Here is a 72,089-nt window from a genome sequence, read left to right on the forward strand (position 1 = left end):
GTGACTCCACCACCTCCCTGGGTAGCACATTCCAATGGCTAACAACACTATTTTCAGAAATCTGAAAATCTAATGTCCATGTTATATTAATACATTTAAAAGTACCCAGCTTTATAATCCATGAAAAAGTTCTTCCCAGAGAGAATTGCTAGCCATTGGAATGGGCTGCCCAGGGAGGTGGTGGAGTCCCCATCCCTGGAGGTGTTCCAGAAGGGATTGGATGTGGCACTTGAAGCCATGGTTTAGTAGTCATGAGGTGTTGGGTGATAGGTTGGACTTGATGATCTTTGAGGTCTTTTCCAACCTTATTGATTCTATGATTCTATATGGGTGCTACACTAGGCACCCTGGAAATACTTACACCAAACATTTTCCTGCACAGGATTTATACAAAAATGGCATAAGAAATACCAATAAAATTGTTGGAAGAGGTGAAGAGGGCAAGTGACAGCCAAAGTCATTAAGATGTACCATGCAGGTGTTTTCTCTCTGCATAATTGTTACATTTTGTCAAAGCATTTCAGTTAGTGGTTCATAAACTGTGGCTGTTTGAGGTGGGTTTCCCACTGCAATTAGTTGGGTGACTGAAAACTCACTCTGAAACTTGCCTGTAAAAATAGCAGAAGTAGTGTTGAGGTGGTTATGATGTGTGTAGGGCACGGAGGCATGCTTCTGTCTTACCAATTCAACCTCTTAACAGAGAAACACTGGATGACTTTAGAGACAGCATCAAGATAGGTAGAGGCTACTAAGTAATTTGATTAGTTTGTCATCAGTGGTGTAGGTGACGTTCTTAATTTTCACTGACTGATAAAAAAGATTTGACCAGTAGGTGAAGATAAGAAGCAAGTAAAGATTCTCAGATAATACTTGAAGTTATATATAAAATCCACTTTATATATGTATATATATAATAAATACATGTATAATAAATAAATACCTATCTAGGCATGACAAAAGAGGAAGTATTAGGTAAGGCTTTAACTTAGGTAGTTCATTAAAATGGATGTTCAAATGCATTCATAGAAATGGGATGTTCACATGAAGATTAGGCACAGCAAGGGCAACCATGCTTTAGCTAGCAGGAGCAGGGAAGTCATTGTACCCCTGTACTCTGCACTGGTTGGGCCACACCTTGAGTACTGTGTCCAGTTCTGGGCCCCTCAGTTTAAGAAGGACATTGAGACACTTGAACGTGTCCAGAGAAGGGCAACAAGGCTGGGGAGAGGCCTTGAGCACAAGCCCTGTGAGGAGAGGCTGAGGGAGCTGGGATTGTTTATCCTGGAGAAGAGGAGGCTCAGGGAAAACCTTCTTGCTGTCTAGAACTACCTGAAGGGGGATTGTAGCCAGGAGGGAGTTGGTCTCTTCTCCCAGGCAACCAGCACCAGAACAAGAGGACACAGTCTCAAGCTGCACCAGGGGAAGTTTAGGCTGAAGGTGAGGAGAAAGTTCTTCACTGAGAGAATCATTCACCATTGGAATGTGCTGCCCAGGGAGGTGGTGGAGTCACCATCCCTGGAGGGGTTCAAGAGGGGATTGGATGTGGCACTTGGTGCCATGGTCTAGTCATGAGGTCTGTGGTGAAAGGTTGGACTTGATGATCTTTGAGGTCTCTTCCAACCTTGGTGATACTGTGAAATGATCAAGGACTTAGAATAGAGAGGTCAACAAAGAAGTAAATCTCATGCCTTTTATTTTATTTGTAGTGTGCTTACATCTTAGCCACTTTTGTCTCTCACTGTAACAGAATAGTTCTCAGAATGAATGTACCTGTATACAATATCTGTGTACCTGAGTACAATGCTAACAAAAATAGAGGTGAAAGGATATGCAAGCTATGGACTCATCAAGTCAGGGAAGAGTGGGCCTTAACAAAAATCTTTCATCATGTGAAAGATTTGCTTAGTATCACCATTTTTAGCTGGCATAAGATCTATATATAGAGGAAATTTATTGTTAAGGGGAAAGAAAACAGCTCCGATATTATATACAGTTCATTAACTGGTAATTTGGATCACTAGACAGTATGATCTTGATGTGTGATATCATAATGTAATTTCTGCAATTATTTATAATTTTTTTCACTCCACATTGTGCTAACAGACATGTTCTCAATGTTTAAGAATAATGTTTTTAGAACAGGAAGGAAAGATAAATACCTTTTTGCTACTGTAACCATTGCTGTCACTGCAAACCTCTTGCAGTTCTTAAGACAGTGTGCATTCACTTAAGTAACAAATATTTTGTATATGTCTGCCTTTTTTTTTTCTACCCTTCCATTATACTAGCAAGGGCTAAGCTACTAACAAACACCTCCAACCCCTTGTTTTCAATCTTCTATATTGATAAATAATTGTATTATTGTTTATGGTAATGAGCCTATCTGTGTAATTGCTCAGCAGGTTTAAATTCAGAGGCTAACACTTCTGCAGAAGTTTGTAGACTGGTAAAAATCACAGTACTTTTACACTGCTTGCAAAGGTCAGAGAATGTTTTCCTGCCATGAAAATTATTCAGAGTAATTGCACTTAATATGTCAGAGGCAGTTAAAAAGGAAGCAGAACATGTAAGTTTTATTCTTGTAAAGGATACCAGTTATAAAACACAATAATGCATTTACTGTGGGAAGGTTTCTTACTAGCATTTATGACAGATAGGTGGTAGGAATTAGAGCATAGGAATTTGAGGCCTTGTTACATAATGCTTTAGCTGATCTAAACTGTCCACTCTCTCCTGCATGTCTCCATTCCATCTTGTGATCTGAGTCAGGCATTAATCATACCTCACAGTGCAGCGGTTTGGAGACCCAAGCTGTATACATGCTGGTATTACTAGAAAATTCTTTCCCTAGTTTAATACCCCTTACCATTTTAACCATCTTACCACGCAGTTCAGATCACCACCAAAGCTGTCATAAAGGACCAGTGACAGCATGCAGGTGGGGGACAGGAGAGAGGGTGAGAATGTGGCAACGTTGCCTTGACGTGTTTTAAACTGCCAGGAGCCGCGCCTGTAGGTTCCAGTCCTGCACATGCATGTGATTCACTGTCACCTTAGACATGCCAGGTAACCTCAGTCACGTTCTCAGTACTAGGAAACCTACCTACTGGTGTTGAGTAGGCTAGATGAGACAGTGTGATCACCAAACCATAGGGCTACTGTAGGTATTTTTGTCCACTAATACAGCCGTCCGGTTGCCCCTGGCAATGGTGTCAACATGAGCGCTTCTGTAGCAGTTTCCATTAGTAGGTAAGAAATATGATGGTGCTTACTAGAGAAACACCAAATTTGTTTCCTTTGGGAACAAATTTGTCATTTGTGATATGCTGTGATCTCTGATTTTGTAAATTAACTGTAAAAAAAAAAAGGTGCAGATCACTTCAACCTTTCTTAAGAGCATAAGACTAGACTGTTAAGAAACTTAAGGTATAAGGTTCTCTATGCATCCTAACGGCATTCTCATTTGCATTCATGCTGTTCACCAGCCAAAGCATGGCTTCCACGAAGTAATGCAACTGTATAAAAGGAAATCTAATTGTATTTTACACCAGCAGCTCACTGGGCTTTATTAGCGCAGACCTAACCTTGCAACTCTAGTACTAACAACTGCCATCTTCTCAGTTACCTGTCTGCATTGGCAGAAATGAAGAATTTTGTTTTCCAGAGGCAAAAGGCATGACTTAGTACAGAGTGGGGTTTGGGTGAGGCTAAGGGAAATGATAAGGCTTTTTTCTCTTTCAACCCCAACCTGGCAGAGCATCCACCTCTGAGCACCTCAACGGGGAAGTTAGAAACACATCACATGCAGAGTGCTTGGCCCATTCCTCTGGGTGAATGGGATTGCTCCAGCTCCTCAGGTGCTCTTTGTTCTGTGTTCGTGTATACGTATACATACATACATGAAATAGGCTTTACCTGACAGCTTTTGCATCTGGGAAGAGTGTGGAAGAAAAGCTGCATCTAGTTTCTGCTCTTTGTGGTGTCCAAGCCAGGTGAGATTTTCTCACCCAAAGCTCGCTCTTTTTCTTTCCCTTCCAGTTTTGTTCTATTGTGTGCTCTGACATAAACTGCAGGCATGTGAATTCAACCTTCAGTGGTTTTTGTATTCTACTTACTGTTTTGGTCCTTTACCCAAAATTATAGCAAAGAATGCACACAGGAAATAATAATGCTGATTTTTAACATTAGGGAAGAACTGAATGGAATTTCAAGGACAGAGAAAAATCACTTCACAGGGCTGAGGTGGTTTTCTCTGCTTGAAATCATAGGGTGCTCCAAATCAGGGAATTTTGAGAGCCTCTTAGAAAGATCACAAGAATTCCAGCCATGCCAACAATATGCCTCCAGTCTGGGGAGTTAACACTGTTTTGCTGAGGGTTTCATTATGATGCAGTAGCTTAGACGTTTAGTGCTCCTTGTCTGTCAGTGGTCCTACTATAAAGGCATCTGGAGTAATGGAAAACTCTTCAACTGATTAAGTTACAATTGATTAAGTAACATTTGTTACTGTTGAATGAGAGAGGATTGCTCAATATAGCATATAATTTTACTTCTTGCTGAACATTTCCCTTTGGTCCACCACATGGGGGATCCCTTTCAGTTCACACTGGCTCTCAGCTGTCATGAATCATTTGGCAGTGCTCTGTTCAAGGTTTCCCTTTCCCACCCTTCCACGAGTTCCTGTGCCTCTGCTGTGCCATACTGTCCCCTCAGTAACACCTGCGCTCATCTCTAAGAGGGCATAAAGTTCACAGTGGAATTTTCTACCTTGATTTATTATTACTATTATTATTGTAATTTGTTAAGAAATATTTATGATGGGTTGGTTCCATCATTTTTTTTTTTGTTCTAGGGCTAGTTTAGAGATTTTAAAACAATGCACTGGTGAGTTTGTCGCACCATATTTATTTACCCAATAAACTTCTCAAGGAAGGTTTGTTTAACTCTATTTCCTAAATATGACTAAAAGAACAGTGCTTGAGTAAATATTCTCAAGCATGATTATGGGAAACTGGACATTTGATTAGGTGGAATGATAATTAGATCAGTGGATCCCAGTTTCTGATGGAAAACATCATTGTGTTTCAAACCCCAAAACCCTTTCAGAGTTGGGGCAGTTGGGAAGGTAGGGAGCAGGGTGGAGAACACCAGAGGAAGCATTTGGAAACCACTCACTGGCACTTAGAGAAGTTCATGCAAGCTTTAGAATCTTTAACTCTTGCACTCTTAGGATCTGTGTTAGAAAACACACTGGGGAAAAAAACGTGCTGTTAAAAACTTTTAGTGTAGAAAATGTGCAATATTGAGATGAATTACTTTTTCCCTCCTGGCAGAACAACCCAAACCCTTAGGAAAAGTTTTGGGCAGATGTTTTCAGTGGAATATGTTTTCGTCAGGACATTTTTTTAAACGTTATGTTATGTTATGTTATGTTATGTTATGTTATGTTATGTTATGTTATGTTATGTTATGTTATGTTATGTTATGTTATGTTATGTTATGTTATGTTATGTTATGTTATTGCAAAACAGCTTCTCTGTGAGATCGGGAAAGTGATTTTGGGGAAAGTGGTCTGACGCTACCGTTGCATTCCCCCTGTGACACCTACTGCCCCGCTGGCTGCGCTTTCCCCACAGCCCTAACCCTTCAGCGTGGAACTGTCCCGGCAGGCTGCCCGCCTTCCCCGGTGCGCTGCTCAGTGCTTGCCTCAGGGCCGGTCACCCCGCCCGCTTCTAGGCAGTGGCCTCCGGGGCCAATCACGGGACGTCTCCGCCCCGCTCCTGCTCTGCCACTGCCAATAGAGTTTGAATGCTTCCGAACCAGCCAATCAGGAGGGCCAGCGGCCCGGCGCTGCGCCCTCATTGCTAACGCGACCAGGTCCGCGTGGCGAGCGGTGTCGCGGTGGGGCCAATCAAGTGTGCTCGGGCGGTGCCGCTGCTTGGGTGTGCGCAAACGGCCGCCGGGGCAACCGCAGCTTTGAATTGCGGCGGGTAGCTGTCCCGCTGTGCTGTCCGGCCGCGCTCCGAGGGCTGTGCAGTAGAAGCTGAGAGTCCGTGCCTGCCAGCCGCCTGTCCTGCAGCAGGGGCTCTGGTTGGCGTCATAGGGAGTGAGCGAGCGAGCGTTCGGGTGGAGGGTTGCGGCGGTTAACCGCCTCTGCGCGGAGCGGAGCGGTGTTGCTTGGCAACCAGAGCGGGCTGACGCGCTGAGGATCGCCGTGAGCTTCGCAGCGCCGCTCTTCATGGAGCAGGTAAGATACTCTAACAGAGCGGGTACCTGCAGTTAGCTGGGCACTGCCCACAGCTGCGCCTTAGGTTAGAGATGCGAGTGGTGCCTGCTTTCGGCGCGTCCTAGTGAGGGGACAGCAACAGCGCTGAAGGGCCAGTCCCTGAGTCTCGGGTCAGACCCAGTGAGATATGTGACCCGCCGAGCCCCCCCGTCCTGGGTTGTTTCTGTCTGTCCGTCTGTCGTTGAAATCTAGTTTTAGTTACTTGCAGGTTATTTTCTCGCTCACAAGTCCTCTCCCAGAGCCTCTAAAGGCAGAGTCGTTACAACGGAAGACAAAATCCTATGAGCGTGTGAAACTTTTCTCTGGGGCTTGTGCCATACTGCTGTTTGTGCTAGCATTGTCGGTACCATGAGCTCAGCATTATTGAACCGAAAAGCTTATTCAAAGACAGAAACATAGTTGCCACCTAAACCAAAGCCGTGGGTTTTCAGAAGGCTTTCAGCCTAAGCAGCACTAAAGTATGATGCTGACTGCTGATAAACGTCTGCAATATGAGCAAACGTGAAGAGAACGTTTCTGTAGTGTAACAGTCAAATGCAATTATAAGTATAATGGTTAGGACATTATTGTTGAAGGGTTGGTTGAGGTTTTAAAATATGATCTTAAACTTCCAGAAGCCTGTCAAAATAGGACATCCTGTTAAAAGCTGCTGCTTAGTGTTTAGATCAGGAAGACTGCACAGCTTTGGAATACTGTATTTTAACCACTGCTAAGCTTAAAAAATGTGTGGGGTTTTTTTTTGGGGGGGGATTGGTTTTTGTTTGGGTTTGGGGGGGGTGGTGTTTTTTGTTTGGGGTTTTTTGGGGGGGGGAGGGGTTGGATTTTATTTGTTTTTTTTTTTACAAAGAAGGCTTTTTTTAACCTCTTCCATGGTCTAAGTGTGCTTGTCTTTGTGTTTCAGGCATAGTACTCTCCATTTTGTATTACACAAGAATCCTGTCAAGATGAGTTGGGCTGTGGAGGAATGGAAAGAAGGCCTCCCCCCCAGAGTCCTACAGAAGATTCATGAGTTGGAAAGTCAAGTAGATAAGCTTAAAAAGGAGCGTCAGCAAAGACAATTCCAGTTAGACTCTTTAGAGGCAGCATTGCAAAAACAGAAACAGAAGGTAATGTAGGTGCTCCACTCATTTCCCTGAAATGATATTTTCCATGCCAAATATAATTATCAAGATGTATTATCTGGGGGTTGGTAGGGGGTGAGTTGGTGTTTTATTTCTTCCCACAGACTGACTGGATAGGTAGTACAGAAATTGAAGCTTATCTCCATCTTGCTTTACACTCATCACATTCTCCCCTCTGTTTAGTTCTCATTGACTGCTAATAAAATTCTTGCCTTCAGTCCATGTTTGGTGTGATTGTCCATCTCCAGATGCTTATGTTTGCATTGAGGCTTTCTTACATCTCTTTATTATTAGAAACATAAATTACTAGGCCTATTTAGGTAATTAGGACCTAATTTACACTTCATCTAACTCTGCCCTGTCAGCCTTCTATCCAGGAAACTTGAGACCCTCTTGGTCAGGGTCCTGTCATGCTTCAGATCAGAAATGATACACAGAATCACAGAATGCTAGAAATTGGAAGGTACCTTGAAATCATTGAGTCCAATTCCTCTGACAAAGCAGGATCACCTAGGGCAGGCATCACAGGAACACATTCAGGCAGGTATTGAAAGTCTCCAGAGGAGACTCCACAACCTCTCTGGGCAGCTTGTTCCAGTGCTGCTCTACCCTCACCATAAAGAAGTGTCTCCTTGTGTTGAGGTGGAACCTCCTGTCTTTTAGCTTGTACTTCTTGTTACTTGTCATTTCACTGGGCACCACTGAAAAGAGACTGGCACCTTCATCTTGACACCCACTCCTCAGAGATATATCTAGACAGTAAGATTCATTTGGTTCAATTTTCTTTTGCAATGTTTGAATACAGATGGAAATTTAAAAGGTTGCATTTATTCCCCTTAAACTGCTAGAGCTTTCTAGCAAAATTTAAGCCCAGAAGTTTTCTTGAAGTTTCTTCATGTGAGCTTCTAGGTACTTATTTCAGCCATCTGGAGGAACTGCTGTGCTCCCCAGACACTAAGCTTGTGTCTAGTCTACCTGAGAATATTTAAAAATTAGGATATCTAGGGTGTTCAGTGCTGTCAGAAGTTTGAAGTGCTGTGAAGAAAACAGCAGTATGTAAACTTGGTGGTTTTAAAACAACCAAGAAGGACAGGGAACCGCTTGAAAGAGCCTAGTGCAGAACCGCAAAAATGATTAAGGCAGTGGAAGATCTTCCTTACAAGGAGGGAGCTGGGTCTCTTCAGTTTGGAGAAGAGGAGACTAAGGATTGACCTCATTAATATTTATAAATATGTAAAGGGTGAGTGCCAAGAGGATGGAGTCAGGCTCTTCTTGGTGATGCCCAATGACAGAACGAGGGGCAATGGGTGGAAGTTGACGGATAGGAAGTTCCATGGAAACACGAGGAAAAAGTTTTCACTGAAGGTGATGGAACACTGGAACAGACTGCCCAGCAGGGGTTGTGGAATCTCCCTCCCTGGAGATACTCAAAACCCACCTGGATACATTCCTGTGTGATCTGCTCTAGGTGATCCTGCTCTGGCAGGGGGGTTGGACTTAGATGATCTTTCAAGGTCCCTTCAAGCCCTTAACGTTCTGTGATAATTGCGCAGAAACGCAGAGGTAACTTGAGATTTTTGAAATGGTCTGTATTCCATCTAGGTTGAAAATGAAAAAAATGAAGCTGCAACACTGAAAAGAGAGAACCAGAGCTTGATGGAATTGTGTGATAGTCTTGAGAAAGCAAAGCAGAAAATTTCGCATGATCTCCATGTAAAAGATTCTCAAGTCAACATTCAGGCAGGACAGCTGAATTCCAGCAAGAAAGACATTGAAAGGCTAGAGCAAGAACTGAAAAGGTGAGGACATGCCATATGCCTCTGACCTATGGATAATGGCTGTTTTCTCATATTTTGTTTATTTAATGTGTCCTTTATGATCTTTTCCTTTCTCTTAATCTAATACTTCAGATTTTGGGACCAAAATCCCAGAACATCTGTCTGTTTCTACATGCACTCATGTATATATGGGTTTCTACATAAATCTGTGCCACTTAAAGCAGTTCCTGGTTAATTTGGGGAAGCAAACAACCAACCAACCTAGCACAACAGAGTCACTTGGCAAAAATAACCTGTGAAGAGCTTTGAGTTGCAAGGAGTGTACATGGACAAATCAGTCTGTAAGGTCAAGTCTAACAATAAAATACAACTGCTGGATGAAGGAGGCATGAACATCTGCTGGAATAGAAGAGGAAGCTGCCAAAAAGCAATGGTGCTGTCTGAATCACTGAATCAAATTGCTTTGGTGAAGTGCCTAACTCATAACACCTCAACTTGTAAATACTTTTTGCTAAGACAGTATCTGTACTGTCTGTGGAGGTAGAATGCAATTCATAGAATAAAAGGATCCTCTGTAATGTAGACATCTGAAATCTTTAATGGGAGAGTGCTAAAGAAACTGAACTGTTGCCCAGGGTGAAGTGTTACCTGCTAACCTTGCACTTGTAACAGAATCACCTTCCGTTCTTAAATAAAGGTATTTCTGAAACTCTGTGCATCAATAAGACTGAGTCTCCTGCCCAGGCAATAAACTGTTGTGATAGTAATGCTGAATTCCTGTCACAGAGATGAGTGAGTCTGTGATACCAGGTTTCTTAATGGTTTGGGTTTATTTTTTCATAGACTACATCCTTTTAACTTTTGGATGGCATGCCTTTTATGTGCCCTAATAGAAGCAAATAAAAAGGAGGCTGTATTGGTTGGTTGTTTTTTTTCTGGTGGTTTTTCATTTTGCCCTCTGCTCTTTGGGGAAAGTAAAGTTAGTTGAAGTATTTGATTGGAGAGAGAAGATTCCAAATTTCAACCAAATTCATGGCATGTAAAACCACCCTGTTTTTTGGTAAGAAGTTACTGAGAGCTGTCAAGGGAATCAATGAGATTCAACAGGATTGATAGAAACTCATTTGTATTTTCTGTATCTACTCTCAAATGCTGGGTCGAAGAGGTTGTGGGCTAGGGATATGTGCTCCATTTACCCAGTCCATCAAAGTCCAGTTCAAAATCAAAGTCCAGTTCACTGAATTCTTTCCTTCCCGTTGTATTCCTTTGCATAGTTGTCCACTACAAAAGATCATCACTTACTGTATGTAACTTTATATTGACAATCAGTTTTGATTTTGTGTTTGGTTCATGCTGATAACTTTCTACTTCATAGCAATAACTAGTCCACTGTGAGAGGAGTTCTTGGTGGTGTGCTGTAAATGGGAGAGGGAAACAGAAAGGCAAGTTGTAGAGTCACTAATATGATGAGCTGCAGCCTGGAACCGTTGCCTTAGCAACCTGTGCTCCCCAGGGCAGCATAAAATTTGCTGTATGACCACCAGTCTAGGTAGCTTCTTTCACTGAACGAGTTTGTAACGCTTCAAACTCAAGAAAGTTGCTGAAATGGGTAGTCTGCTGTGGTATTTTCAGTAGCAATGTGCATGCTACACATGAAAAATACCCTGCCCCTGACAGTGGATTCCCTTTGATTTTCATGAGGCATGCATAGATTTTTCAGTGTGCAGTGTCAAAACATTGCATAAAAGTAGCATGTATGTCTCCTACCATAAAGGTGCTTGCTGTGCTGTAAGAGGCTTTTATTACCAGTGTTTAGTTATTTGGATATGTTTAACTGGGCTGCAGCATTATACAGTGAGATCTTAAGCAGTTCTAACTGGTTTTCATCTACTTTGGTGTTTTTAAGCTTTGACTGCTATATAATGGATGAAACATGTAGAACTCAAAGTATATTGTTCTTATCTCTCTACCTAATTTTTTTCAGCGGATGTATCTTGATCTGTAGTTGTTACAATAATGTAATTTATGCATTTCAGACTCTCAAAAATAGGTAACTAACCTTTTACTTTCCATAACTAATTGCTGCTGCTGCTTGTTCCCTAAACAGATACAAATCTGAGCTTGAGAGAAGCCAGCAGACGTCGATTGCAGATTTATCGTTCAGTGGCACTCCACAGAAAAGTTTCACTGCTCCTTTAACACCACTTAAAAGTCATAAAGGTAAATGATTTAAGTTTTTAAATTTATCTAACACAATTAGATATCAGTTTTGTTGTAAGATGGAGGAGTATTTTGAACATCACACTTACACTGAGTTCCGCAGTCCCTGTTATATAGCCGATTTGGAGACTAATTCATGGCACCATAGATTCCAGGTTTAAAAATTATCAGTGCTGATTGAATGCTTATTGCAAATAATGCATGTTTTCAACACTACATTGGTGGACAAGGAATAGCAACAGGAATAGCCATCAACAGACTGCAGAAATTCCTTGAGCGATTGTTCTTAGTGTCAGCTTTTCCATTGACATAGCGAAGAGTTGTCTTCATCTACCACAGGTGCTTTAGGGTACAGTTGACAGTCACAGAATGCTATTTCTTTAGAAAATTACTTTTTGTTTAAATTGTTACTGTGCATGATCATCTGCTGTGGCAATTCATGCTCTCTATCCATTTCAAAGCGTCACTTCTATCTTCAAATTAGCGATGTAAAATAGATTTAAAGTATGGGTATGAAATGGAAAAGCAAAAAGAAGTTTCTTCAACTGGAGACCTGTTCTGTAGCCAGACACCCTTTTGCTGTCTGTACTGAGAAACTGCTGGGATCACCGTCATGCAAGGTGTTAACCTCTTTCATTGCTGTGAACAAATGTGCTGCAAGTTTGGTATCTCAGTGTGGTGGTTGAGGCCCCATCCCTGGAGGTGTTTAAGACCAGGCTGGATGAGGCTCTGGCCAGCCTGATGTAGTGTGGGGTGTCCCTGCCCATGGCAGGGGTGTTGGAACTAGATGATCCTTGTGGTCCTTTCCAACCCTGACTGATACTATGATGCTATGAAGAGCTCAGATGGGGGCAAGGCTAAGAATCTCTCCCCCACTCCCCCCTCCTCCCTCCCAACAGAGAGGGGGGAAAAAAAAGGAAGGAGCAAATCCATCAAACAATGATTTGGAGTCGGCTTGGAAGTGGAGAGGTAAAGAGTTTTCTTTAAACGATATATATATAACAGTAACAGGTAAGGTTCACAAGGGCAAGGGATAAGGATGGATGGGAGGAGGACAGATAAGAATAATACAAAACCAGTCTCTCTCTGAAGAGGCATGGAGGCAGCAGGGAGAAGGATCAGGCCCGACCACATGGCAGAGGAGCAGGAAGGCAGCTGCAGTAGCTCTCATCCAGGAGAGGCAGGAGCCAAAAGGAGAGCTAAGAGCTGCAATGTCCTGCTTTTTATACCCTGTCTGGGCAGGGAGGGGGGAATGGAACAGACTCAGCTTCCCAGGGGGAAAACGCCCTGCAGAGAGGGCAAAGCCCTCGCAAGCACTCCCCACTTTGTTTTCAGAATGGGCGTTAACCCACAACACTCAGTGTTACTCCAGTGGGAAACTCAAGATCATTTCTTGCACTCTTCATTTATTTTTTTTATCCATAGCTGCCACAGTAGTGGCAATGTCAAGGATTTCACTAAGTCTGGCATTCCTGAAATGGAGATTGGATTAAAATGACTGAAAGAACTGCATTCAAAAATGTATTGCTGGGGAAGTTTTTCCTTTGAAAGCTGCAGTCTTAAATTCTTTAAGTTCATAGAATATCTCAAGTTGGAAGAGACCTGTAAGGATTATTGAGTCCAACTCTCTGCTCCTCCCAGGATTTCCTGAAACTTAATCATATGATTAGGATTGTCATCCATATGTTTCCTGAACTCTGACAGGCTTGATACCACAACCACTTCTCTGAGGAGCCTGCAACTGGCCACCCTCTCGTTGAAGAACTTTTTCCTAGTGTCTAGTCTGAACTTCCCCTGGCACTGCTTCATTCCATTTCCTTGTGTCTTATTCACTGGTCTCCAGGAGACCAGCATGTCCATCTCAGCTGCCCTTGAGAAGTTGTAGCCTGCAATGAGGTGGCCCTCAGCGTTCTATAAGCTGAACAAGCTGCTCCTCTCCTCATAATTCTTGTTCTTAAGACCTTTCACCACCTTGGTTGCTTTCTTCTGACACACCCTAATTGTTTGATGTCCCTCTTATACTGAGGCTTACAAAACTGCACACAGTATTCATGGTGGGACTGCACCGATGCAGTGCATTACCTCCCTCAACTTCTCCCTCAAATGCTGTAAAGCATTCTAGTTCTCAGAGAGTTAAAGAATTATATACAAATTCAAGAAAAGGGAAGTAAAATTTTTGCTTTGGACTAATACACTCTTACAATTTAAATGGCAGAATCTGAAATAAATACTTTGTCCAATTTTTACTGTATTTAGAAGAACAAGAGGAGACAGTCTCAAGCTGTACAAGGGGAGATTTAGGCTGGATGTTAGGAAGAAGTTCTTCATGGAAAGAGTGATTGGCCATTGCAATGTGCTGCCCAGGGAGGTGGTGGAGTCACCATCACTGGAGGTGTTTAGGAAGAGCCTGGATGAGGCACTTGGTGCCGTGGCTTAGTTGATTAGATAGGGTTGGATGATAGGTTGGGCTCGATGATATCAAAGGTTTTTTCCAACCTGGTCTGGTCCTATTCTGTTCTGTTCTATTCTATTCTATTCTATTCTATTCTATTCTATTCTATTCTATTCTATTCTATTCTATTCTAAAAGGACCTGAAGGTTATTTCTTAGTAATATTAATGCCACTGGGTTGGTGGTCTTTGAGGGGGAAAAATAGTAGTATATAATGTGTATGCATGTGTGTATATATAATGTAACACATCTGTTGTATATATTTACTTTTGTAATGTATCTATAAAAATATGTGTATGTGTTTTTGTAGAGAAAAGTATAAAAAATTCTTCTGTCATTGGATTCTTACTTTTAACAGTTGTGTTTTCATTCTAATGCCAAGTTCCAGGTATCCCACCAGTGTACTTTTGAGGTTCCAAATTACTGACCATGTCATATATGCAGTTGTTTCTCCTGATCTGACACTTCTGATAGCTGCTCATGTCTATCATTCCTGTGATAGCAGTAGGCTAGAAAGGACTACCTATACACCAAGTCAGATTATGAAGAAGTATTCATCATGTCTTTGTAGATACTAAGTTTGAAGAACTAGAAGAAAAATACAAGAAAAAAATGCAAGACAAAAAAAGGCTGGAAATGGAATTGAGAGCCATGCAAGTTAAAGTAAGTATCTCTTGAGAATGCTTTGTGTGGTATCAAAGAAAGTAACTGCTTAGTGAACTTGGAAGATGGTGTGGAAAAACTAGTGAAATATATTCTACATCACTGAAAGTGTAATTTTTTAAAAGCAGATAATTAATCTAGAAAAGCCAGCATAATTAATAGCAAAGGGAAGAAGGACATACAAAATGAGAGGGCATCCTTAAAAATCCAGATGCTGTGTGCAAGCAAAGAGAAGAGAAAACACTGTCAGTTTTACTAGGTCAGATAGGGGAGGATAATAGAATAGCCTTGAATGCCTTCTGGGACAGGGCCTCAACCACATCCCTGGGCAACCTGTTCCAGTATTTTACCGCTGTCATTGTAATGAATATCCTCCTTATGTCCAACCTAAATCTACCCTGCTTCAGTTTAAAAGCGTTGCCCCTCATTGTATTGCTACAAGCCCTTCTAAACAGTCCTTCCTCAGCCTTCCTGTAGGTCCCTTTCAGATATTGAAATGTAGCTATAAGGTCCCACTTAGCAGATATATTAGTCTAGACCTCTGTATTTCTTGAGATTTCCTTCTCTTAGCACTTGCCTGCAAAAATGTGGGCTTCAGTTTTGAAAAATGTGCTGTAAATGATGGGATCTCTCTTAAAAAAAGACAAAAATATGTGTTTCTTACTTGCAAAGATACACAAATCAAACTACTTCCTTGGGTGATGTTTGTGTATCAACTGTTCTGGGATACCTGGGCTAAATTATTTACGTAGTATGAAAAGCAATTTTATGATTCAGTGATTTGCACTTGTGTGGTGTTATAAAAAGGTGAAATGACTACCATCTATCGTTTACTTACAATGATTTTATGTTGCACATGAACCTGTGTTAAGGTAGATCTTTTGGGTTTTTTTTAAACACAGAAAATAAATCAGCCTCATCCTCAAAGCTCTTTGAGTCACAGAGAGATTGCTCGACAGCAGGCTTCCTCATCTGTGTTCTCATGGCAAGAAGAGAAGACTCCATCTAGAAAGCATGAAACACCTGCAAGGGGAAGTTCTACCAAATCTTTTTTTCCATGGGAAAAAGAAACAGATTCCAATGTAATAGCAAAGAAGGATGAGTTAGACAACAGCTTTATTGAGAACTGTAATCCTTCATTCATAATCCAGCTAAAAGCACAGAACCAAGGTATCTATTATCATTTCTTTAAAACCCAGAGGCTGTCTCCTGTATGGTTTCATGAAAGCTGTTGTGTGGGCAGAGAGAGGTGTTGAAATTAGTGCTTTGGTGAGGAAAAGAGAAATATACCTGTTGTTGTCTTTGGCAGCTAGCCCAGCTGGCTGCTTGTTTGTCTGTTTCCAATGATCAGGCAGTACATGATCTACACGCTGTGGTATCTTACATACAGGGCGTGAGAGTTAGAAGGGAGGAATTTGTGGGGTGGGTAGAGACGTCATGTAAAAGGAAAATGGCCTTTTCTGATAGTTCCATTGCTCATGGATCAATTCTTTTAAAAGAGGGTTAGAAAACCCTTCAGGATTTCACACGATCTCACTGTTAAATTTAATTATATTACTTAGTTAATTTTGTATGACTTAAGATTTATGGCTAAGCAATGCCTGTGTTCAAAATCCACATGCTTAATGCATTAACTGAGTTGGTCCACACTGAGTGCTAGTGAAAGCACAGAATGAAAGTACGATGAAATAAAGTATGATGAAGTATGATAGAAAAGCAAGGTCTGAAGTTGTGTTGCACATATTGACATGAAGAAATGCTCTCTTCCAACTATCAGATAACAGGAATAGGTAAGTAGTTGGTTTGTTGTGGATTTGGTGAATATTTCCTTAAGTCTACTATCTCAAACAGCTTTTCCACTGACTGTTTCTTGTTTTGTGAGTTCCTCTAGTCTCCAAACTGTTTATTCAAATACTTCAATCTAGGCAGCATTTTAAAATTAGAAACCATCTAAACTCAGCCTCAGGAGGACAGTGGGTGGTTTCTTAACAAAAAGAATTACCACATCATAGTAATTCTGGGTGACACTACCTGTAGGTGACTATAAAGTTTTCCACTGTAAAATTATGTTGTGATTTTGGAAGATAACAGCTTACTGATGTCTATTGTGAGAAGATCATATGGTTTCACTTTACATGGATGTTGCTTTGGGACAGGAAGAAGATTCAAATATAAAATACTGTATTTATAGAAACCCAGTAGCTGAAAAGCCTGTTTGAAACAGAAGCTCCCTGTCACCCAAAAGAAATGTTTGCAGGGCATATCTTCCCTTAAAATAAAATAATTAATTAATTTAAAATACTTTAAAATAATAATAATAATCATTAAACATAATAATATAAAAATCAATAATTAACTTAAAATAATTAATTTAAAAGAATGAAATAGAATAATAAATATATTCATTAAAAAGAAAATGAAAATAATTTATAAATAATTTAGACAAAATTTAATTAAAATACTTTCAAAAACTATTACAAATAATAATTAAGAATAATAATGAAATAAAAATAATTAAGAATAATAAATGAATACTTTAAAATAATTACAAAGAATAATAATAAAAAGATGTCAAGTGACATGGTTGTGTTTAAAGACACAAAACCAAATGCACAAAAATGGTCAGAGGCTCAAATTGTCTTTGCCTTTGCAGCACTGAAATTTGCTTTTAGTCTCAAAATATTTCATGCCTTATGGAACATTATTTGCCATCAGTGCTCAAATAATGCATTGGGGTTCTTGAAGGACCTGTACTCACTGTTACTGAACTGGGGTTTGGATTGCTGCAGTGTGATCATAGGGAAAGGATAAAAGTGCTAGTGGGAATCCTTGGAAAAATTTGATGAAACTCAGAAAGATAGACTGGCCATTGGAATGTGCTGCCCAGGGAGGTGGTGGAATCACCATCACTGGAGGTGTTTAAGAAGAGACTGGATGAGACACTTGGTGCCATGCTTTAGTTGATTAGGTAGTGTTGGGTGATAGGTTGGACTTGATGATCTCTAAGGTCTTTTCCAACCTGGTTAATTCAATTCCAATTCAATTCAATTAGTGCCTGACCTTGCACTTAGTGTGTTCCCAGAGATTACCAAGTGGAAATTATTGGTTGCTAATTGTCTTTCAGTCTTAATAATTTTAGTCATTGATGCAGTAGTAGAAGAGATTTGAAACTTTTGGGTTAGGGTATGTATCTGTATCAGGAACTTGAGTTTGTTGTCAAACTAAAAGGCAGTTGGAGTACCTGGCAGACATAGCTTTCAAAGCAGAAAGTATCTTTAATCTTTCCTCATTTTACAATTTAGAGTTGAATTCTACTATTAGAGACCTACAACAACAGCTGCAAGCTCAAGAAAAAGTGAAGACATTCCATATGAATAAACAACAAGAGACTGAGCGACTGCTGAACAGAATGAAGCTGGAATTAACAGAGAAGGATAAAGTTCTGAACCAAACCAGAGATAAACTGACTGAAATGGGAGCACAACTTGATCAAGCAAAAACACAGGTAAAATGTTGCATCACACATCTTCTGACTCTCCTTACAGTTCATTCCCAGGATTAATGTGTGTCAGTTGAGCAAGAACCAAGTTTCTCAGATGTATTTCTTGAACATTTGCTGAGGATCAAGTTTTGAGAAGTATATTTTAGCTTCATATGTATTACCTATAAAAATGTAAATACTTGTAAACAGGTGGAAGGGTCTTTTAGCACCTGAAGAAATATTTTTCATCCTCAGGCAAGATTGAGTGCAAGTCTGATTGATTGAGTTGCATAGAGCAACAATGACATCTGGTGGCCAGTTCTGACCTTAGATGCACTTTGACATGCAACTTTGGCTGAAGATATTATCGGTTGCTTATACTACAGAATGTTGTGAGGGCACAGTCTTTGGAATGTAAATTGCTTTTGTTAAAAACAAAGAAAAAAGGTTAAAATACCATGCAAGACTGGAATGTGTGTAGTTTCTAAATGAGATTTCACAACCTAAGGAGTTTGGCTTCATAGTGAAAATGGGTAGGTTAGTACCATTTGCTTAGTCAAGAATTTTACAGAGTGTATTTAAATACATACATATAAAACCATGAAATGGTTTGCATTTTTGCATAGAATCGTGGGAAGAAGAGGAGATTGCCAGTGTTTAAAATCATTTAATTCAAACTGCAGTAGATGACAAGTAACAATAGTTTGCTCTTTTTCTTGGTTAGTCAAGGTACATTGCCTTCCTAGAATCCTTTTTAATAGCATTTGCCAAATTTGGAAGTAGTGCACAGACCTCATAATTAATCAAATCTTCAGTATTTCCATTTATTTTTTTTCCTATTAGTTTAAGTCTTCTACAGGATAGGAAAAGAGATGCTTCTGTGTGTGTCTTCTTAGGCTATAATAATTGTTAACCACCTTTGTCAGCAAGGTTCTGCGTGCTACTTAACTATATTATAGATGTTTGTTTCCAGTAACTGCTGTGTTGGTCCTTGAAAAATAAACCTTTGCATGTTCTGAGTGAGTTTGTGTTTTAAGGGAGACACTAGCATTTGGTTATTGCTGGCTTTGAGGAACTGGTTTGGGGAAGTTTTGGCTAGGAGTACAGTGAAATCATATTCTTCATATAGTCCATTGACTACATAAAGGCATCACAGTAAGTTTGTGGAAAGACATCTGTCCAAGCCTAGCAGCTCAGTTCCTCTGAAAGTCTTTCTTTTCACTTGTTTGATTCTCCATATGACCTGATTCAACTTCCTAAATGATTAGGATATTATTATCTGTGTAATGTTGCCTTGTTAATTTTCTATGGGTTTAAGAGAGCTGAATTGTTGTACTTAGAAATCAAAGGGATATTAAATCCAGCACAAGGGGCAATGTTGCATAGCTAGGAAGAGGCCTGGAGAAGGATGAGAAGTAGGACCGACTGGCCTCATTTGAATTGAGGTGGAGCCCATCCTTAAGGTGTAGCCCAGTGTATTGTGCAATAAGATTCCATCTGTCCTGGCTTCTGAAGGTTGCTCATTTCTATTCTCTTTCTTTTTCCTTGCACTGAAATTAGATCTCTGCTTGCCATTGGACTTTGGATGTAGGTCTGCATTGAGATTATAGATTTTAGTTTTAGCCTCCTAGCCTGAATTTAAATTTGGCACATCCCTTGTACACTGTCATTGGTGCTATTCACAGGCCTCAACCATTGTGCCTTCTCTGTTATCAAGTATTCTCACATCTTGTGAGGTCTGCCCTGGTCAGCCATCTAGTTGGAGGTGTCCTTGCACACTGCAGGGGTTTGGACAAGATGACCTTTGAAGGATCCCTTCCAACCCAATGCAGTCTATGAATCTGCCAGGGCAAGTTTCCTTGTGATCTTACAGGAGATCATTATCCCTGCAGTCTGTGCTGATAACCAGGCATTCCTACTGTTTCCTTCTTACTGTCCTGTGACACAGAGGGACTTCTGTTTCAGTAACATTAAACAGCCCTTGTTTCTGGAAAAGTGTCCTGTTCATCCTTTGCCATTTTTCTTACTCCCTGGGTTGGAGCAGGTAACAGATTTGGTTTGGAATAAAAATGTGCTTTTCTGTTCAGGAAGTTAGGTGTCTATTGTTTCCCTGTCTTAGGTGACATAATATAATAAGCTGAATTAGATAACAAGCTGACATACTCTTCACGTGGAGGTTAACCTAAAACATAGGCTACCTTTTTATTTGTTTCTAATTAAAGTTTAAGGTGTGAAAAATACTCCCTTTTATTTATTTATTCATTTATTTATTTTCCTGTGCAAATCATTGTGCTGAATCACTCTGAAATTTAGTGGACTATTCAGTCATTTTCAGTCTAAGCATGCAGTTATTTAGCAGTTAATAGTCATTCCATTGTTCATAGCAACCTGACATGCTGAAAAAGTAGTCTGTTTTTATTGTCAGATACACTACAGTAAACTTTCAAAGACACTGCTTTTCAGAAGATGCTTTTATTCTGTATGTATTTACACAGATGTGTGAAAATATATACATATATTCTGTGTCTCTATTATCACTAACAAGTATGAGCTTAGTACTTTGGATTGCCAAGAATTTATATGGTACCAGCTAAAGTTAACTCGTAGGTTATAAGAATGCGAAAGCAATTGTAGTAGGTGAAATCAGTCTTTCTGTATGAATGCATATAAAGTTAAACAACAAGTCATGTGTATTTTAAAGACTTGTGGCTGATAACTAAATTTTTATAGGTGCAAATGATGGAGGAAAAGGTGAAAAGATTGTCAGAAGAACGGAATTGCCAAAGACAAAATGCTGAGAGCGTTCGTCAGTCTTTAGAACAGAAAGTAAAAGCCAAGGAGAAAGAATACCAACAGGTAAGGCAAGAAGACATTTTACATTTTGACTTCTTGAGGAGGTGAAATCACATAGCTTGCTTTGTGCATCTGCTTTTCAGTTAATTGCAATCACATCTGACAGAGAGGTTAAAGTTGCAAAGGTAATTGAAAAGCTGAAAACAATCATCCCAGTAGAGGAGGGAGGCTGTTGGAGAGATGCAAAATTACCTTGGTATTCACTAGGGAATGGAATGGAATGGAATGGAATGGAATGGAATGGAATGGAATGGAATAGAATAGAATAGAATAGACCGGAAGAGACCTCCAAGATCATCACGTCCAACCTATCATCCAACACCACCTAATCAACTAAACCATGGCACCAAGCACCCTATCAAGTCTCCTCCTGAACACTTCCAATGACGGTGACTCCACCACCTCCCTGGGCAGCACATTCCAATGGGCTATCACTCTATGTAGAACTTCTTCCTAACCTCCAGTCTAAACCTCCCCTGGTGCAGCCTGAGACTGTGTCCTCTTGTTCTGGTGCTGGTTGCCTGGGAGAAGAGACCGATCTCCACCTGTCTACAACCTCCCTTCAGGTAGTTGTAGAGAGAAATAAGGTCACCCCTGAGCCTCCTCTTCTCCAGGCTAAGCAACCCCAGCTCCCTCAGTCCCTCCTCATAGGGCTTGTGTTCCAGACCCCTCACCAACTTTGTTGCCCTTCTCTGGACACGTTCCAGCAAGTCATCATCCTTCCTAAACTGAGGTGCCCCAGAGACCCAACTGAGATTCGTATCTATGAGAAACTAGACTTTGTTGTTCACAGAGTTGTGTGTATGTGATTTCAAATGTAATAACTGACTCAGGTATCTGAGCTAATTTTTCATGCATCTCGCACAAAGAAAATAATTTCTTTAGGATTATAGATCAGATTTTGTTTCATGTGCAGAAGATGGTAAAATACGGGATTAGCATAAGTGTCTCTCATTTCTGAAGTGCCAGCTCTTGCAAAGTGCAACAGTATTCCCAGAGATTTTTGGAGTGAAGTCAATGTTTAGCAGTAACCCTGATTTGGATTAGGTCTAAACTCATTCTGTTTTCTTTTTGAGCTTAATAACGAGTGTTAGGAAATCCAAGACACAGATTTGGAAGTGATCTTGCCATTGCAGGTGTGCATTTTAAGTTTGCTTTTGAGGACTGACTAAAGGCAAGGCCCTGAAGAAGACTACTGCTGTGTTTAATTGTTGAAACTGAAACCTTTTCTCCAAGGGGTAGCCAGAAAGATAGATAATTGCTAGAGGAATTATGCTGGAGTGGCTGATGAGCAGGGCTCCCACCAATACTCTTGAGTGAAAAGTGGTTTCACCAAGTCTGTTAGTCTAGGTGCTAGCACAGGATCTCAAAAGATACTGAACCTTGTCTAGAAGAGGTAAATAAGAACTGATCTTTGTGCTTGACTAGTTGTAGCATGAAAAAGCCCCCTGTTGAGCGATTCAAATATAGCAGTCATATTAATCAAAAGATAGGTTGAAGGCTCATGAACCTTATGTCATGGTTTCTCCTTGCAGATGCAGTCCACAGTGGCTCTGTTATGCCTGATGCATGCCCCTTGGGCACTTGCACTCTCTTAAGTGGGATCATTTAAGACTATGGTAATTCTGAGACAGTAATTCAGAGAAGTAGCAGGTCATCCTCCGTGTGGGTTGCTTGTTGCTACAGCTTGTTTTAACAGCTGATAGTTTAGGTGTCACACACAGGAGTGTCTCCCATGAAGCCAAATTTATTTTTAGTTACAAAGAAAGTCATAAGACTACTGTGTAATTTCACATACCATCATTCTAGGCTGTTCAGCAAGGCCATTAACTGTGAATGACTCTTTTATTCTCTAATGTTTGTGATCTGTGAGCTGTTAGATGCTTTTACAAAGCTTATTTAATGTTCATTCATTTCCATTTGGCTGTCAAGTCCAATTTAAGGGCTTTGTTTTACACACATCCAAATCTGTGTAAATATGTGGAAATTCTGATCTGATATAGAATAGAATAGAATAGAATAGAATAGAATAGAATAGAATAGAATAGACCAGGTTGGAAGAGACCTTAGAGATCATCACGTCCAATACCATCTAATCAACTAAACCATGGCACCAAGCACCCCATCCAGGCTCTTCCTAAACATCTCCAGTGATGGCAACTCCACCACCTCCCTGGGCAGCACATTGCAATGGGCAATCACTCCTTCTATGAAGAATTTCTTCCTAACATCCAGCCTAAACCTCCTCTGGCACAGCTTGAGACTGTGTCCTGTTGTTCTGGTGCTGGTTGCCTGGGAGAAGAGACCAACCCCCACCTGGCTACAACCTCCCTTCAGGGAGTTGTAGAGAGCAAGAAGGTCTCCCCTGAGCCTCCTTTGCACATTTTCTTCAGGGAGGGATTCAGCCCTTCTATGAAACCCAGATACTGGTGCTGGTCTTACTGAATTCCATCCTGTAAAGCCTTGCTGGTGTGCTCCTTATTGCATTTCTGTTTGTAGAAGGCAGGTGAGATTCAGGAATGCATTTCACGGACTTTCACCTGAGAGCCACACTGAAGAAAATGTCAGCTCTAGTTCCTTCACTCTGAATCATAGAATTGCTTAGGCTGGAAAAAAAAGGTTTAGACTTGTTAAGCCAGGTCACTACTAAATCATGTTCCTCGACACCACATGTACATAGCTTTAAAAGCTCTTCACATGGGGACTACCACCTCCCCAGCAGTGTGTTTCAGACCCTGACAGCCCTTTCAGGGAAGAAACTGTTCCTCATAGTATCAGTCAGGGTTGGAAGGGAGCACAAGGATCATCTAAGTTCCAACCTCCCTGCCATGGGCAGGGACACCTCACACAGAGCCTCATCCAGCCTGGGCTTAAACACCTCCAGGGCTGGTGCCCCAGGGCTTCACCACTCTCATCCAGCCTGAATCTCCTCACCATAAGCTTCATTCCATTAAAGACTACTTTTCGACAAGGATGGGATTCGAACCCACGCGTGCAGAGCACAATGGATTAGCAGTCCATCGCCTTAACCACTCGGCCACCTCGTCACGGTATGTCCAACCCAAACCTGCCATGACATAATCTGAGGCCATTTCACATTCAAACCCACATCCCAACCCAAAGCTTCTGCTGAAGCTCAGCCCTGTAATGATCTGAGCAGTTATTGGATCCAAATGAGTGCCCATTTCCAGCTGAACTTCTGTGAGCAATCAGGTTCATGTTGAATGGCTTCACTGCAAACACAAGTGAGACCTTCAGCCAGCCTTGAAGGGATTGCAAGCTGATGGCTTCCACTGTGAAAGGAAGTTGTTGTGGTGTTAGATTGATGGTTGGACTTGATGAACTTAGAGGTATTTCCCCACTGAAATAATTCTATGATTCTGTGAATCTTAGCCTGGGAATCCAACTCTTCTGCAGCTGAGTCTTTTGAGCATTCTGATCAGTTACATAGAATCATAGAATCAGTCAGGGTGGAAAGGGGCCACAAGGATCATCTAGTTCCAACCCCCCTGCCATGCGCAGGGACACCTCACACTAGATCAGGCTGACCAGAGCCTCATCCAGCCTGGGCTTAAACACCTCCAGGGATGGGGCCTCAACCACCTCCCTGGACAACCCATTCCAGGGCTTCACCACTCTCATGGGGAAGAACTTCCTCCTCACCTCCAGCCTGAATCTCCCCACCTCCAGCTTCATTCCACTCCCCCTAGTCCTATCACTACCTGAGATCCTGACAAGTCCCTCCCCAGCCTTCTTGTAGGCCCCCTTCAGATACTGGAAGGCCACAATTAGGTCACCTCGGAGCCTTCTCTTCTCCAGACTGAACAGCCCCAACTCTTTCAGTCTGTCCTCATAGGAGAGGTGCTCCAGCCCTCTGATCATCCTCGTGGCCCCCGTGCACAAGGTTGAGCTGGCCCTAGGGAAAAGAACACCAGCCTCTCAAACCACACTTCATCCACTACACACAAGGCTGGCCTTATTAGCTGCCAATCAAATATCTTCCTCATTTTAAGTGCAAAAAGACCGGTGAGATGAGCTGAATGTTCCTTTCTTTTGGTTTTGTTTTGGATGTTTTTTGGGGGGGTTGTTTGTGGGGTTGTGGTGGTTTTTTGCTGGGTTGGTTTGTTTGGTTTTACTTCCTTCTTTTGTTTGACTGGTAACACTGTAGTACTGTGTCTTTCAGTAAAGCAACTTGCCTGTATGAAGTAACTATGCTTATAGTCTAAAATGAGTAAGAGAAGGACAAGAGCTTTATTGCCCTTTTCACTTCACAAGGATCTTGGAATTGGTCAGCAGATCATATTGCAACTTTTGCATAGAGGCTATTGCTGATAAATATTCTGCTTCATCGTTATTTTTTTCCCTCATCATTTTTTCTTGCTGTTTTACCTCCTAATGAACCTATGAAATATGTGAAGAGTCAGAACTGTAAAGTCCAAAGGCATAAGTTCAGGCCTCATGATAAGTGACAGGTACAGCTGTTTATCTTAATGGATAGCATTTCCTAAGATCAAACACAAGCTATATCCTACAGATTTCAAAAAGGCTGTTTTGGGAACACTGGCAGCCAGGCACTAGTGGTGTCCCCCAGGGATCAGTGCTGGGCCCCAGCCTGTTCAATATCTTTCTTGCCGATCTCGATGAGGGGATTGAGTCCATCATCAGTAAATTTGCAGATGACACCAAGTTGGGGGCAGGAGTTGATCTGCAGAGGGACCTTGCCAGGCTGGACAGATGGGCAGAGTCCAAGGGCAGGAGATAGAACACATCCAAGTGCCAGGTTCTACACATTGGCCACAACAACCCCATGCAGTACTACAGGCTGGGGTCAGAGTGGCTGGAGAGCAGCCAGGCAGAGAGGGACCTGGGGGTTACTGGTTGACAGTAGGCTGAACATGAGCCAGCAGTGTGCCCTGGTGGCAAGGAGGCCAATGGCATCCTGGCCTGTATCAGGAACAGTGTGGCCAGCAGGAGCAGGGATGTTATTATGCTGAGTACAGACTCAGCACTGGTTAGGCCACACCTTGAGTTTTGTGTCCAGTTCTGGGCCCCTCAGTTTAGGAAAGATGTTGAGTTGCTGGAAGGTGTCCAGAGAAGGGCAATAAAGCTGGGGAGGGGTTTGCCTGTGAGGAGAGGCTGAGGGAGCTGGAGTCACTTAGCCTGGAGAAGAGGAAGCTCGGGAGACCTTCTTGCTCTCTACAACTCCCTGAAGGGAGGTTGTAGCCAGGTGGGGGTTGTCTCTTCTCCCAGGCAAGCAGCACCAGAACAAGAGGACACAGTCTCAAGCTGTGCCAGGGGAGGTTTAGACGGGATGTTAGGAAGAAGTTCTACACAGAGAGAAAGAGAGATTGGCCATTGGAATGTGCTGCCCAGGGAGGTGGTGGAGTCCCCATCACTGGAGATGTTTAAGAAGAGCTTGGATGAGGCACTTGGTGCCATGGTTTAGTTGATTAGATGGTGTTGGGTGATAGGTTGGACTTGATGATCTCAAAGGTCTTTTCCAACCTGGTTAATTCTGTATTCTGTATTCTGGTTTTTGTTTTCATGAATGCCTCTGTAAGGTTATCTTGTTGCTCAGTTCCATGCTAGGTATTACATTAAGATTCTTTCTTACTTTTCCTAGGAAAAAAATCAACCCTATAGTATGGTAAGTAAGCAGAGATTAATTTGTCCACTTGTAGAGGAATGTAGTTCTTACAGGACACTTAGCTTTAAGATGAAGAATTTTAATACCATTACTTTCACTAGTTTTAGATTATTTTCTTTCCCTTGTGAGAGGAATGTTGCTGTAATGGAGTTTATAAGCAGATGACATAAATGAAGTTAGGGCCATTCTAGCCCATGAGACATTTCCTGTATGCATCAAAGTTGTTTTTTCTAAACTGTTGTTCACTGTGCAAGACAAGTGGCTCTGAGCAGGTGGTTATCTGCCAATGAAAACCAGTTGTTATGGCTCCAGTAAGCAAAATACAGATTTGTTGTAGCTCTGTGTTTATTTCTTTGCTGTTATGTTACTGTTTTCTAGGAGCTGTCTAGTCACCAACGTGCCTTACAAACACTGGATCAGCAGTGGAACCAGATAAGCAACAAACTGAATCAGGAGCTACAGCAAGCCAAAAATGACTTCAATGCTCTGCAGGCAGAATTTGACAAAGTAGGCTTTTTTTTTCTTTAATAGTAAAATCTTCTACTGGAGCTGATATTTAGTTGTGCCAACAGTACTAATGTTAATTACACAGAAGCCAAAAAAACCCAGCTAGTGTGGGGACTTGTATTAATGTTTTGTGCAGTTTGTATTAGCTGGTTTGCATTTCACATTTCTCACTGAAATGCTATGTGTTACACTGCTTTTAAAAGTTTGGGACTAGTCCACTTCCCACAGGGAAGGAGATGTGAAGCAGAACAGTGCTGCTACCGTAAATCTGTTTGAGAGGAGCAGCTAAGGCTTATCTCAAGAGACATCTTGTATAGAAAATGTACAGAGGTGCAGTTTGGTGGTAGAACTAAAGACTGACAGCCTCATTTCATGCACCCTGGCCATGCACTCCTGGTACTCTTTTTTAACAGTACTACAGAGTCAAGACAGAGCCAATCAGTGAGTCCACAGCATCTCACTCTGCCAGATACAGCAGGAGCTGTGAAACCCTGGCTGCCATACAAGTGGTGTGCTGGCCACTTGCTGGGGTGCAGATCTAGGGAGATTCTCCTTCCCCTCTACTCTGCCCTGATGAGACCTCACCTGGAATTTTGCATCCAGTTTTGGGCTCCCCCGTTCAAGTGGGACGGGGATCTACTTGAGAGAGTCCAACAAAGGCCTACCAGGATGATGAAAGGACTGGAGCACTGCCTTGTGAGGGAGAGGCTGAGAGCCTTGGGACTTTTTAGTCTGCAGAGAAGACTGAGAGGGGATTTAACAAATGTTTACAAATATCTGAGAGCTGGGTGTCAAGAGGGAAGGGGCAGGCTCTGCTCACTTGTACCCTGGGATAGGACAAGGGGTAATGGATATAAACTACAGCACAGGAGGTTCCACCTCAACATGAGGCAGAACTTCTTCACTGTGAGGGTCACAGAGCACTGGAACAGGCTCCCCAAAGAGGTTGTGGAGTCTCCTCTGGAGACTTTCAAGACCCATCTGGCTGTGTTCCTGTGCAACCTGTGCAGCATTGGTCCTGCTCTGGCATGGGGGTTGGACTTGATGATCTCCAGAGGTCCCTTCCAACCCTTAGGATCCTGTGATCCTGTTTATTTCTTTACCCCTCATGTGATCCTGCTGTAGAGAGCTAACACAGAAACTAAAAGAGCAAAGTAAAAAGCAGATCTAAATTAGCATACATGTATGCAGGCAGAAGTGTTAGCTGTCAGTTTAACTCTCTGAACTGGTTCTTCAGAAAATCAGATGGCTTCTGTAAAGAGGAACATCAGTATGAAGGAGGTCTTCCACAGCTTTGGCAGCAGCTAGCTATTAGAGTACATTAGTTGTCACAAACCCACAATCTTAAGGAAGTTAGAAATACAGAGCCAAAGAATTGAGTGACCAGAAAGGAGGGATGTTTAAAAGTCTCAACAAACTCTTGAGATCAGTTATAAAAAGCCACCAGTGTTTGAAAGTTGTACTTGTTGAGAACCCCATTAGCAGGCAGGCTGAACTGAAACAGCATTTCTAAAACTGACAACAGTTTTACTTTAGAAATACAGCCTTGGGGATACATTCAGTCAGATGTTTTCAGTGGTTTCTTTATATGCACATTCTTTTGTAGCATGCTTACTGAAGAGATTGATTTAATAGGGATAGGTGCCTTTTAGTTCTTTCTCTAAGAAAACTAATTTCTTATCTAATGACCTCAGAATAGACTTCTGTTTTCTTTTTATTGACCTTCTTCATGTAGAGCATTATAGGACCATTTTGAAAGAGCTGGAAGAGTTAAAAGCTGTTTAGCTTTTATAAAAGCTATGCCAGTGGAGCAGTAAGTGCAGTCATGATGCTAACTTTCTTGCATATCTTAGCAGAAAGCTATTACAACCCCAATTGCCTTTATATCCTAGAGGTGTCATTGTGTTGATGTAGCTGCAAGTTGGATGAGTTGATCCAATTTCAGACAGACTAGAAATGTATGTATCTTACAGTCATACCATCTTTCTGGACAGAGGCAAAGGCATGCAAGCCAATAAGCAGCTATTTTGTAAATCACAGCAAAAGCAACCTTAGGTCCAGAGTGGGATAAAATAATGTAGACTTCCTTCGTAATCATAGAATGGTTTGGGTTGGAAGGGACCGATGTTGGAATGCTGGAGTTCAAGAACAGGGATTAAAAGAAAAAACAAAACACAAAGAAATAAACCCAGGGTTATTATATATACTTGTGAATACAATGCTGATTGTCAAAATTCCTACAGGTAAAGGCAGTGAAACAGCGCCTGGAATATGAAACCAGCGATCTCACCCAGAAGCTGTGCAGAGCAGAGCAGACTTTATTAGCAGCCTCTGCTAAGGAAATGGATTTGACAAGAAGCTTTGAGGTAACCAGTGCAGAAGAGTACTTTTTATTAGAACATTCTGCTTTCTACAGAAGCTCTGTGGTGGGTTGGTTTCCCCCCCAGCATTAACTCTGCCAGACCAACTCAGAAGCAAATGGAGCTGTATTTACAAGCAAAATCTACACTCTATGATGGAATGCAATGAATGTGTACAAAACATACAGGAGTTACAGTATTATACAGTTATTTAGAATTAATAAACAGCACAAGGACACCCCTGGCCAAGGACCAGGGGAAGCTACTAGCTTCTCCCTCCCTGCCTTCCCATCACCCCCCCTTACAAAAGGGACAAAAGAAAGGAGCAGAGAAGTTAGACTTAGCCAAGGCAAGCCAAAGCACACAGATTATCTCTCTTGACCAAAGCAAACCCAGCCAGAGATCAGAAGAGAAGAAAAGAGGGAAGAATTGTTATGGTACAGCTCCTCTTATTCCAGAAATTTACCCAGTGAATTTGTTTAGAATAATCTTCTGTTTTCCTTTTTACACCCAATAGTGATTTATTTCTATTTTTCCACTCTTCTGCTCAAAACCTGTAACTAAATTTTAAAGGCATAGCCTAAAACCACCACAAGCTCATCAAAAGCTTTTTTTGTTGTTGTTGTTCTTCTAATTCTGCACTTTTACTGAAAATATAATCTAGCATTCTTCACTGAAAGGACTATTGACCACTAGAACAGGTTCCCTAGGGAGGTGATTGATTCCCCATCTTTGGAGGTGTTTAAAAGATGTGGTGCTAAGAGACATCGTTTAGCACCAGACTTGATAGTTAGATAGTGGTTGGACTCAATGATCTTAAAGGTCTTTTCCAACTGAAACAATTCTGTCATCCTATGATTTCTCCCCAAAATTTACCTGTCAAAATTTGAAATGAAATAGTGGCTTTTGTTCACCTCAACACAAGCACTGGTAGAGCTTTTGTGTCTTGTGAAACTTTAGGTACATTCATGCTGGTAGATGACCATGTCTGGGAACATTCCCAGCTATGGGAATGTGACTATTTATACTGTTAATTGTTAGAACAGCACTTTGCATGGTTTTGGCCCAGCTGACTAGCACTCTTTCATACAATTCCCAGGCACAGTTTGGGAGTTCACATGAGCCTGGGATCATTCCCAGCAAGTGGTTTGGTTAGAGCCACCTGTTTTGGAAAACAGAAGACTTCAGTGGTACAGATACTGGCTGTTCTGTGCCACTTGGCCTCTAAGCCAGACACTGGTCTTTGAAATCTGTTTAGTAAATAAATGTAACTGGTGCCTTCCAGTGATAAAACTAATACAGGTAAATTTTGTTTTCCTAGTGTATCTCAGAGGAGGAAATCTCCTTTAAGCTTCTAAACATTCTTCTATAATCTTTCATACCTTTAGACAAGACCAAAAAAACCCAACAAGTTTAGTTTGTGGGCCCATGACCCTCTCTGGCACTGAAATTATGGAGTGAAGCTAGATTTTGCAGTGTTTTGAGATCCCATTGTCAGAGAGCATTGAACTTGGAAACACCTTTTTCTTGGGTGTGCTTCATTTTATCTCCCAGTCTTGTATCCATCTTCCTAGTAACTATAGCTGTAACTGTAGTCTGGTTTGGGTTTTTTTCATATTTGTTCATCTTGGTCAGACAATTGAGCAGCTGGTAACAGTATAGAATAGAATAGAATAGAATAGAATAAATCAGGTTGGAAGAGACCTTTGAGATCATCATGTCCAACCTATCATCCAACACCACCCAATCAACTAAACCCTGCAACCAAGCATCCTGTCAAGCCTTGCCCTAAACACCCCCAGCGACGGTGACCCCACCACCTCCTCGGGCAGCCCATTCCAGTGGGCAATCACTCTCTCTGTGTAAAACTTCCTCCTAACCTCCAGCCTAAACCTCCCCTGACACAGCCTGAGACTGTGTCCTCTTGTTCTGGTACTGGTTGCCTGGCAGAAGAGACCAACCTCTTGCCTCACTACAACCCCCCTTCAGGTAGTTGTAGAGAGCAACAAGGTCACCCCTGAGTCTCCTCCTCTCCAGGCTAAGCAACCCCAGCTCCCTCAGCCTCTCCTCACAGGGCTGTGCTCCAAGCCCCTCACCAACCTTGTTGCCCTTCTCTGGACACGCTCCAGCAAGTCAACCTCCTTCCTAAACTGAGGGGCCCAGAACTGGACACAGTACTCAAGGTGCGGCCTAACCAGTGCAGCGTACAGGGGCAGAATGACCTCCCTGCTCCTGCTGGCCACACTGTTCCTGATGCAGGCCAGGATGCCATTGGCCCTCCTGGCTGCCTGGGCACACTGCAGGCTCATGTTCAGCCTACCATCAACCAGCACCCCCAGAATGCTATTTTAGAATGTGACCAATGAATATATAAAGAAGTTCAGTCTGGAGGAGCTTGTAATGTTTAAAGTAACAATACAGTTCTCTCTCTTAAGAGTTCTGCATGAAAGCATGGTATATATTGTCAGAACTTAGTACATGGCTTGTCTTCCTCATTGTCACAAATAAACATGATGCAAGCTATTACATGGAATCATTGACCAAGACTTGGAGGCTTTGTTGATGGTAGATTTTGTGTTTAGCAAAAGAAGGCAGGAGTGAGACTGGCATCTGTTTTCCTTTATTAACAGGAAATTGCTGTTGTCTAGCTACCCAGTGGAGAACACAGCTGTTTTCCTCTGGTTAATCCACTGCTTTGGTTTAGTCCTCACTATATAACAAGACTGGTGGTCCAAAACACTTGCGAGACATACAGGATATGTTTAAGGACAGCTAAGCTTTGCAATTGTGCTGTCTCAGTAGCTTAGCATTTCTGGCATCCTAGCACATGATTTACATTTTCATGGTGCAGGCAAGCCCCTAACTATTCATGGAAGAATTGGTCAGTCAGTCCCTAAATTGCTCATAAGTTTGCTCCATGAAGAGTAAGTATCTCCAGAGTAACAGTACTGCCTGTCTATATAGATATATAGATAGATATAGATATTCTGGAGTTTGCTTTGCTTTGGTTTTTGCTTTTTCAAGGGACAATTGCAGAATGGCTGACTTGAACAATACACTGTACAAGAAGAATTGATAACTGGATTGAAACCAAACTGATCTTATAGCTTTGGAAAGTGTAAATGGCTAGTCAGTGTTAGATACTTGAGCCATTAAATTATGGCTTCCTGGATTTTTCTCACGTGCTACTTACTGTGAATGTTTGCACCAAATCAAAGTAATTGGACCTTTCAGCCATTTTAGTTCCTCAAGCTTGTTTGGTTTTCTTTCTGTAGATCACAGGCTCGTTTAGTTCATGAACTTGTATTGCATCTGCCTGTGATGCTTTGACTGCAAGAAACTTGGACATTTGTACTCTTAAAACAACTTAAGATTAATAGAAAACTTCCTTCATTGAAACTTATGTGACTGGAACTTTTTAAAGAACTGTGGATGTGGAAGGCTATGAGTAGAAGGGAAGGTAACTGTTAGTGACAGTGACAATTTTAATCATATTCTGAGGGTGATTTATTTATGTTGTTGCAAACCCAAGCCCCTCATGCCAGCGAGCTTTTAATATTTTTTTTCCATCCAGACCTTTCCCTTTCTTGAGCTTGGCTTTTGTGCTTTGCTGCCCATCTGGTGGTAGTAAATGGATGAATAATTGATGGCCTGTTTCCAGTTGGGCCATGCCAGTTCTGTGCCATCTGTTGTCCAACAGCACAGGAGTGCGGAGGAAAAGGATTAGTTTCCTTAAAAGAACTTTTATCTGGCTTCCTAGATGCAAGGTAGTTAGATAGTTTTGTTTGTATTTTAGTTTGTGTTTGGTGGGAGGTTTTTTTGGTTTGTTTGTTTGTTTTAAAGCAAGCCCTCAATTTATTTGGAGGAAAATGCTTTTAATGGCAAAACAACCCCCAGAAAGAGTAAACACTTCTAAATGAAATTTGCCTGGTGTTGCCATGATAGGTGTTGCAACATGCTGCCGTGCCATGCCACAATTTCAGCAGAAAGAGAACCTGTCTCTACCTGAGATGATAGGTGAAATCTGATCTATAAATATCTTGTTAATTTCAATGCCATTGCATAGATTTGTCTCCTTTGTTGCTTTGGGAAAGGAGCCCAGCATCATCAAATCAGATTTTGTAGGCTATGTCCTGTCTGGATCTGTTTGGGGCAGGTCATGTGGAGCTGTTTGCTCTAAGCAAACAAGAGCATGCTAACTACTTCAGCTGATAGCATCTCTCAGATGCTGTCAACCAATAAGGAATAGTTCAGCTTATGTTCCTAAGCAGTGTTTTGGAACACAGGCACAGCTGCCCAAAGACTTGATAGGACCTAATGGAGTGGTGCAGTCACCATCACTGGAAGTGTATAAGAAGAGACTGTATGGGGCACTTGGTGCCATGGTTTAGTTGATTAGATGGTGTTGGGTGATAGGTTGGACTCAATGATCTTGAAGGTCTTTTCCAACCTGGTTAATTCTAATTCTATTCTTGCTTTTGATGTAAATTAACTGAAATCTTTGACAATTCACATTCAATATGATCTTACTTTTGATTCTGGTTTAGGAAGTGAAGCAAGAAAAAAATCTTCTTAACTGTCAACTGGAACAAAATCTGCAACAGATCCACCAACTTGAAGAGGAACTAAGTATGGTCAAGCACTCTTTAAAGCAGAGCCAGAATTTTGTGGAAAAGATGAAAAGTGAGTTATGTATTTAAATTTGTGGAACTCCTGTTGCACATTTAACGATGTGTTTCCTGCCACCCTGAGAGTTTCATTGTGAAAAGTTAAAAGGTTTCCACTGTGGGCTATGATTCGTGGTTTTAACCAACACTGAGTTTGTTTCAAATCAAAATGCATTTCTGTCTGTGAAGAAAGTAAAAGCACACAGTTCTGTAATGAAGTGTACTGATCAGCAAACTGAATTTCATACCATGTCTCTGAATCATAAGACTTCTGTTTTGAAATTCTTTGATGTGTCTCACAGTGTTTGAAAAAAAAGGGAGGAGAATGTTACGTAACCGTCAATAGTGGAGTCTTGTTTGCAGCATTTCTGGTTGAGAACACAGTTTCTCAGCAACTGAGTTGAAGTACATACCTTGTGGTTCTACTGGATCTGACTGAAAAGGGGGATGGAATTCCCCTGTGTGCCTGTGCAGCCCACTTGTGTCTGTGCATCAGTCAAATGCCATTGTAAGATTTCAAAATGAAGCTTTTGAATTTGATTCTGTCCTCCTGAAAATTAATGACCAAACTTTTGATTGCCTTTTAGCTGATGAACTTATAGAAAATTTACAGACTGTATCAGCTAGCTACTGGAACATAATTCCTGTACATAGCCTTGGTGCTTCTTAGTGTACTCCTATCAAGGCAGGGAAACAATTATGACAATTTGGAAAAGGACTCTTGTGGTGGTTTGAGCCTTAACTGGGACTTAAGAGCTCAAATGGGGGCAAGGCTGAGAATCCCTCCCCGGCTCCCCCCTCCTCACTCCCAACAGAGAGGGAAAAGAAAGGGAAGGAGCAAATCCACCAAACAATAATTTGGAGTTGGCTTGGAAGTAGAGAGGTAAAGAGTTTTCTTTTATATATATATATATATATATATATATATACACATATACATATACACATACATATACATATACATATACATATACATATACATATACATATACATATACATAACAATAACAGGTAAGATCCACAAGGGCAAGGAACAAGGATGGATAGGAGGGGGGAAAAAAACAGCAAACAAGAATACAAAAGCAGTGTCTCTGAAGAGGCCTGGAGGCAGCAGGGAGAAGGATCAGGCCCAACCACATGGCAGAGAAGCAGGGAGCCACCAGCAGTCCTCATTCAAGCAAAGGAAGGGCCCAAGAGCTAATGACTGCAGTATCCTCCTTATAGCCTCGCCGGGCAGGGAGGGGGAGTGGAACAGACTAATTTAGTTTCCCAGGGGGAAAGCACCCTCCAGGGAGGGCAAAAGCTCTCACAAGCCCTCCCCCCTGCTTCCAGGGTGGGAATAGCCCATCACAACCCTGTATAATTATACATTCTTTGGTAGAAATGGAGTGTAAGACCGACCCACAAGGCTGCATACCGGAATGACACCTGTCCTGGTTTTTGGTGGTGGTGGATTTTTGTTTGCCACCACAAAAAGGCAGTGCTACTTTATATTAAAATATTGATGAAAGTAGGACAAGAAACAGAGGGTATTTACATCTGAGAAGTAAGTATTTACATCTGAGAAGTAAGGACTTAGCAGCTTGGAGTGTGCAGACTTGTAGCAGACAAGTTGGAAAGCTGACAATGGCTGTGAGTACATAGTTTCCAGTAGCCTGCGGTGATACAAGCAATCCTTTATCTAGTGATGTGACTTGATAGTGAAGCTTTGCACTAGAATGAGAATTGAAAATGGTAAAAAGTAAATAGTAACATTCCCTCTAGAAAATTATCAGTAGAATTGCCAGTGTTGACTGGCAAAGATTCAATGGTGTTCTCCTTTACAGATAAGAATACTTCTCAGGAAACAGAGTTGAAGCTACTGGAGAAGCTGAAAACAGCTTTAGCTGACATGGAAAAGCAACATGATTGTACCCAAGACCTGCTCAAGGAAAAAGATAACTATATTAAAGAACAAAACTGTAAAATAAGTAAAATGGAGGAAGAATCAGAAGCTTTGCAGCAGCTCCTTCGATTCAAGCAGAGAGAGTGTGAAGACCTGCAAAAAATGGCTGCTGCTTTTTCTCAGTGGAAAGATGAAAATGATCATCTTGTAAACAAACTTAAGTCCGAAAAAGAAGGTATGCTGGCTTATATTCATGACTTGGAGAGTTCACTTCAGAGTCAGCAAATCAAAAATCGTGAGCACAGTGAGAAACTCAGAATGTTGGAAACTGAATGTGACGGAAAAAACGCAGAGATTAGAGAACTGAAAGACATGTTGGAATGTAAAAGTGCAGAATTAGAAGACCAAAAAAAGGCTTTTGATGAGCTTCTGCAGAAAGCAGAAAGGAAGTACCGTAAAGAGATAGAAAATATGTCCTGGAAAGTTCTCCAGCTTACCAACCAAGTTGGTGAACTAGAAGAAAAGTTACAGTTAGAAGCAAGTGAAGGGCTGCAAAAGGAGCAGTATTATCAAAACCTGCTTGCTGGATATGAGAAAATCTGTTGTCTTGTAAAAGAGAAAGATACTTCAGGAATGACAGACAATGGAGAGGTTAATTTACCAAGTGTAGCTGTTCTTGAGGAAAAGGACATGCAACTGCAGACTCTGAATGAAAGATTAGCTAACCAACAAGCTGAGCTTCAGGATTTAAAGATCAATAATAAGTTGCTTGAGGATTCAGTGAGACAGCTGAAGCACATGTCTGAAACGTGGGATTCAGAGAAGAAGGATATGTCTTCAATGATTACCTCGTATAGCACAAAAGTTGAGGAACTTACTGAAGAAAATGCAATCCTTAGGAATTTAAGCAGAGCTTTAGAGAAAGAACAAATAACTTTACTGGAAACAAATAAAAGTATTTCTGATGGTTTAAAGGAGAAAGAAGAAATCATTTCTGAAATGTCAGAAAAACACAAGGAGGAGCAACTACGTAGTGAATCAAGAACTGAAGATATCCAAAGAGAGCTTAAAGTTTTGCAAGCAAAGTATAAATCAGTGGAAGAAGAAAATGCAAACATGATGAGCATTCTGAGAGAGCAGACAGCTGAATTAGAGGAAAAGAAAGCAAAATTAGAACAAGAGCAACAGATTTTTTGTGAGAACAAAGACATCTTGCATAAACTAATAGCCTCAGAACAAATAAAGAAGGATTTGATTCAAGAACTTAAGCAACTGCACTCAGAATTTTCACGTATCCAGGAGGTGCCTTCCACAGAGCTTGACTGCTCAACACAGGAAGCGTTAGATGTCAGGGCATCACAAAATACAATGCAAGAGAAATGTGCTGTTGTATTTCAAGACAAGGGGCAGTTGGGGAAGGAACTCGAAACCAAAAGTGAGCCTCTAATGTGTGATCCGAGTTACGAACAGAGACTTCATTCAGAACAGTTGAGGAAGTCCGTGGAAGAAAAAGATGCTGAGGTGAAGAAATACCAAGTTAAACTTGAGCTTCTTCAAATGGATTTTGAGGACAGAGAACTATGCCTAGAGAACTCTGAGTTAAAAGTGATACAACTGGAGACTGCATTAAAAGGCATGGAAGCAGAACTCGAGAGAAATGTGAGAGAGAAAGAGAGGCTGCAGCAAGAACTGCTGTCTGTTAAGAAACTGAAAACTTTAGGTTCTGCACATACAATATTAGATGAAGATGGTTACTCGCTGGAGTATGATAGTGTTTCCCAGAACTGTGGCCAAAAAGGAATGGATGACAGTTGTTCATCATTCTTGCTGGCGTCCTCTTTGCAAGTAGCAATAAACAATTTGAGTGAGCTTGAGAAAATAAGCGAGAGATTGCAGAGTGAGAACATTGTATTAGCCTCTGGATTTGAAGACTCAAAACCCAATGGCATCACAGGTATTAATGTGGAGGAGGAGAAAGAGAACATGATGAATGCAGATAGAAATTCAGAAGCTATTTTTCTGGAAGAGCTTATGGATCAGAGTGATAACAGCAATCTAAGCATGCATTTTGATCATAAGGAGACGTCCCTCAGACTTAAAGAATGCAGTACTGGACCTCGTTCTGACGGAGAAGACTTAAAACTGTCGATTGAAGGAGTTAAAATACACTTTGCTGAAGTAAGAGAGAAGCTTTTGCCTTTCCAGGATGAACATACAAAATCATATGAACAGCACTGCAGTGTGCACTCCAAGATACCTGAGCTACAGTCGTGCACTGAAATGCTGAAGGCAGGAAGCTCTGCATTGTCAACAAGTCTGAGCAGGGCTTATGTAGATCCTGCGAGTGTGCCATTATCTTCCAGCCAAAATGACACCCTCTCTACACTAGATGAAACTAAGTCCATGGTTTCTTTCTCAAATATTTTTGAAAGTTCCAGAGTTACAGAAGTAAGTGAGGTGGCTGATTCTTCAGACAGTGGTGTGTGTAACTGGATAGAGGAAATCAATCAGCCAGGCAGTTCTACAGAAATAATTCCAGAAGGTGCAACAAATATTTTGGTTGAAAATAGTCATAATGCTCACAGATTTGACTCTGTTGGAGAGCACAGCAGTATTACTCCTAAGAAATCTAACCTTGAGGGTAGAATTGAAGAACTTCAGATGCTATGTCAGGACTATAAGAAGGCCATTAATGTGCTCAAAGACCAAGTTCACATTCAAGAGAATATGAAAAATGAAGAAATACAAGAGCTGAAAAAAGTGATACGTTCTGAAAGAACAGAATTAGATCAACTCAAACAGCAATATCTCTCTGATGAGAAAGAATGGCAGCAGAAACTGAATAATGTGACTATGGAGATGGAGTGCAAACTGGCAGCAGAAAGAAAACAAACTGAGAATCTGTCTTTGGAGCTTGAAGCAGCAAGATTCCAACTGCAAGTCCTTGATTTAAGTTCTCATTCACTGCTGTGCACAGATATTGAAAAGGTAAGTAACTGCTGTCATGCAGGTCAGTTTTATGTAAACCCTTTGATTTATGGTAAGCCAAATTTAAATGAAATCTGTTTAAAAGTTTGTCCCACAGAAGCTATAATCTTCTCTAGAAAAAGTAGAAAAACAGCCCAGTACCTCGAGTTCTGGTTTATGCATCACAGGGATCATGAGAAACAACAAATGATGACAAAACCACCAAGCTTAGTCTGCTGGAGTCATGTAATGCTTTGCACTACTTTCTTACCTTTCCTTCAGGTCTGTGTCAGTGTGGATCCTGCTGTGTTAGCAGGTGCACATGCACTGTATATGTCTATAACATTCTTACAAGCTTAGATCTCTGAGTTAACACAGTCAGTTAAATATGCATACACTTCCCACATCCCTTCATGGGACAAGGAAACTAGGCCTGCTTCCACACCTCAAATTCCTTTCAGTACCATCAAGAGCAGAACAGAACAAGCTGGCAGCAGAACAATCAGTTTTCATTTCAGCCTGAATTCCTTCAAAATGCTTGAGAGAATAAGAAATTCATAGTCAGCTCTGACTTCTTTTCCAGTAGTGTGCAAGCAGTGAGCTAGATTTTACTGGTCCTTGTGAAGAATGGCAGAATCAAACCTTCACTCAAAATGGAAGAAAACTGCTTTAGTTCTTGCATGCAGCACGTTAGACTGATTCCCCTTAAAACTACATCTAACAGGTTCATTTCCTGCTTGTGGGAATTACAGTTTTGACCATTAAGTCCTGTGCAAGTGGCCTCCAGTACCAGTCAGCCCCCTCTTAAAGTCTGACTGCTGTCATGCAAAACATCTTCAAGGACTATGTTTTGAGCAGCTGTGCAGCACTGAGTTGCTGTTCCTTGCAGAGAAGAAAATGTTTCACTTGTATTACATGTTGCTTGCAAATCACATCGAGCATCCACACTGATACATAGACACTTGAGGAAAGACAATACTGTTCTTTTCTCTGCAGAGGTGGAAATTTTTTGAGATGAGGCTCTGAGGCCCCCAAAACAAAAGAGACATGGAGGAGGTCCAGAGGAGGGCCACAAAGATGATCAGAGGTCTGAAGCTCTTCTATAAAAACAGGCTGAAAGAATTGGAGCTGTTCAGCCTGGAGAAGAAACAAAGACCTTATAGGTTCATTTCAGTATCTGAAGGGAACCTACAGGAAGGCTGGGGAAGGGCTATTGGAAGGGCTTGTAGTGATATGACAAGGGGTAGTGGTTTTAAACTGGAGCAGGTAGATTTAGGTTGGACATGAGGAGGGAGTTCTTTAGTGAGTGTGGTAAAATACTGAGGCAGGTTTCACAGGGCTGTGGTTGAGGCCCTGTCCCTGGAGACATTCAAGATCAGGCTTGGGCAGGCTGATCTAGTTGGAGTTCAAGCCTGCAGTGGGCACTATTGTCCTCCCTACTCTAGTCATGGGGTCTGTGGTGACAGGTTGGACTCGATGATCTTTGAGGTCTCTTCCAACCTTGGTGATACTGAATACTGAATACTGACATGTCCCCTCTCACTTCAGGGGAGTTGGACACAATGACCTTTGAGGGTCCCTGCCAACCCAATGCAATCTGTGAATCTGTGCTATCTGACCCAGAGTTGATTCTTGTGGACAAATTCAGAGCACACTTATTTCAAGTTACACCCATCAAATCCCCCAAAATGGCAATAATAAACTGTGCCAGGAGGAGGATACTTATTAGTGCAAGAAAACTCCATTTGTTTTTTTTCTTATATATGTTCATAGATGCATTTTTTTTAATGGATTGATGCTTAACCCTTGCAGAACACTGAAGAAGACTATAGTTCTTGTCATTTGGGAGTGCCTATTCAATACTCAGCACTGAAAAGCAATAAACCTAAACCAATCCCCACTGAGATGGCTGTAGGAGATACCTCTGTGTGTGACAATGAAACTGAGACCACTGAAGCAAGATCAATGGAGGATTGTACTGAGAAGATTTCTGCAGAACACAAGGGTACAAATATGTCAGGAAAACTAAGCAGCCTTTCAGGCCATGCCAATAATAGTATGTTTTGGGGTGCAGGGGATTTCTGTGGAAATCAAATAACTACCGAAATGCTTTGGGAGAAGGCAAAACAACAAACTGCTGAAAATTTGAAGCTGATTTATGAGCCAGAAGAAAGCCAAAACCATGTTGATTTATTAATGAAAGTTAAGCAATTAAACTCAGAGCTGAACTTTGAGAATGTACCATTAACTCCAAAGAGCTCAGCTTTTGCAGAACTGAAGGAAGCCAGTGCAGGTAAGGAATACAACTGGAAACTGAAGAAAAACCTGCAATTATATCTTACGATGGTCTCGTTAGAAGAAGAACTTCAGAATGTCAAGTCTGAGCTGAAGGCACATAAAGTTATGTTGTCTAATGCAGCACACAAATTGGATGATGTAGAAATGAACAGGAGAGATTGTCATGAACCATTCCTTGCAGCTGAAAAGGAACTAAGTACTCCAAAATTTGAGCAAGTTAGTACTGAGCCCCATGAGCAGGATATCAAAATGCTTCAGGCAAAATGTCAGCAATTGGAAAGAGAGAGGGATATTAACATGAAGACTCTTTCCATCTTGCAAGAGCACCTTGTTTCACTCACAGCTGAGAGAAACAATATTGGCCAAGAATTGACTGTTATGTTTGAAAACAAAGAACTGGATAAGAAGTATCAGAAGCTTCAAGAGAAATTAAAAGAGCTAGAGTCGACTACAGTAGATTCTGCTGAGTTCATTAGGTTAGAGGATGAATTGAGGACACAAACAAATCTGCTGGAGGCAGCAAAATCTGATTTAAATAAGTTATCAAATGAAAAAGAGTATCTTCTGCAGAAGCTGCAAAGTTCTGAGAATGATGCCATGTCTTTTGCCTCAGAAAATGAAAAACTCCAAAATGAAGCAGCTGATTGGAAGAAGGAAAAAGAGCTCCTTGTGAGAAAGTTGGAAAGGTTGCAGAATAAATTAAGTTCATCAGAAACTGAAAGTGCAAATCTTTACAGATCTTTGGAAATCTTACTAAAGGAAAAAAGTGAACTTGCTGCTGGGCTCAGCTCAGCACGGGAAGAAGTTGGCCAAATGAGATGTGGAATTGAGAAGCTGAAAGTCAAAATTAAATCTGATGAGAAGAAAAAAGAGCAAACTGCTGAGAAGCTGAAAGAGAGCGAACGGAAAGCTGACTCTCTTCTGGATAAAATAGAGAGGCTTGAAAGAGAATTGGAGATGTCAGAGAAGAATCTGGAAGATGCAATTATGGAGTCAGAGGTTGCTAAAGCAGAAGCAGAAACATTGAAAACGGACATGGAAGAGACGACAGAAAATCTGAAGTTACAAATTGATAACCTCACCTCACAGACAGAGTGTTTGGCTAAAGACTTGGAAGAAAAGCAGGGAAGAATACTTGAATTAGAGTCTTCAAATCTGACTACAGCAAAACTGTTAGAAGAAAAGGAGGAAGAAAGGATGCAAATCAAGGATGAGTTTGAAAACACCGTGGCATTGCTGAGATCTGAGCTCAAAGATATAAAGGAGAAATTAGAGTTTTCTTGCAGGGAAGAAGCTGATGCTAGAGCAAAAGAGCAGCTCTTGGTTAATGAGGTGACTCGTCTTGAGCAGGAGAAAACAATACTGTTACAGGAGTATCAGGACATGAAAAATGAAAATATAAGGTTGGATCAAACAAGGGAAGCACTTGTTCAAGAACTGATGGATTGTAAACAGAATCTCTATGAAAAGGTGCAGGAAAATGGTTCTCTTCAAAAGTGGGTGAAAGAAACAGAGGAGTTGACTTCAGAGCTGGCACTCATGCAACAGGAGCGTGAGTGTTGGTACCAGGAGAAAAAAAGGCTGCAGAGCTTGATTGCTGAGTTGAAGCCAAAGGAGCAACACTGTTCTGATAACGAAAGCTTTCCGGATATCCTGAATGTTCTCAAAGTGTCTTACAAGGAGCTTGAGAAGGAACTGGAATCTACAGTCTGTGAGAAGAGCACTTTATGTAAAAAGGTAAGGCCATTTCCATTAGGATAGAGTTTCCTTTTTAGGAGTAAGAATAAAGTGTCCTCTGGGCTTACCCCTTCCTTAGTAAATTGTATCTTAAAATAACTTTAGCCTCAGACCTTTACGGTTTTCAATGGAATCCTGCGTTTGCATTGAAGTTCCAGGGCTGGAAAGCATGGCATTGTTTTGTGTAAGCTGAATGGAAATGTTGCCTGAAAGTAGGCATAGATGTTTAAGTCATCAAAGAATGCAAGATAGTTTCCTCTTTCATGTAGAAGAAAAGAGGAAAGACAAATTAGTATTGGGTGAGTGAGCTTTTATATCAGGAAAAAGAACTTTGGGAGCTCAAAGGAACATGAAAAAACAATTGGACACTTGCCACGTGGAAATAGTATTAGCCTATTACCTTTGCTTGGAGTTGGACCAGCAATGGGAATAAAATAATCCATCTCAAAGTGCTTGCTGCATGTAAGAGAATTCTGCAGAGGTCATGACACATGTGTAATGCTGGTAAATTGTATTTCAGGTAAATGAACTGACTGAAAGTCATGCTGAGCTGCAAGTCAAGCTAAGCGATACCAAAGGGAAGATTGCCAAGTTGCAGGAAGAATTTGCCACAGAAAGAAGCAAGTTTGCTGAAGAAATGCAACTTGTTCAAGAACATTTAGAAATGAACAAGGTTAGTTACTCTGTGTGCAGTATTCTTGTGTTCAGGGCCATATGCTAAAAGCAGAGTAGATGTGTGGAGGTTGGTCGAGGGAGCTGTGCTGAGGTACAGTCTCAGAGGTTCTTGCTTCCAAACATCAAAAAAAACCTCATGTTCTCTTCTGAAATAGAATGATTAGTTGTTATATTTTTCCCTCTTGCTTCTACTAAAAATGTGTTTTCTTGGGGTAAAGGCCATAGGTGGATATCAGGAAATATTCCAGTGCCAAAAAAATTGCCTCTGCTACAGGCATTCCATGATCAAACTGAGGATGCTAGATAAAAAAATGTAACATTTCTCAAGTTTGTTTTAAAGCTAAATTGCTTTCAGTAGTATTAAAGAAACTTCCAGGACAAAGCCAAGGAACATCTCTAGAGTTGTCAGCTTGTTCATATTTAATTCTTAGAGTCTGCTTTACCATCTAGATGTCTGTAGGTCTCATTTATGTTTAAACCAGCTTAAGTGTTCTTCTAATGTATTAAAAATTTATGTTTCTGTTATGGTGTTGAGGATTTTGAATGGGGAAAGAAGAGATTTCTGCAACTTTGAAATCCTTTCTTGAATTACAGGCCAGCTGTCCAAAAAGTACGGTTATAAAAATACATTAAAATGCTTAGAAAGTGTTGTCATCTTAAACAGCGTAAGGAAACTGACCCTTAACCTCTCAAGTCACTCTCAGAGTAAGCAATGTTTGGAGAGGTCTAGCTTTGATTTTTGGCATTGCTGCTTCATTTAACAGTATTCGCAAGCTTACACTTCCAGTATCCCTCATATCATAATTTTTCTTTGTATAAGACCCTCCTTAGCCTCCTATCCTGCCCTATGTGTTCAGGTATTCCATTCTTTGATTCCAGTGTGTTTAGCCACTGTTAAATGCCTTTTTCTTACAAGCTGTTTTGGAAATTCAATGCCATTTCAGATGCCCCTGTACTCAGCACTGGTTAGGCCACACCTTGAGTCCTGTGTCCAGTTCTGGGCCCCTCAGTTTAAAAAGACATTGAGACTCTTGAATGTGTCCAGAGGAGGGCAATGAGGCTGGGGAGACGCTTCGAGTGCAAGCCCCATGAGGAGAGGCTGAGGGAGCTGGGATTGTTTAGTCTGGAGAAGAGGAGGCTCAGGGGAGACTTTATTGCTGTCTACAGCTACCTGAAGGGAGGTTGTAGCCAGGTGGGGGTTGGTCTCTTCTCCCAGACAACCAGCACCAGAACATGAGGACACAGTCTCAAGCTGTGCCAGGGGAAGTTTAGGCTGGAGGTGAGGAGAAAGTTCTTCCCAGAGAGCTTTGTTAGCCATTGGAATGTGCTGCCCAGGGAGGTGGTGGAGTCACCATCCATGGAGGTGTTGAAGAGGGGGTTGGATGTGGCACTTGGTGCCATGGTTTAGTAGTCATGAGGTGTTGGGAGACAGGTTGGACTTGATGATCTTTGAGGTCTTTTCCAACCTTATTGATTCTAGATTCTATGTAAAGTCAAATAGTTTTAATGGGTTGACTGTTTCTCCATTGAGAAAATTCTAGCTACCAAAAAATGTGCTATTACTGTTTACAGGCTCAGCTGCATCTGACTATGTCAGAAAAAAATGAGCTGACTATGAGATTGGAGGTGGTCCAGAAAGAGTTACAAGAAAAAGAAAGTGAAGTGAAAAGAGAAATATCAGAATACAAAGACAGGCTACTTCAAGCAGAGAAAGAGCATCAGGATGCTCTGACAGAAGCAAAGCAAAAGGTAAACTAGGAAATGGGAGGAATGGTGCTGGGAGTTTTTAGTTGAATTCTATGTATTTTATGAAACTGTGCTGATCCTATTGCAAAAGACATTGCCTTTACTAACAGTATTTCCAAATTCATACATATAACTCTCTCTGGAACCGAGTGTTAACTTTTTTCCATACAGGAAGCAGTGAAAGGTGAATTTACTTCACAACTCAGTACAAAGTGTATATATAATTCATCTGGGACTGTACATTAGAAAGAAGGAAAGCAGCAGTATGATTTAGTCCAAGTTTTAGTTGAAATGGGGAAGAAAGATTAACCACTTCAGGACATTTGGGCAAAATTGTGGGAAATGTATTTCTCAGCCATGCTGTATGCAAAAAGCCGTCATCTTTTCTGCAGAAATATCTGTCTATGAATATGTATTTGAGGCCAATAGAATCATTATCATCAAATCAGATAATCCCACTGTCTGTTTCACCACCAAAGATGTTCATCAGCACCACTCCCAGTACCAACCCCTGAGGAGCATCACTCATAGAAAGAGTGATTTGCCATTGGAATGTGCTGCCCAGGGAGGTGGTGGAGTCACCATCACTGGAGGTGTTTAAGAGGAGACTGGATGAGGCACTTGGTGCCATGTTTTAATTGATTAGATGGTGTTGGGTGATAAGTTGGACTTGGTCTCAAAGGTCTTTTCCAACCTGCTCTCCTCTCCTCTCCTCTCCTCTCCGAACCTCTCCTCTCCGAACCTCTCCTCTCCTCTCCTCTCCTCTCCTCTCCTCTCCTCTCCGAACCTCTCCGAACCTCTCCGAACCTCTCCTCTCCGAACCTCTCCTCTCCTCTCCGAACCTCTCCTCTCCGAACCTCTCCTCTCCTCTCCGAACCTCTCCTCTCCGAACCTCTCCTCTCCGAACCTCTCCTCTCCTCTCCTCTCCGAACCTCTCCTCTCCTCTCCTCTCCGAACCTAACCTCTCCTCTCCTCTCCTCTCCGAACCTCTCCGAACCTCTCCTCTCCTCTCCGAACCTCTCCTCTCCGAACCTCTCCTCTCCAAACCTCTCCTCTCCTCTCCGAACCTCTCCTCTCCGAACCTCTCCTCTCCTCTCCGAACCTCTCCTCTCCGAACCTCTCTGAACCTCTCCTCTCCTCTCTTCCATTCTACTCTACTCTATTCTACCCTATTCTATTCTATTCTATTCTATCCTATTCTATTCTATTCTATTCTATTCCTTTTCTCCACTTAGACATCGAGCCATTGACCTTACTCTTTGCATACAATCATCAAGTCACCTCCTCCTCTACTATGTGATCCACCCATCAGATCCATTTCTTTCTAATTTAGAGCCCAGGATGTTGTGGGGGACAGTTTCAAACACTGCACGAGTCCAGGTAGACTTCTGGACACAACAGGGCACCAACAACTACTCTTTCAGTCTTAAACTCCTCAAAGTACAAGGAAATTTGCTGAGAAATTCCTGTGGGCTATGATATGCTCTTAGGTGAATCTTTAAAATACTACTCAACATCCTTTTCAGTATCACAGTAATTAGGTGCCTTGTCTTTCTCCAGAGTGAAGTAGAAATTCAGGCCTGTCAAGAAAAAGTCAATTCACTGCAACACTTTATCAGCTCACAAAAACTGGAAATTGAATATTTGAAGTCAAGTAAAGAAGAACTGAATAATTCCCTTAAAGACTCTAAGCAAGCCTTAGGAGAACTTCTGAAAATTAAGGTAAGAAAAAATAAGCAAGCATTGCCAATTACATGTGTCTCAGGGCACTGTGAAGTAAAATAAACCTAGGGTTGGGAAGCAGTCCTCCAGGACTTCGGCTTGACTTTGATAGAGCCTTTGTTTCACTAATGAGAGTGGAAGAAACACTGTCCAGAGAAGGGCAACAAAGCTGGGGAGGGGTTTGAAGCACAAGCTCTATGAGGAGAGGCTGAGGGAACTGGGGTTGCTTAGCCTGGAGAAGAGGGGGCTCAGGGGAGACCTTCTTGCTCTCTACAACTACCTGAAGGGAGGTTGTAGCCAGGTGGGGGTTGGTCTCTACTGCCAGGCAACCAGCACCAGAACAAGAGGACACAGTCTCAAGCTGCACCAGGGGAGATTTAGGCTGGATGTTAGGAAGAAGTTCTACACAGAGAGAGTTGTTAGCCACTGGAATGTGCTGCCCAGGGAGGTGGTGGAGCCACTGTCCCTGGATGTGTTCAAGAGGGGATTGGATGTGGCACTCAGTGCCATGGTCTAGTCATGAGGTCTTGGGTGATAGGTTGGACTTGATGATCTTTGAGATCTCTTTCAATCTTGGTGATACTGTGACTTTCATGTTTCCTGCAGTAAAGGAGCTGCTATAATGAGCTTGTGTGAAAACAAGGAAGGAAAGTACACATTACAATCATGCTTTACAGCTCATATTGCATAACAGTTGAGCTTCTGTCTGATACTGCAGTGTTTAAATGGAAGAATTCTGTTTCTGGTACAATAACTGAATTTCTTATTTTCTAGGCTGATAATAGTAACCTTATAGTTCAGCTGAAGAAGGAGAATGAAGTTGCCCACAATGAAGTGCAGCTCTGGATGCAGTCCTGTAAGAAGATGGAACAGGAAAAGGAAATGCTGCAGAAGCAACTAGCTGAATGTGAGGAACTATTAAAGAAGGAAAATCTAACTATGTCAAACAAAGGTGACCCAATCTAGATTCACTCTTAATGTTTTCTTAGCAGTGCATTAGTTTGTAAAATTCTTTTGCCCTAAAACTTCTATTTGCATCTGCAGCTTTAATAGTATAATTAATAGCAAATAGTTCTGGGCCACTCAATTTAAGAAGGGTATTGAGACACTTGAAGGTGTCCAGAGAAGGGCAACGAGGCTGGTGAGAGGTCTTGAGCACAGCCCTATGAGGAGAGGCTGAGGGAGCTGGGGTTGCTTAGCCTGGAGAAGAGGAGGCTCAGGGGAGACCTTACTGCTCTCTACAACTACCTAGAGGGAGGTTGTAGCCAGGAGGGGGTTGGTCTCTTCTCCCAGCCAACCAGCACCAGAACAAGAGGACACAGTCTCAAACTGCACCAGGGCAAGTTTAGGCTGGAGGTGAGGAGAAAGTTCTTCACAGGAAGAGTTGTTGGCCATTGGAAAGTGCTGCCCAGGGAGGTGGTGGAGTCACCGTCCCTGGAGGTGTTCAAAAGAGGATTGGACATGGTACTTGAATCCATGGTTTAGTTAGTCATGAGGTGTTGGGTGCCAGGTTGGACTTGAAGCCCTCTGAGGTCTTTTTCAACCTTATTGATTCTATGATAATTGGTATTAAAAAGTGCAACTACAAACGTGTCAAACAGTTTCAATACTTAGTGCATCTTCTTTTTCTTACACCATCAGAAGCCACTGTAGATTATGAATTTATATTTTAAACATTGCATTCTTGTGGCTAAAAGAGACTTAAGGAAGAAGGGGAGTTTTCTTTACAACTCAGATTCTTTTATCATTTTCCAGCAAGCCTTCCCCTCTGATTCCTGTGCTTTGTTCTTTATATTTGGGCTCATCTCATGGGATGCACTGTGTTATAAATGATGTTTAAAGTTAGGGGTTTGTAATTTGAGTGGTCAGAAGCTACAAAGTGATGGGGAAAATGCTTGCCTGTGCATTGGTCAAGAATTCTCTTCAAATTTTGCATGCTTGTTCTCTCTAAAATGTTACTGAGTTTGTCACACACTGTCACTCATTTTTGTTACAGTTGCATGGCTACAGAACAAGTATAATTAAAAGATGTGTGACCATTGCATTATAAGTTCTTATATGTGCAGCTTTTTTGATGTCAGCTATATGAACATTGATACTTTGCTTTGAAAGGTGCTGATGAGAATTCCATTGCAGAAGAAATTCAGTTAAAGCTGGAAGAGTTACAGGAATCTACAGAAGTGAAAATCAGAGAGAACTTGGAGAAATACTGCTCACTAATTGTTAAATACTATAAACTAGAGGAAGAAAATGACATGCTGAAAACACAAGTCATTTTGTTGAATGCTCAGCTGAACCAGCCAGCAAGTGATGTGGTCATCACTCCTTTGCTGAATTCAGATAACTCTTTAACAGTGAGTAATCAGCCTATCAAAGACATGAGGTCAGGTGAAGATACTACTAAGCTTTCTAGTAAAAGGCAGAGATATGAAGACGATGGGAAGGATAATGAAGAACCCAGATCCCCTGTGCCAGAGACTTCATCAAATAAGAAAAGGAAGAGTGATATCTTTCAAAATCTGCTGGACCAGGAGAACACAGATGATGAGCCATATGGGCTTCCAGTAGTGGTGAAAAAAGGTATTTATAAACCACTGTAAAGGTAAACATTCTCTGAGCATAGCAGGTGTTTTTTTCCCTCTTGTTTTGCTGACTTGGTTTTACTCTGAGTAAGGAGGTGACTATTTTTAGTAGGTGAAAGCAGTGGAAATGGAGTGTGTGCCATTGCCATGTCAGTGTTTGTGGAGCTGTAGTGTTAGAGCAGCATAAATCATTTATATTGGTTTTATAACTGCCCTTCTGCTAAGAGTTCAATGATCCTGACAGTCACAACTTTGTAGTTCCTTGTGTTGCAGGTATTAGAGGCTAAGGTTATGACGTGTAAAAGCAACAGAGTTTTGCTGACTGAGGACTTGCTCTAGTCTTTTAAAAAGCATTGTTTGTACCATTCACTGAAACTTACAGGGGAATGGACATGAATGAATCTAAATCTTAAAGGCCACAAGCTGGGTGTGCCAGAGTACTCTGCTGTGATGCAGTCATGCTTGCTCTCTCAATAGCCCCACGTTGTTCCTTCACTGTTACTCCTTAGGAGATCAAAGAGGCAGTTCATAGGTATGCAAGGTCTGAATGGCAAGTGGTTGGTGTCAAGGGCTGCAGGGGTACTCTGCAAAAGGAGGTCAGGGCTGCTCTGTACCAGGCATGGTCATATCCAGCTGGCTCTAAAGGGCAAAATCATGCACCAAAATGGAACCAGTCAGAGGTATTTGTCTCAGCTCTGTGAAAGCCTAAAGGCAATAAATGCTGAGGTGAAGGAAAAACATTGCTGGAGCTGGAGAGATGGGAGGAATGCTGAAGCAAAGTATCATGAGCAGAGCGTGGGGGCTACAGGAGCGCTGGGGAAGGACTTTCTACAAGGGCTTGTTGTTACAGGATGAGGGGGAATGGCTTTGAGCTGGAAGAGAGGGGATTTAGACTGGATATTAGGAAGGAATTCTTCACAGTGAAGGTAGTGAGACACTTGAACAGGTTGCCCAGGGAGGCTGTGGATGCCCCCTCCCTGGAGATGTTCAGGGCCAGGTTGGATGAGAGCTGGAGCAACCTAGTCTAGCAGGAGAGTTCAAACTAGATTTTTAAGGCCCTTGCCAACTCAAACCATTCTGATTTGCTGTTGCACCTTGGCTACACTTTCCAGGGTTTGCAGATGAATCTTGGAATACACAAGACCTATTCATCAGTCTAGAATGAATTACTGATTTTAATCAGTTATTTTTATCCCTGTTGTTGGAAAAAAAAGAGACCTGTTTGAGGAAATATCACCTGTTAGCTTTTCAATAGAAGCTGTTTATTTTTCAGGGTTTGCTGACACCCCCACTGGAAAGATTAGCCCTTATGTTTTATGCAGAACCATAAGCCTAAGAGGCAGCCTCTGTCTGGCTTCCCCAAGTGGGAGGTTGGTTTTGGCTGCAGAAGAAATGCAGACGTGCAGACCAGACAAGCTTGGTGAGCACTCTTGTTCAACACCTGGTGGCAGCAAACCACAAAAGGTAACTTAAAATGTATCTGAATGTGAAAGCCATGGGGAAAATGAATGCATTCTCCCAATATATCATCTTTTTGAGTCAGTTTGAGGGCATATCATCATTCTTTCCATTTCTCAACAATCCAGTGAAGATAAGATCATGAATACTAAATCACTAAAACATCAGGGTCTCAGGGGAGACATTGTTGCTGTCTACAACTGCCTGAAAGGAGGTTGTAGCCAGGTGGGGGTTGATCTCTTCTCCCAGCCAACAAGCACCAGAACAAGAGGACACAGTCTCAAGCTGTGCCAGGGGAAGCTTAGGCTTGAGGTGAAGAGAAAGTTCTTCCCAGAAAGAGTAACTGGCCACTGGAATGTGCTGCCTGGGGAGGTGGTGGAGTCACCATCCCTGGAGGTGTTCAAAAAAGGATTGGATGTGGCGCTTGAAGCCATGGTTTAGTTGCCAGGAGGTGTTAGGTAACAGGTTGGACTTGATGATCTCTGAGGTCTTTTCCCACCTGGCTGATTCTATGATTCCATGATACTATGATCACAGAGGTCTTCACCATGCTAACAGTCTGCAAATTGTTCCTGGGATGTAATTTGTGACCCTTTGGGAAATATAAGTAAAGCCTATGGGTATTTTCAGTGTCTTATAATGGATATTAAAGAGCAGATATTCCTTATGCTGTGGTTTCACAGTATCACCAAGGTTGGAAGAGACCTCAAAGATCATCAAGTCCAACCTGTCACCACAGACCTCATGAGTAAACCATGGCACCAAGTGCCCTGGGAGTTTGACTTGAGGCACAAATTTTTTCTGCTGAGAACTTTTCTTGGAATTCCAGGTTTGAAATGTTATAACATAGAAGCATAGAATCAGTCAGAGTTGGAAGGGATCACAAGGATTGTGGTGCCATGGTTTAGTTGATTAGGTGGGTTGGATTGGTTGATAGGTTGGACGCGATGATCTTGAAGGTCTCTTCCAACCTGGTCTGGTCTATTCTATTCTATTCTATTCTATTCTATTCTATCTAGTTCCAATTCCCTTGCCATGGGCAGGGACACCTCACACTAGATCAGGCTGTCCAGAGCCATAACTACAGATAATGGAGAGGCTGTTAAACAATATCATTAGGGAACATTTAAATGGTCAAGAACCTGGCCTTTTTTAATGTTAATGCTTGCCAGATTTTAAGGTTATGAAAACAGATGAAACTAAAATACAGAGTTTGGTTTTGAAAGCTGAGTTTCATTCAAAAAGAGATGAGGAAGTGAAATTTACAACAACTTTGCAAGTGCTTTCTGTAGTGCCACACTGCTGATTGTTTCACAGTACATCAGAATAAGGCATTCTTTGTAAGCTGATGCAAACACTTAGCAGATAATAGAACAAAGGTTCTGTTCTTTAGGACAGAAATAAACCTTCTGTCTGAAATCCCGAAAGTTTTTAACCATGCTATCTCAAGTTGAGCAGTAAGGGAGCAGAAAGAGCAGTATGCAGTTACTGTACAGTGATTCCTCTTTACATGAGAGCTACACAGAAATACACCAGTGTATAAAAATCCTTCCAGTTTGCCAGGTTACACAGAAGCATTCTCCTGGCAATCAGTGGAATCTGCTGCACAGCCAAAAGTGAAGCCAGAAAACAAGGGAACAACTTTTGTTTTCAGAATGTAGCTGTGTTGTGTTAGCACATAAAATATGCTGGCAAGGTACTGAAAGTAAGTAAAGGCAAGCACCATGTAGTTTTCTGTGTATATAGATAGGTTTTGAGGCCTGAAAGCACCATTTACTATCTTTATTGATGATCTGGATGAGGGCATTGAGTCCATCATCAGTAAATGTGCAGATGACACCAAGCTGGGGGCAGGAGTTGATCTGCTGGAGGGTAGAGAGGCTTTGCAGAGGGACCTTGACAGGCTGGACAGATGGGCAGAGTCCACGAGCATGAGATTGAACACATCCAAGTGCCAGGTTCTGCACATTGGCCACAGCAACCCCAGGCAGTGCTACAGGCTGGGGTCAGAGTGGTTGGAGAGCGGCAAAGCAGAGAGGGACCTGGGGGTGCTGGTTGATAGTAGGCTGAACATGAGCCAGCAGTGTGCCCAGGCAGCCAAGAAGGGCAGTGGCATCCTGGCCTGCATCAGGAACAGTGTGGCCAGCGGGAGCAGGGAGGTCATTCTGCCCCTGTACACTGCCCTGGTTAGGCCACACCTTGAGCCCTGCGTCCAGTTCTGGGCCCCTCAGTTTAGGAAGGAGGTTGACTTGCTGGAACGAGTCCAGAGAAGGGCAACAAAGTTGGTGAGGGGTTTGGAGCACAGCCCTGTGAGGAGAGACTGAGGGAGCTGGGGTTGCTTAGCCTGGAGAAGAGGAGGCTCAGGGGAGACCTTATTGTTCTCTACAACTATCTGAAGGGAGGTTGTGACCAGGTGGGGGTTGGTCTCTTCTCCCACGCAACCAGTACCAGAACAAGAGGACACAGTCTCAAGCTGTGCCAGGGGAGGTTCAGCCTGGATGTTAGGAAGAAATTCTACAGAGAGAGCTTTTTTACATTGGAATGTGCTGCCTGGGGAGGTGGTGGAGTCACCATCATTGGAGGTGTTTAGGAGGAGACTTGATAGGGTGCTAGGTTGCATGGTTTAGTTGATTAGGTGGTGTTAGGTGATAGGTTGGAGTTGATGACCTCAAAGGTCTCTTCCAACCTGGTTTATTCCATTCTATTCTATTGGGAAGATCAGAGCTGTATTTTGAAGTGAGACTGAATCCACTGAATCCTTGTATGTTGTTTCAAGGGTGAATTACCCTGCTTGCCAAAATTTGCTGCTTCTTACAGATGCTGGCTGAAGGTCTGTGTTTTATCACTGCTTCATTTCGTGATGCCAATAAATTTTATTTGCACTCATTTATGTATGTTTCCTTTTAACTTCAGAAAGAAATGGAGGGTGCTGCCCATAAAGAAAGTCAGTAGTTCAAAAAAGAAAGGAAACTTTGGCCACAAAACAGTGTATAGTTACCACCTGCCAGCATGGTGTAGGCTTGTAGGCTCTTGCTGACTGTAGTCAAGGTTACAGCAGATAAAAAGTTGTCAGGAACAAATGATTTCAATGTAAATGTGGGAGGGATTTCCCAAACAGCCCCCCACTTTGCCTAAGCTAAGTGCCAGGTTCTGCACATTGGCCACAACAACCCCATGCAGAGCTACAGGCTGGGGTCAGAGTGGCTGGAGAGCAGTCAGGCTGAGAGGGACCTGGGGGTGCTGGTTGACGGTAGACTGAACATGAGCCTGCAGTGTGCCCAGGCAGCTAAGAGGGCCAATGGCATCCTGGCCTGCATCAGGAACAGTGTGGCCAGTAGGAGCAGGGAGGTCATTCTGCCCCTGTACACTGCACTGGTTAGGCCACACCTTGAGTACTGTGTCCAGTTCTGGGCCCCTCAGTTTAGGAAGGAGGTTGACTTGCTGGAACGAGTCCAGAGAAGGGCAACAAGGTTGGTGAGGGGTTTGGAACATAAGCCCTACGAGGAGAGGCTGAGGGAGCTGGGGTTGCTTAGCCTGGAGAAGAGGAGACTCAGGGGTGACCTTATTACTCTCTACAACTACCTGAAGGGAGGTTGTAGACAGACGGATGTTGGTCTCTTCTCCCAGGCGGCCAGTACCAGAACAAGAGGGCACAGTCTCAGGCTGCGCCAGGGGGGGTTCAGGCTAGATGTTAGGAAAAAGTTCTATACAGAGAGAGTGATTGCCCATTGGAATGGGCTGCCTGGGGAGGTGGTGGAGTCGCCATCACTGGAGGTTTTCAGGAGAAGACTTGATGGGGTGCTTGGTGCCGTGGGTTAGTTGTTTAGGTGGTGTTGGATTGGTTGATGGGTTGGACGCGATGATCTTGAAGGTCTCTTCCAACCTGGTTTATTCTATGTATGTATTCTAAGCTTGTATTGCCAAATCTAAGGACAAGCTACTCCTTACCTTCAACTGTATAGGAGAAATTAAGGTCTCGGGGTTGTTTTTCCTTTGGTGTGTAGATATGCAGAAATCATCAATTCCAGGAATTTGTGCCCTTCTGTCTTGGACATTGCTGGATATATCTGTTTGGTTTATTCTGAGAGGATGTGCAGCTGGGGATTCCTGGAGGAATTGCTCATGATATCATTCCATCACTTATTGAAACTATCAAAACGTGTTGTTTCGTGCTTTATATGAGTACAGTAATTGGTGTGTCTTGTTTGGAGAGTGAAATGAGCCTTGTTTCCTCCTGTCTGACAGGTACTCTTGTGTGCTTAATTTCAGATGCCCAGTTTCAGACTGTTGCAAATTCCTCAGAGCATTTAAGAGGTGCCCTGTCATTTGCATGCACAATTTTATTGATTTCCCTATGTGAATTTAATGAAGAATCTAAATTAAGTGCTCAGTTTAGGCAAGATGTTGAGTTGCTGGAAGGTGTCCAGAGAAAGGGCAACAAAGCTGGGGAGGGGTCTGGAGCACAGCCCTGTGAGGAGAGGCTGAGGGAGCTGGGGTTGCTTAGCCTGGAGAAGAGGAGGCTCAGGGGAGACCTTCTTGCTGTCTCCAACTCCCTGAAGGGAGGATGTGACCAGGTGGGGGTTGGTCTCTTCTGCCAGGCACCCAGCACCAGAACAAGAGGACACAGTCTCAAGCTGTGCCAGGGGAGGTTTAGTCTGAATGTCAGGAAGAAGTTCTTCACAGAAAGAGAGATTGGCCGTTGGAATGTGCTGCCCAGGGAGGTGGTGGAGTCCCCATCCCTGGAGGTGTTTAGGAGGAAACTGGATGGGGTGCTTGGTGCCATGGTTTAGTTGATTAGATGGTGTTGGGTGATAGGTTGGATTTGATGGTCTCAAAGGTCTTTTCCAACCTGATTAATTCTATTCTATTCTATTCTGTTCTGTTCTGTTCTGTTCTGTTCTATTCTATTCTATTCTGCTCTGTTCTATTCTATTCTGCTCTGCTCTGTTCTGTTCTGTTCTATTCTTGACTGCACATCAGTTAAAAGGTAAAAGCAGTGGGTTCTGTCTAGATGTCAGTACAAGAATTGACAACTATCTTTTATGTTTTCAGAATATGTACAGGAAAAATGAAATACAGAGCTCAGTACACAATAGCAGGTATCTTAGTAAACAGATCTAGAGTGCTGTCTCTTCCTGGTTTAGCTTTTACCTGCTGGCCAGCTGTGTAGCAGATACTGCATCTTACACCACACCAGAACAATTGATATCAAGTCTCACTGTATTGTATATTTGAAGTGCTGTGACATATTCAAAATACCTTTGTCTGGGTTTGACATTTATGGATATGGTTTTGGCAAATTCTCAGTGTGTAGTCCTTTGACCTGCTACAGAAAGCTCATATGGTTTTCCATGACCAATAAACCAGGACATTTTTGTTTGTGTTACAGGCAGCTGTTGGACTGCAGTGCCAAGCAGTAACAACTTCTCTACCACTGAAACCTATGTTAAGGTCTCCACTTTGCCGGTATATGCAACCAACCAAAACTGCCCCTGATAATACCAGGGAGAGTACTATGGTGCACAAAGATAAAAACTCTCTTAATGAGCAAGGACTACCTGAGCAAGATGAGCAGGAAGAAAACTGTAAGGTGCAGTAAACCTGTATGGACTTATTCATAACTCATAAGAATTGTTAATCAAAACACTGTTTGTGAAATAAATGTTAAAACTATATGGAGAGCACTGGTTTTTTCCAGTATTTAACACTGTATGGGTTCTGGAGGGCTTGGCCCTGAATATTTACTAATAGCTATAGTCACTCAAACTTGTGGAAGAAGAATGAAGAAACAGATACAACTGACCTGCTGTAGAAATTCCTGTAAGTGATTCTTCATAAAACTGTTAACAAAATTAAATCTTGGGAAATGTGGACGATGTGTTGCCATGGAGTTCCTGTTCAGTATCTTTATTGATGATCTGGAGGAGGGGATGGAGTCCATCATCAGTAAATTTGCAGATTACATCAAGGTGGGGGCAGGAGTTGATCTGTTAGAGGGTAGGAGAGATCTGCAGAGGGACCTTGACAGGCTGGACAGATGGGCAGAGGCCAAGGGCATGAGATTGAACACATCCAAGTGCCAGGTTCTGCACATTGGCCACAGCAACCCCAGGCAGTGCTACAGGCTGGGGTCAGAGTGGCTGAGAGCAGCCAGGCAGAGAGGGACCTGGGGGTACTGATTGACAGCCAGCTGAACATGAGCCAGCAATGTGCCCAGGTGGCCAAGAAGGCCAGTGGCATCCTGGCCTGTATCAGGAAGAGTGTGGCTAGGAAGTCATTCTGCCCTGTACACATTAGCACTGATTAGGCCACACCTTGAGTCCTGTGTCCAGTTCTGGGCCCCTCAGTTTAAGAAGGACATTGAGACACTTGAACGTGTCCAGAGAAGGGCAACGAGGCTGGGGAGAGGCCTTGAGCACAGCCCTGTGAGGAGAGGCTGAAGGACTGGGATTGCTTAGCCTGGAGAAGAGGAAGCTCAGGGGAGACCTTCTTGCTGTCTACAACTACCTGAAGGGAGGTTGTAGCCAGGAGGGTTCTCTTTTCCCAGTCAACCAGCACCAGAACAAGAGGACACAGTCTCATGCTGCACCAGGGGAGGTTTAGGCTGGAGGTGAGGAGGAAGATCTTCCCAGAGAGTTGTTTGCCATTGGAATGTGCTGCCCAGGGAGGTGGTGGAGTCACCATCCCTGGATGTGTTCAAGGGGGGATTGGATGTGGCACTAGGTGCCATGGTTTAGTAGTCATGAGGTGTTGGGTGACAGGTTGGACTTGATGATCTTTGAGGTCTTTTCCAACCTCAACCTATGATTCTATCACCATCCTGTATAAGAGAATGAGCTTGAGAACAAGGTCAGAGAACATCTTGTGTCCATGTTTCTACTAGAAGTCACTGGGAAAGGGGAGGCTGGCTGCTAATATTTTCTGTTTATCAATTCAGTTTAAATCATGACTCCTATAAAGTGTAATCACACTTAAACTGACTTCAGGTTTCACTTTAATCTCATTGAAAGCACTGATTCTGTACATTGAATAGTTGGTCAAAATTTTGTTAATCAAATGAATAAACAGGAAATGCAAAGAACTTACTCTTTGTGATAACAACTTCTAATCAAAATACCATGTGTGAGATCTTGAAGAAAATGAAGATACTCTTCTACTATACAGAAATATGTAAGCTGTCAGCATCTTTCTTTTGCATACACTGAACACAACAGAGACACTCTTGACTAGAAGAATGAAACATTTGCTGCTACTTTTGACTTTTATTTCCTTGCCAGATTACTTCTGTTGGTTTTAATCCCTACCAATTAGCAGGGCTGTTTTGACCAGATACTCCGAGACAAAATTCCCTTTTACAGCAGCATCTGCAGGGCAGTTTTCTGCAGGCCACAAAAATCATAGACTCATAGAATCAGTCAGGGTTGGAAGAGACCACAAGGATCATCTAGTTCCAACCCTGCTGCCATGGGCAGGGACACCTCACACTAGATCAGGCTGGCCAGAGCCTCATCCAGCCTGGGCTTAAACACCCAGGGCCCCAACCACCTCCCTGGACAACCCATTCCAGGGCTTCACCACTCTTATGGGGAAGAACTTCCTCCTCACCTCCAGCCTGAATCTCCCCACCTCCAGCTTCATTCCATTCCCCTTAGTCCTATCACTACCTGAGATCCTGACAAGTCCCTCCCCAGCCTACTTGTAGCCCCCTTCAGATACTGGAAGGCCACAATTAGGTCACCTCAGAGCCTTCTCTTCTCCAGACTGAACAGCCCCAACTCCTTCAGTCTGTCCTCATAGGAGAGGTGCTCCAGCCCTCTGCTCATCCTCATGGCCCGGCTCTGGACACCTTCCAGCACCTCCAGATCCCTCTTGTAATAGGGGCTCCAGACCTGGAGGCAGTACTCCAGGTGGGGTCTCACCAGAGCTGAGCAGAGGGGGGAGAATCACCTCCCTTGACCTGCTGGCCACACTTCTCTTGATGCAGCCCAGGATCTGATTGGCTTTCTGGGCTGCAAGTGCACATGACCTATGGCATTGCACAAAGGGCACATATTTTGCAACCTGAAATATCACCTCTGCTAAACACAAATCTTCAGCTCAGCAAGCTATTGTGCTGCTTGTTCCCAAGGGAAGCAGTGGGGAAAAATTCACAACATTATTTTCTAAAGCTACTCTGTGACCCCCAAGCCAGAGGAAGAACTACAGAGGCTCATTTATAGTTCATGATGTGTTTTGTTGGTCTCTTCAGTTTCTTGGTGTTTTCTGCATTTCTGTAATACCTGAATCTGTCTCCCTGTACAAACCCTGCAGCAGTTCTTTCAGTTTGTGCCAAACTGCTTTAACTTCACTGGGCTACAATAAAACAGTTCAATCAGCAATACTTTGGTATTTTACATCAATGCTTAACAGGAGAGCCAGGCTGTAAATTCTATAGAAGAGAAATCAGGTTTTATAGCAGACAGATAGATACTAGAATACTTCACAGGGAATTGATTCTGTTGAACATCAAACACAGCACACCCAGAAAGGTGACACTAAAAGTGCTGAATTGAAGTTAGAGAGACATGCACTCTTACATTTTAGCTAATCATTTCATTTCACAGTATCACCAAGGTTGGAAGAGACCTCAAAGATCATCAAGTCCAACCTTTCACCACAGACCTCATGACTAGACCATGGCACCAAGTTCCACATCCAATCCCCTCTTGAACCCCTCCAGGGATGGTGACTCCACCACCTCCCTGGGCAGCACATTCCAATGGTGAATGACTCTCTCAGTGAAGAACTTTCTCCTCACCTCCAGCCTAAACTTCCCCTGGTGCAGCTTGAGACTCTGTCCTCTTGTTCTGGTGCTGGTTGCTTGAGAGAAGAGACCAACTCCCTCCTGGCTACAATCCCCCTTCAGGTAGTTCTAGACAGCAAGAAGGTTTTCCCTGAGCCTCCTCCAGGCTAAACAACCCCAGCTCCCTCAGCCTCTCCTCACAGGGCTGTGCTTAAGGCCTCTCCCCAGCCTTGTTGCCCTTCTCTGGACACGTTCAAGTGTCTCAATGTCCTTCTTAAACTGAGGGGCCCAGAACTGGATACAACCTGACATTGCTAGTGGCATTCACAGAAGACATAAGACAGACTCTTCCTGAATATTGTGAATGATGTACAATGAAACAGATTCAAGCATACAGCCTAAGCAGTTGCTGTGGAAGGATCATTCTCCAGCAACAAGAGGTTTGATTCTGTAACTTTGTACTTGCCTACAGTAAGCAGCAGAGCAGCATCAGCTCCCAGATTTCCAGGACTTTGTGTGTGGCACAATTTGACTCTCAGTAGTACAAAAGTGATAGAATATTCTGGTTTACATTTTCATATTGAAGGATTTGTCACTGCATACTATGGTGGGGTAAAACTTAGCCATCTACTAAGCAGTTCCCATTGATGAGAATGTGGAAAGCTTAACATAGTTCTGAAACAGAAACAGATCTGATCGTACACATTGAACAATTGAATTTATGCTGGTAAGTGTTCTCAGGGGTTTTCTATTGACAGAGTAAGTCTGGGTGAAAAAGAGTCACCTTCATTCACAAGAATATAGACTAGACTAGACTAGAATAGAATAGACTAGAATAGAATAGACCAGGTTGGAAAAGACCTTTGAGATCAAGTCCAACCTCTCACCCAACACCATCTAATCAGCTAAACCATGGCACCAAGTGCCTCAGCCAGGCTCTTCCTAAACACCTCCAGGGATGGTGACTCCACCACCTCCCTAGGCAGCACATCCCAATGGCCAATCTCTCTTTCTATGAAGAACTTCTTCCTAACATCCAGACTAAACCTCCCCTGGCACAACCTGAGTCTGTGTCCTCTTGTTCTGTTGGTGGTTGCCTGGGAGAAGAGACCAACTCCCACCTGGTCACAACCTCCCTTCAGGGAGTTGTAGACAGCAATAAGGTCTCCTCTGAGCCTCCCCTTCTCCAGGCTACAGTATCTGAGATGCATATAGTATTTAGTGTTCAGAACCAATTAGTAGATGTTTGTTACTTCACTGGGAGAGTGGCAGAGTACTGGAACAGGCTGTCTGGAGAGGTTGTGGAGCCTCTTTCTCTGGAGGCTTTGAAAGCCCACCTGGATGTGTTCCTGTCTGGTTTATTCTCGGTGATCCTGCTCCAGCAGGGAGGGTTGGACTAGCAGATCTTCAGATGTCCCTTCCTACCTCTACCATTCTGTCATTCTGTGATTATTTGTCAGCACCCTAAGAGCCATATTAATTTCCTAGTGTTCTGGAATCAGTCTGGGTCCATATTTGAGTACCTGCAGCAGCTTGCATCCTTCATCAGGCATCAGATATTAAACAGGATATGCAGGTTTCATCACCCATCTGAAGTGTTGTTTATGCAACACTTTGAAGGTGGTTGACAATTTTCCAGGACTAGAGGGGGACACACACACATTTTTATTGTCAGCCTGTTAAACCAGAAATCTTTCTCAGACAAAGAACAGGCTTTCACTGAACTTAGGAAACAGGACCTGCAAGGAATCCTGCTGGAGGATTTGAGGACACATTCTCAAGCTGTGCCAGGGGAAGTTTAGGCTCGAGGTGAGGAGAAAGTTCTTCACAGAGAGAGTTTTTAGCCATTGGAATGTGCTGCCCAGGGAGGTGGTGGAGTCACCATCCCTGGAGGTGCTCAAGAGGGGATTGGATGTGGCACTTGGTACCATGGTTTAGTAGCCATGAGGTGTTGGGTGACAGGTTGGAACTTGATCTTTGAAGTCTCTTCCAACCTTATTGATTCTATCCTATCCTATCCTATCCTATCCTATCCTATCCTATCCTATCCTATCCTATCCTATCCTATCCTATCCTATCCTATTGGATCACCTGGCTGTCTATGGGAGAATGCAGGCTCCCAGGACCCACAGCTCCAAAGCAGTCCCACTGTATGTCTTCCTCTCTGCCAGGGACTGTTACCACTGCAATGTCTGACACTTCCAGGCCTGCTGGCTTTGTGGAAGTATCAGGGCCATCTTCTCTCTTGTGCACCTGAAAACTACATGTCACACTTGGCCTTCTGGTTGAGCAGCAGGATACCTGAGACCTTTGAAAACTCATTTTATGCCCAGGCTCTGAGTCTCTCAAGCCCTGGAAGACTGCAGTGGGCTTCAGGACTCACTCCAGTACAAATAGCTAAAAAACCACGAAAGCTTGGGGATTCAGGAACCTATGAGACAGAGTCTCCAGATTTAACATTATAAAAATTTAATTTAAAGGCACAAGCAGATGGCTTCTAAGGTGTATTCTAATAAGGCATCATTTCACAGAATCACAGAATCACCAAAGTTGGAAGAGACCTCAAAGATCATCAAGCCCAACCTGTCACCACAGACCTCATGACTAAACCATGGCACCAAGTGCCACGTCAAATCCCCTCTTGAACACCTCCAGGGATGGGGACTCCACCACCTCCCTGGGCAGCACATTCCAATGGCTAACAACTCTCTCTGTGAAGAACTTTCTCCTCACCTCGAATCTAAACTTCCCCTGGCACAGCTTGAGACTGTGTCCTCTTGTTCTGGTGCTGCTTGCCTGGGAGAAGAGACCAACCCCCTCCTGTCTACAACCTCCCTTCAGGGAGTTGTAGAGAGCGATGAGGTCTGCCCTGAGCCTCCTCTTCTCCAGGCTAAACAATCCCAGCCCCCTCAGCCTCTCCTCATAGGGCTTGCACTCGAAGCCTCTCCCCAGCCTCATTGGACACGTTCAAGTGTCTCAATGTCTTTTTAAACTGAGGGGCCCAGAACTGGACACAGGACTCAAGGTGTTTATTTGCCTTAATTTTGGACCTTGCTGTGGAACAGGAATTCTGCCACTTGACTGCCTCTACTAAAGTCTACCATGCTTGTATTGGATGAACCCTCTGCTATTTGTACTCTTTAGTGTTTAATTATCTGGTATCTTAAACTGCATGATTAACTATTAAGAGCTGGAGGCAAATTAAGCAACTGCTACGGTTACTTAAGCGACACCCTAGAGAGCCCCCCCGTGAAGATATGTATGAACCCATGCTCAAGCCATCCTCCCACTGAGCAGCAGGATTCAATTTTAGCAGTGTTCTTGTCAGCTGCAAGGCCCCCCAGTGGAGCAAAGACACTCCTTTTCAAATGCCTTTGCTGTCACTGGGTGGTATCCACTTGAAAACATGGAGAAGCAAGGAGAGACAGATGAAAGGAAGAGAGATCAGGGCAGTCCTTCATCAAATCCTTTGATGTAAAACGGAGATGTTATACTTTGGGTGTCTGTACAGCCAGAAAAGTAAGAACAGAAGACAAATAGTAAGAAAACCATGAAAGCATGTGGAAAAATTATGAGTGCTCTTTATTCTCTCTCTTTCTTTTCATTAACAGAACAGAACATGGTGAAGCTAGCAATATAGTTTAGAAAGTTGTCTTTCTTTTCATAAGAGCTCTGACATTTTCACTCACTTTTGCATGTGATTTCTAAGTAGCTGCACACAGATCAATTATTTTTTCTCATCTAGGACAGATTCATAATTTCCTAGTAACAGTTTCAAGATTCTTAAATAAATAGAATGAGCACCATGATTGCCTCAGCCCTTTTTATCCCAATTAAATATCTGAGGGTTGTTCAAGCACTGATTAGCCTGTAATCTTGCCCTGCAGGGTAAGAATCACTCTTACTGGGCTTCTCGTGGGCCAGAGCTCGTCTGCAACTTGTTATCCTTTACACTGTATCCAAATGAGAGAACTTCTAAGCAGCAGGGAGTCTATTCATCAATATATAAACTCTAGTTGATGAAGAACCAATTACTCAATTGCCTGAGAAAGTAACTGAGCCACCTTTCAAGCACGCAGCCATGCTGTGGTAGCTCATGGATTTCAGTGGCCAACACAAGTCAAGTAGTTATTTCCATGAAGGCAGAAGACCTTTTCTGAGTTTCTAAGATAAGCACATTGTAGGTGAAGCACTTCAGATTGTGTTCATCAACAAGAAATATGGCCCCATCCTGGGCAGGTGTGGTAGGTTGAGAGAGGGCTTAGCTTTCCCTCCTCCACAGAGTAAGAAACCACAACTAGCCCAGTCGAAGGAGCAGTATATTTACAAGCATATATGGAAAGCAGGTTATATATAACAATATATACAGGTATTTACAATATATACACAGAAATACACAGCAAAGAGAAATAACACAACAAAAATCCCTCCCCAGGGAGGGATCCCCTCCCTGCAACCCCCTCTCTCCCCCCCTACCTCCCTTTCTCCCCAGAAAGGGGTTAGAGAGAGAGAAAGGCAAGTTACTAAGGAAAAGAGTTGTTAGTAAGCTTCAAAAGCCCATGCAGGATTAGTGTTTGCTTATCTGAAGGCCAACTCCAGCAGTCCGCAGAGAAGCAGGCAGGGAGAACAGGCTGAAACCCACACTCCCCAACTCCCAAACCAAACTGAACTGAGGATAAAAAAATTCCAACTGCTCCACAATCTAAAGTTGCATTTTTGTTTATCAACCAATGAAATTCGTTTAGAATATCAGAATGTTTTGGTTCTAGTACCAAAAACATTTAGCCAGTGTGTTCCAGCAGTGTTTGTTCTTAAAGGCACAGTGTCAAACGGTCACAGCAGGTAAAAGCAGGATATTTATGCTGTCTCTGAGGTTGAGTCACCGTCCCTGGAGGTGTTCAAGAGGGGACTGGTTGTGGCACTTGGAGCCATGGTTTAGTTAGTCATGAGGTCTTGGGTGACAGGTTGGACTTGATGATCTTTGAGGTCTTTTCCAACCTTATTGATTCTATGATGCTAAAGTTTCTCAGGGCAATAGTTGTCCTTCACTCCATACATTTTGTCAGGTATAGTGCCTTGTCTGACATAATGACTGTTCTGGACAGTTGTTGGAACAAGCCTATTACAAGAATTAGCTAAAAGAGCAAGTCTACTATTTCTGTGGTTAGGGCTTTGACAAGAAACCAAATTAATGGAATTAAATAATGATATTTATCATTATGCTATTACCTCTCTTTCCCACTCTTCAACTCAGAGGCCTGTAAACCATCACTAATGTGCCATGCAGTAGGCCAAAGGTGGCCATCTGAACTTCACAAGGAACTACAGTTCACATTTGAAACCTGCTGGCTCACAGCAGTTAGCTGCAAGTTTTCAACAGTTCACAAAAGCAATACAGCCTCTCCCTGCAGCAGCTGCAGCAGTTAGAAGTAAGACTGATGGTTGAAGAGGAGGGGGAAAAAAATCAGGAACTTTTTCCTTTGTGTCACTTCAGGGACATGCTGTGCACGTGGTGGGGCTGTCAGGAAGCTTACTGCAGCACCTTCAGCACTGGTGAGGAATAATCAGTGTCAGGTGTCACAAAGCAAAGTTAAGATCAGTAACAACTGTGGCCACAAGACTGGCAAGGGAGGGTGAAGCACTGGTTGCTAGAAAACTGGTATTTCCTCCAGAGTATGCAGCAAGCTCCCGTTGGCCAAAAGCCAATAAAGCAGCGCTGCTCCATCTAGTCAGAAAGCCTCTAGCATAATGAGAGCAAGAGCAGTGATGTGTCTGTTTCTAAATGCCAAAACCCCCCAACAACCCAAACCAAAAACCCACAGGAGGATGACTGAAGCCCAGTTCAGGGAATAACTACAAAGCCAGTGTAAATCACGGAGAATATGTACACTGTCAGCTCAGGAAGATGAGCTGTCTGTAACGTTTTTGTGGCATGTGTCAATAAAATGATTGCTCTTCTGTATCAGCAGTGTAGTCTATCTAGTTCAGCATCTTGACACTGGGGTCCTGCCTTTCAAGTACCTGAAAAAAATCCTTCAGCAAGTACAAATATAAACCCCAATCTGCTCTTCTCCTCACACTACATCTTCTAACACCCAACAGTTTCCTTTTGAGTAAATATTAATTACCCTCCCCAATGAATCTATTAGAATTCACAGAAGCACGGAATCACCAAGGTTGGAAGAGACCTCAAAGATCATCAAGTCCAACCTGGCACCACAGACCTCATGACTAGACCATGGCACCAAGTGCCACATCCAATCCCCTCTTGAACACCTCCAGGGATGGTGACTCCACCACCACCCAGGGCAGCCCATTCCAATGGCTAACAGTAGTTGATACATCCCTTTGTATCATCTCTAAACACAATTAAAAGGATGAGAAACAAGATCTTGGTATTTATCAATACTCTGTAGTATTAACAGTAACTTAACCAGCAGCCTTGAAAGCATTTCAGTTCCTCTAAATCACTAAGTAATAATTAATTCAGCATTTGCCAATTTTCCAAGTACTTCTCCTGCTAACTGCATACTGTGACACCTTGACTAGTGAGAGTAAATTAACAACTTCCAAGTTTTAAGTTAAATGATTCAAGACAGCTGCTGATCTCTAAATCTGCTGAGATAAAATTAACCCCACTATTTACTACCAGGTCTTCTCAAGACATAATGTCACAAAGTTAATGTGGTGTTGAAGGACAGTGGAAAATACGCTATCAGATACCAATGATGAACCCTCCTGGAGAAGAGGAGGCTCAGGGGAGACCTTATTAGTCTCTACAACTACCTGAATGGAGGTTGTAGCCAGGTGGGAGTTGGTCTCTTCTCCCAGGCAGCCAGCTCCAGAACAAGAGGACACAGTCTCAAGCTGCACCAGGGGAAGTTTAGGCTGGAGGTGAGGAGAAAGTTCTTCACAGAGTTGTTGGCCATTGGAATGTGCTGCCCAGGGAGGTGGTGGAGTCCCCATCCCTGGAGGTGTTCAAAAAGGGATTGGATGTGGCACTTGAGGCTGTGGTTTAGTTAGTCATGAGGTGTTGGGTGACAGGTTGGACTTGATGGTCTCTGAGGTCTTTTCCAACCTTACTGATTCTGATTCAATTCTGAACGTAGAATGGCTATAGTAAGGAAGTGCATTTTACTTTTGATTTTCATCACAGCTGTGAATTTGCTTCCACCTCTGGCACCTACTCCATAACAATGCTGGCATTGACTTCAACAAGGTCACAATTTGATCCTGTAGAAGCTCATGTATCAGCGTATCTTCAGATGCATGACTACTAGATTACTAGCTATGCTACTGCAGCAAAACATAGTCTAGCTTCATCATGGAGCCCCAGCTCTTCTTCTAAGTAACAAAATTATTACCTATGGTTTCCTGATTTTTGTTAATTTGCTTTTTCATGTTCTTTCAAATGATGGAGACATTATTGCAGAGTGTAAGTGGAGCATGCAGTAGGACAAAACAGCCTTGTTTAAAACTACAGCACCATTAAACTACCAGTCTTTGCATGACTTTTCCCCCCCCCCCTTCCCCCTTTTTTTTCCCCTGCTGCAAGGAAGAGCATTCCTCTTACAAGGGGAAATTAGCTAAGAGAGAGAGATCACACAGCATAGTAGGGGAGCCCTGCTGTTACTTGCTGGAGGAACGTCAGAACTGAGAGGAGGAGGTATTAAATGTAACTCCCTGCTGCTCAGTCTCTTAAGGCACAGGCGGTTCTCTACTGGAGGCCCGCTAGCTGCAATCAAAGCTTGCCTTAAGAAATCTCCACCATAAAGTCATAAGCAGCAGACTATAAAGCTCTTATTAAGTTTAAACACAACCCTGGAAGTCGTGAGCAGGAGGATCCTCCTAAGTGAGGCTCTACAGATTTGAGAGAATCACAGAGTGGGTGAGGTGGGAAGGGACTTCTGGAGCTCAGCTACTCTGACCCCCCCTGCTCAAGCAGGACCACCCAGAGCTGGTTGCCCAGGGCCATGTCCTGATGGCTTTTGAATGTCTCTGAGGAGGGATGCTCCTCCGGGCAACCTGTGTCAGTGCTCTGTCACGCTCACAGGAAAAGTGATTCCTGATGTCCACGGAGACTCCCCTGGGTTTCAGTTTGCGCCCATGAACAAACTGCTTCTGCTCCAGTCCCTGGGCACCACTGAGATGAGCCTGGCTTCTGGCACCCTGAGCTGCCCACCTCACAGCCTCCGAGAAGCCTCCCGTTGCCTCCCGTCCCGCGGAGAGGGCAGCGCTCCCTCCTGCCCACTCCAGGGCATCTGCGAGTACCAGGTTACTTCTCAGGCGGACGACTGCCGGCAGGAGTGGAGCCCTGAGCAGTCCCACAGACCGACACCCGCACAGCAGAAGCCGCGGGCCCGCGTGGGTTCCGTCTGGTAACGGCGGCTGCCCGGGGAGGAGCTCCGCAGTCCCGCCGGCCGCCTTCCGAGGACTCGCTGCCCGGCAGGCGCTTCCGCCCGCCTACTCTACCCTACCCTACCCTACTCTGCCTTGTCTCGCATTGTCTCCCCTGCCCTGCCCCCGGGGCCATCCTGAAGTGGTGTGAGAGAGGACAGTCCCACATATGAAGCTGTACAAGGAGGATGGGTAGGTGTCATTCTTGGCATGTCCTGAATGAGTGTGCAAAGGATGCAATGAATAGAATAGAATAGAATAGAATAGAATAGAATAGAATAGAATAGAATAGAATAGAATAGAATAGAATAGAATAGAATGAACCACTAAACAACCCCAGCTCCCTCAGCCTCTCCTCATAAGGCTGTGCTCCAAACCCCTCCTCAGCTTTGTTGCCCTTCTCTGGACACATTCACATGCACACCACTTAACCTCGCACCCAGAAGAAGGCTTTCTGGTTTAATATCCCTATGGATGACTCCCAGCTGGTGAACAGCATCTGTGGCCAACACAGTTTCAAGCCTGTCAAACTGTGTCTCCTCTTCTGATAAGGTATCTTTCTTCAATAGTGAGGTCATCCTGTCACCTAAGCAGAGAAGAAACTACAGCTGTGAAATCAGAACATTTGAATCATCAGACTCATTCTGTGTGAAACCTAACTTTGTAGCTGGCCTTAGAGCTCCTCTTTGGAAAACTATTGCTGCCAGGACCTACAAATCCAACAAACAGCTTACCTCCAGGTAAGAGCTCCACGATAAGGTCAAGATTTCTTTTATCCTGAAAGCTGTAAAACATTTTCACTACCCAGGCTCCATCTGCTTCAACCAAAAGCTCTCTTTCTGCTCAGATATGGGCTACCTAAAATCTACTTTAGAAGTACTTATTGCTAAAGGACAATTTAAACACTTCAACAAGGAGCATGGGATTATATCCCTAGTCCTACAATATATTTCCATCTTCTTTAGCCAACAATCTGCTTTCCACACTCTCCTTGTAAATCATGTTGTTCATAACGGGGAAGGGTCTGGAGAAGAGGGCTGAGGAACAGCTGAGGGAACTGGGCTGTTCAGTTAGAAGAAAAGGAGGCTGAAGGGAGACCTCATTGCTCTCTGCAGCTCCCTGAAAGGAATCACAGAATGGGTTGGAAGGAACCTCTAAAGGTCATCTAGTCCAAACCCCCACAGTGAGCAGGGACATCCTCTGTACAGAACAGTTTCAAATGTATAAAATAACCTGGTTCTCAGCTTTTAAAACTTTTGATTTTATATCCTTTAGTGAGTTTTTCTACCCAGACTTGGGTAGCTGGGTAGAAGGGAGAAAGGAACACAGTGAGCATATAATAAGATTGTAGAGGTGAGGACTCAGAATCCTACACTAGTCAGAAAAGACACAAACTCCACAAACTCTGACTTACTCTGAAATCTATCATTTGAAGGAAAAATTGGCTCAAATGGAATAGATTAGAATAGAATTAACCAGGTTGGAAAAGACCTTTGAGATCATCAAGTCCAACCTATCACCCAACGCCATCTAATCAACTAAACCATGGCACCAAGTGCCTCAGCCAGGCTCTTCTTGAACACCTCCAGTGATGGTGACTCCACCACCTCCCTGACCAGTACACTGCAATGGTAAATCTCTCTTTCTCTCTGTGTAGAACTTCTTCCTAACATCCAGTCTAAACCTCCCCTGGCACAGCTGGAGACTGTGTCCACATCTTCTGGTGCTGGTTGCCTGGGAGAAGAGACCAACCCCTACCTGTCCACAACCTCCCTTCAGGTATTTGTAGAGAGCAATAAGGTCTCCCCTGAGCCTCCTCTTCTCCAAGCTAAATGTTACCCTTAGCTGCAAGCAGGGAGAGTGGATAAAGCCTCAAAGAGAAATCAACAGCTATAGATTAGATCATTTTCAGGATGTGAAAAGAATGCTGTCTCTGCACTCTTCAAAGCAGAGAGTACTGACTTAGATGACCCCAGTACTCCCATGGATTTCTTCCTTAGATGCTTATCTGGGTTGAGGCAACCATTACCTTCATCTCTCCTCTCTCTCTTCAGCAGCACATTTTGCCAGGCTCCCTATCCTGACCTGCTGCCATATAAAGCAGGCCACAGTAGTTGTGATCAAGACAAGCCTGGAAGAAGGAAAAGAGCAAGAAATGAAGATAAATGTGGGGGAGAAGCAACAGGGCGGCTCAGGCCGCTGCACAACTGCAGTGCCGACCATTACACACGCGGTGGCAGCACTGAGCCCTGACAAGGCGGCACACACCGCTGCACAACTGCAGTGTTAACCATTACACACGCGGTGGCAGCACTGAGCCCTGACAAGGCGGCACACACCGCTGCACAACTGCAGTACCGACCATTACACACGCGGTGGCAGCACTGAGCCCTGACAAGGCGGCACACACCGCTGCACAACTGCAGTACTGACCATTACACAGGCGGTGGCAGCACTGAGCCCTGACAAGGCGGCACACACCGCTGCACAACTGCAGTACCGACCATTACACACGCGGTGGCAGCACTGAGCCCTGACAAGGCGGCACACACCGCTGCACAACTGCAGTACCGACCATGACACACGGGGTGGCAGCACTGAGCCCTGACAAGGCAGCACACACCGCTGCACAACTGCAGTACCGACCATTACACACGGGGTGGCAGCACTGAGCCCTGACAAGGCAGCACACACCGCTGCACAACTGCAGTACCGACCATTACACACGCGGTGGCAGCACTGAGCCCTGACAAGGCGGCACACACCGCTGCACAACTGCAGTGTTAACCATTACACACGCGGTGGCAGCACTGAGCCCTGACAAGGCGGCACACACCGCTGCACAACTGCAGTGTTAACCATTACACACGGGGTGGCAGCACTGAGCCCTGACAAGGCAGCACACACCGCTGCACAACTGCAGTGCCGACCATTACACACGCGGTGGCAGCACTGAGTCCTGACAAGGCGGCACACACCGCTGCACAGCTGCAGTGCCGACCATTACACACGCGGTGGCAGCACTGAGCCCTGACAAGGCAGCACACACCGCTGCACAACTGCAGTACCGACCATTACACACGCGGTGGCAGCACTGAGCCCTGACAAGGCGGCACACACCGCTGCACAACTGCAGTGTTAACCATTACACACGCGGTGGCAGCACTGAGCCCTGACAAGGCGGCACACACCGCTGCACAACTGCAGTGTTAACCATTACACACGGGGTGGCAGCACTGAGCCCTGACAAGGCAGCACACACCGCTGCACAACTGCAGTGCCGACCATTACACACGCGGTGGCAGCACTGAGTCCTGACAAGGCGGCACACACCGCTGCACAGCTGCAGTGCCGACCATTACACACGCGGTGGCAGCACTGAGCCCTGACAAGGCAGCACACACCGCTGCACAACTGCAGTACTGACCATTACACACGCGGTGGCAGCACTGAGCCCTGACAAGGCAGCACACACCGCTGCACAACTGCAGTACTGACCATTACACACGCGGTGGCAGCACTGAGCCCTGACAAGGCGGCACACACCGCTGCACAGCTGCAGTGCCGACCATTACACACGCGGTGGCAGCACTGAGCCCTGACAAGGCGGCACACACCGCTGCACAACTGCAGTGCCGACCATTACACACGCGGTGGCAGCACTGAGTCCTGACAAGGCGGCACACACCGCTGCACAGCTGCAGTGCCAACCATTACACACGCGGTGGCAGCACTGAGCCCTGACAAGGCAGCACACACCGCTGCACAACTGCAGTACCGACCGTTACACACGGGGTGGCAGCACT

General features: G+C 43.2%; 1 protein-coding gene and 1 non-coding gene across 2 annotated transcripts; one reads left to right on the forward strand and one right to left on the reverse strand.

Moving 5' to 3' along the window:
• The first annotated feature begins 7,212 nt into the window (after positions 1–7,212).
• Positions 7,213–56,742, forward strand: CENPF (centromere protein F). The gene is made up of 19 exons (XM_054169438.1): positions 7,213–7,392; positions 9,010–9,206; positions 11,293–11,405; positions 14,428–14,519; positions 15,422–15,689; positions 17,822–18,024; positions 20,731–20,856; positions 26,879–27,007; positions 29,251–29,373; positions 33,915–34,050; positions 35,861–38,907; positions 40,699–42,921; positions 43,442–43,594; positions 45,169–45,345; positions 46,903–47,064; positions 47,839–48,016; positions 49,177–49,644; positions 50,920–51,110; positions 56,494–56,742. The coding sequence occupies exons 1-19, from the start codon at positions 7,231–7,233 to the stop codon at positions 56,701–56,703; spliced, it is 8,358 nt and encodes a 2,785-aa protein (XP_054025413.1). The 5' UTR covers positions 7,213–7,230; the 3' UTR covers positions 56,704–56,742.
• Positions 23,819–23,900, reverse strand: TRNAS-GCU (transfer RNA serine (anticodon GCU)). Its single transcript has one exon. It is a non-coding gene; the product is annotated as a tRNA-Ser (tRNA).
• Positions 56,743–72,089: the final 15,347 nt, after the last annotated feature.

This window comes from Dryobates pubescens, chromosome 2 (assembly GCF_014839835.1).
Source record: "Dryobates pubescens isolate bDryPub1 chromosome 2, bDryPub1.pri, whole genome shotgun sequence".
Taxonomy (NCBI): Eukaryota; Metazoa; Chordata; class Aves; order Piciformes; family Picidae; genus Dryobates; species Dryobates pubescens.

Bases quoted from the DNA above. Each gene is read 5' to 3' on its own strand.
- CENPF (XM_054169438.1), top strand. From the start codon at position 7,231: ATGAGTTGGGCTGTGGAGGAATGGAAAGAAGGCCTCCCCCCCAGAGTC. The intron at 29,374-33,914 runs GTAACCAGTGCA...ATTCTGGTTTAG, and splicing joins ATTTGACAAGAAGCTTTGAG to GAAGTGAAGCAAGAAAAAAA. The intron at 51,111-56,493 runs GTAACTTAAAAT...TTTGTGTTACAG, and splicing joins GTGGCAGCAAACCACAAAAG to GCAGCTGTTGGACTGCAGTG.